The 72,089-nt window shown below is 31.8% G+C and overlaps 3 protein-coding genes across 7 annotated transcripts; 2 read left to right on the top strand and 1 right to left on the bottom strand.

Moving 5' to 3' along the window:
* Positions 1–22,964: 22,964 nt before the first annotated feature.
* LOC148281623 (uncharacterized) lies at positions 22,965–39,157 on the top strand. 2 transcript variants are annotated; one of them, XM_088226412.1, is made up of 11 exons: positions 22,965–23,179; positions 23,974–24,098; positions 25,862–25,997; positions 28,256–28,519; positions 31,437–31,610; positions 32,674–32,859; positions 33,486–34,346; positions 35,848–35,961; positions 36,042–36,146; positions 36,249–36,323; positions 36,853–39,157. In XM_088226412.1, the coding sequence occupies exons 1-11, from the start codon at positions 23,147–23,149 to the stop codon at positions 38,839–38,841; spliced, it is 4,062 nt and encodes a 1,353-aa protein (XP_088082538.1). In that variant the 5' UTR covers positions 22,965–23,146; the 3' UTR covers positions 38,842–39,157. The 2 variants fall into 2 exon arrangements, with proteins under 2 accessions (XP_088082538.1, XP_088082539.1); XM_088226413.1 differs by lacking the exons at positions 36,249–36,323; positions 36,853–39,157 and having other exon boundaries at positions 35,848–35,957; positions 36,042–36,122.
* LOC148281622 (ubiquitin-like protein 7) lies at positions 27,722–47,696 on the bottom strand. 3 transcript variants are annotated; one of them, XM_088226416.1, is made up of 5 exons: positions 47,431–47,696; positions 47,125–47,342; positions 45,834–46,044; positions 44,855–45,112; positions 27,722–27,888 (listed from the first exon to the last, which is right to left on the bottom strand). In XM_088226416.1, the coding sequence occupies exons 1-5, from the start codon at positions 47,573–47,575 to the stop codon at positions 27,737–27,739; spliced, it is 984 nt and encodes a 327-aa protein (XP_088082542.1). In that variant the 5' UTR covers positions 47,576–47,696; the 3' UTR covers positions 27,722–27,736. The 3 variants fall into 3 exon arrangements, with proteins under 3 accessions (XP_088082542.1, XP_088082540.1, XP_088082541.1); XM_088226414.1 differs by lacking the exon at positions 27,722–27,888 and adding an exon at positions 40,681–43,160; XM_088226415.1 differs by lacking the exon at positions 27,722–27,888 and adding an exon at positions 40,681–43,010.
* A 1,245-nt stretch (positions 47,697–48,941) lies between these two features.
* LOC148281621 (FAM172 family protein homolog CG10038) lies at positions 48,942–57,183 on the top strand. Of its 2 annotated transcripts, none has more exons than XM_088226410.1 (6): positions 48,942–49,110; positions 49,199–49,283; positions 51,263–51,566; positions 53,878–54,250; positions 54,431–54,515; positions 56,213–57,183. In XM_088226410.1, exons 1-6 carry the CDS (start codon positions 49,087–49,089, stop codon positions 56,296–56,298), a joined length of 957 nt encoding a protein of 318 aa, XP_088082536.1. In that variant the 5' UTR covers positions 48,942–49,086; the 3' UTR covers positions 56,299–57,183. The 2 variants fall into 2 exon arrangements, with proteins under 2 accessions (XP_088082536.1, XP_088082537.1); XM_088226411.1 differs by having other exon boundaries at positions 48,979–49,041.
* The last annotated feature ends 14,906 nt before the right edge of the window (positions 57,184–72,089 follow it).

The following is a 72,089-nucleotide window of genomic DNA, read 5'->3' as shown; positions in this document are numbered from 1 at the left end:
GAGACCAATATCTCATCAGAGACGAAGGAAATAACTGTGATAGGTATCTCAAATGAGGTGAAGGAGGTCTCTCATGAAATATACAGGGTGTTCTTTAAACCCTGTCACATCCGAAACCACGATGATCAGTATGGGCAAGAAGACATATTGGCATATTTTAAAAAATATTTAGAACTAAGAAAAATTGTAAAAATAAAATATTAAAACAAACAAATGGTTGCTTACTTCTGCAGGGGAGCAGCGAGGGGGGCGCGGCCGCGTGGTTAACGGTGTGTCAGACTCCCCCCTCCTGCCTCCTCGTTTCTCTCCTGCAGAAGTTAGCAACTATTTGTTTTTCTTAAATATTTTATTTTTTTAAATTTTATTCGTTCTAAAAATTTATTTTAATGTGCTAATATGTCTTCTTGCTCATACTGATCATCGTGGTTTTGGATGTGACAGGGTTTAAAGAACACCCTGAAGAACATATATAGATTTTCATTTAAGCCTAAGATGGTTCCAATTCCAGTTTAGGTGTATAAAATTTGGACATGCTCCAAAATATTGGAGGTTCTTAAATTAGGTATATACTCAGATTAGTTTTCGGGTTTTTAAGAGTTGGTATGACAAAACAGAATAAAGAGTAGTATCTACCGATCTACCTAAGTTGGTAATTTAAGTAATTGTGTAAATTACTGTTTCCGCGATTGGGTACTTCTATAACCCGGGCTTATGTATGATTACATAACAAGAAACAGGATATTAACTTAAGCCCCATAAACACTAAATACACATTTTAAGAAAAAACAATGTTCATGTTTTACTTCATTAAATATCACTAAAATATAAATATGATATAACGAGCGGTTTTAGAACACAGCTAAATAAATATTGTAATCAAATAATATCGAGAATTATTCAATGATTCAATGTGAACATTTATTTATTTAATTTATATTTCGACGGTCACTTAGGAAAGTACTGTAGGTAAGTATTTTGTTATAATTGTCCGTAAATTTTCTAACATTCGGTGACTCGTAATTAACAAAAATAATATGACGATAAATAATGAAGCAATATCGAATTGATGGAAGACACAAAATTACCTACCCTAAAAAACCCTAATTTACACCTGTGGGAGTCAAAGTTTATTGATCGATGACACACACACGTGCCAAATGATTTTACCTAAAATATAGAGTGACGACTCAAGAAGCAACTCAGCATTTTCTATTGAATACAATACATTCTATTCTGCAAGACCATCAATTTTGCACATAGGACGTTAACACATTAATGATATCGGATGGCATATCCAGTGCAACGTCCTGGGGCCTGATTCTGGACGCATTCGTTTTTCGAATCGTATGTGACTTCCGTAAATGATGAGTGTCTGTATTCATGAATTATTCATGCGAATAAAGTCGATTTAAAACGACTTTTTCTCGAGCGCCCTAAAGCACTCGATATTGACAATCGAATGCGACATTGTAACTTCAAGCCAACCGTATCGCTTCCGCTTGATGACAGTTGTCACCGGAGTTTGCTGCGTCCGATCCATTTTTACTTTGATACAATTCCACCTGCATTATATCGTCGTGATTGTAGAACAACGACGGATGTGCGAAAATGCGACATTGACTTTTTTGTATTTAATCTTGAAAAGGTTTTATGGAGGCTGCATATTCCAGGTTTGAAAACAATAATATATTTATAACTAACCCAAGTATCAAAAGATATACTTTTGTACTTATCAGGTTGTGGCGTAGGGCGTCAAACGAAAAATTAAACCGCTCTCGTGTAAAGATGTGTAGTTCGCGAATGACCCAGATATACTGACAAGGTCGGAAACATTGAACTAGAGATATGTTTCCATCTCGGTCAGTTGGTTCGTGAACGAAAAGAGCACCGAACTAAATGGATCTTCGTGTCAGTAGTATCCTCGTGTCTTTAGTATCTTCGTGTCTTTCATATCTTCGCGTCTTTTGGATCTCTTATTCATTGAACGAGATCGTGTCCTTATCTCTGTGGTTAGTAGGTTGATGAGGTACCTACATATGCGCTCTGTATCTATAGTAGGTATCTAAATGCCTTTATTGGCTGCTTTGTTCTTTGTTCCTTTTACTTTATCGCCCACGCGCCGTGTCGGTGCCGGCCAGTAAATCTTATCTTGAAGAATTGGTAGAGAGTTGTAAGGGAGGGGGGGTAGAGGTGGGGTTACCCGATTGGTCAATTTTAATTCGAGGGCTTTACTGAAAACTTTGATTATTTACTAATGGAATATCAGTTTTTAAGGGTTTTTTAATGAGAAAAATCTCCATAATATTTCATTTAAGTCCTTTATTTTTAAATGAATGTAAAATGTTTACTCCTTTATCGCTATTAAAATCGTGATTTGAAGTTATTAGATGATTAGCAAACTCTAAAAAATTATTGTCATTTAAACATATCATGTGTTCCTTAATGCCAATATTGAAGCTACGTACTTGCTAACAAAAGCTAGCTGAAGCTACGTATTGGAGGTACGTCTCGAAACCGGTATTCTAAAAAAGGTCGGTAAGTGGTTTTATACTAATAGTTACTAACATTAGTTAAAATGTTTGACCACAAAGTTAATGTTTTAAACATAAATAATATTATATTTAGTAAATTTAATGTTAATCGTACGCCATTCAAAAATCATGTCTATATGGGATTGCCCTGAACTATTATCTCTCATCAACTTCAGGGTGCCTGGAAGAATGACTAGACAGGTGACACCGTTTTGTAGCAACAGACTTCATGAATTCGGCAATAGTTATTCTCACGTATCTGATATATTTAGTGTGGGATATTGTTCCTATGGAACAAACCTTTTGAATTTTTTCAAAGATGGTGAATGGTAATTATATTTATTTATTCGTGCATTTCATATTATAAACAGTTTTTTGTTCACTTTGCCCAGCTGTATGAAACAGTACTTATGATTTTCTTGTTGTATTACTTTAGAATGTTTTATTATTCAATTATTCAATTTTGTTTTTTACATGTATCCTTGAATTGTTTAAACTTTCTACTGGATATGCTGTATAATTTTTAGGTTATTTTTAAAAATATAAATCTTGTATGATTCTTAGGTTTATTTTTTTTATAAATCTTGGGTATAAGGAAATTTATGTTTTTAAAAAATATATTAATATATATTAAGTCAAATATGTAAGTATTATATTTTTTTGTAAAAGGCAGATTTGCCGTTTATGTTGATAAAATAAAATAAAATAAAAAATAAAAATAATCGACAGTTTCAAACGTTTTTAATCAGCTGTCCTGAAAAGTAGACGTTTTCGATTTACTATGGTTGGCGTAGCTGCCATCAATAAGTAATCTGTAATTACGACGAATTATCATGTAAACAGACGCTACCGCGACATGTATTTGTACTTTGCACATGCTTCATTCGGGATTTACGAGTCTTGAGACATGTTTCTGTAAATAAATTACAATGTAATTACAGTACAATTTCCAGGGACCCGTTTCATACAATTTATTGACAGTTTATCTGTCGAATGTCAATATATTGGCATTCTTACGTGCGAGGTGTAAATTAGTAGCGCAATTGCAAGTCATAAGTATTCTGTCATAAGCACACGTTTTATTTACAATTCCAATAATACCAATCATTAAAAAAATGAGTTATTTTTTAACTCATATGTGGCTTGGTGTAACAAAAGTCAACATAGGACACAAGAATTGATGTATCTAACTTATTTATTTAAAGGATGAATTTGTATTTTTTGTAATTTTTAAATGTACATTTTTACATAGGAGTTGGAAAGTAAAATTTTTATAAATATAAATACAAAAAGTATTTTTCATATATGCGAACGAAAGTTATGCCATTACCACAAAAAATCTGTTTTACCGTATAAGAAAGACCGCGATTTTAGAACTTCTAATAAGGAAGACAGAGAGAGAGACAAAAAAATCAAATAAATTCGTTTATGACCGTGCACGCTAATTTTATGACCAAGGTATTTATGATTTTAAATTTATTTTACTTTAACAGGCGTGAATTAAATTATATTTTGAATAAATTAAAGTAAAGGAATTATTTGACCAGTATGCCTCTAGGTTTTTTTTCAAATATTCTGTCTTTTTCTTGAGGTAACACGATGTGACATCACCGAGTGTAAAGGAATTTTGTAGCACGGCATTTTAAGAATCACTGACGTATACGACACGACCTTACCAGCCGCATCTTATATTTATGTAGCAAATTTTGATTTGTCCTCGACAATTCGAAATGAAGAGACAGCTTGCTTGGTCCTAGATCAGATATGAAACAATTTATCAAAATTACAAATTATAGGGAGAAAATACGGGAATACAAAACGTGTCTTTTTTGGATGATCCCGCGTAAGTTTGATTCGTTCCGACGTTTTGGCTACCATTGCAGGATCCATTTTCAGGGTAAACTGTGTGTTTTGTAGAAAAAAATATGTGTTTACGTACTAGAAATTTGTACCGTGTCGCAGTCAGCAGTAGACATATTCCGTGTCATTTTTGGAGTGTGAAGTGCCAACCATATTGATTTTAATTTTAGCCCGTCGTCTTTGTTTATGTTATTTAGGTGTTTATGTATTTCAATTGCCTGTTTTATTATTCATGCACTGTAATTTCTAAGTCCATCCAAAATTTTTGGTTTGAAAAAATCACTGCTCTGGTGTGGAGAGAGAAAATACGGAAATACGTCTGTATGAAGAAAAGTCAGACCGCATTTCCTCTAAAGTGTCCTTGGTGGTGCCCATATACAAGGAACAATTGCTCATTGCCAAACGAGAAAAACTGTCCGAAGGAGCTCTCTGTAATCTGGTAGCTCTGGCTCCTTCGTGCTAAAAGAAGGTAATCCAGAATTATCTACATAATGTTAATTTATTGGATTGAGGAAAAGAGAGAAATGAATTATTCACCGACTAGGATGAAATTATATATTGAAACGTCAGATCAACAAAAAAATGATTTGGGAGTTCCACAAGGATCTGTTCTGGGACCACTATTGTTTATTTTGTACATAAATGATATGACTTTAACGTTGTCTGATTGCCAAGTTCGACTTTTTGCAGATGATACCTTAATTTATGTAGCTGATAACGAATATGATTCAGCAATAAGGAAAATAAATGCAGAATTAAAAACAGTCTCCAAATGGCTTAAAGCAAATAAGCTAAAACTAAATGTAGGAAAAACAAAATGTATGATAATGGGTAAGAAACGCTGTTTTAACAGTGATCACAGTGTTGAATTAGATGGAGAAGTTCTTGAGAATGTTGAAAGCATAAAATATCTAGGAGTTTGGATTGACTCTAAATTATCTTTTTCAAAAAATGCAGACTATACGAGTAAGAAAATCGCAAAGAAGGTATCTCTGTTAGGAAGAATTAGGAATAAATTAGAAATTAAAACCTTTGGACAAAAACATTTGGACAAACTCAAAATATTGTAAAAAAAACCAACCGGTCCAAGAAGTCTCAAAATTTAAAAATTGTTTTCAGGCGTTGCCTAGTATGTGAACAAATTCGATCAGATGAATCTCTTCACAACAATAAAGGTTTAAGCTCTTTGACTTCGGTAAAATCAACAGATGGAAGAATTTAAAAAATATGTATGTTCAAACATAGGCAAAACGGTAAATGCTATACAGTGTGTAAAGTGGCCACTTTAACCAGCCAATGACAGATCATAAGCCCTGTAAATAAATACCTGGGCCCACATATTCCTTTCTCTAAAATGTTTTCCATCCCTGTTGTAATTTGTTAATCTTAAATATTTTACATCCCCCTTAGCGATCCCATATCTTTAGGCATGTCAGACAGATGCACTAAGCAGGGTTTTTATTTATTAATTCCTCCCTGATACAGAATGATGAAATATATCTATCAATCATAAATAACTGGTAGAGTATAATTGGAATAAGGAATTAGAAAACTTACTTATTTGTTACTACGATTTAGAAACTTTCCCTCTTCAAAAAATATTTAAACTGTTTACTGCACAAGCGTACAGTCTATTCTGAATTGTGGAATTTTATGCTGGGGAGGAGCTTACAATTTGAATTTTGGTTTGCTTTTGATTTCACAAAAAAACATCGAAAAAATTATATTAAAAAAGCCTAGAACTTACCATTCAAAATAAGTTTTTAAAGAACTAGATATACCATCGGTTGATAATATATTTAAAAAAAACATCTATCATACAAACATTCAAAGAAAAGAAAAACTCACTAATTTTCAAAATTCTCTAAACATAGATTTCCAAATAATATTTTTTTGAAGCAGTACAGCTGCATTGCGTAATATGTGGAGAAAAAAACTCTAATACTCTTCCTAAAATCTTAAAATCGGTACCAAATATCAAAGCATTTAAACCTCAATTCACAAAAACCATATGAGACTCACTAGTAGAAAATTATTGAGAATATAATATCTTATTTTAAAGAAATTATTCAGAAAATAAAAATTAACGTAAAACGAACTCCCTCTCTAAACACTAGTTTTTACTCTATTAGATAGGTAAATTGTATTTTATATGTAGGTATGTAATTTTATTATTTTTTTGTAAAACAATTTTTATCAATAAACAAAAAAAAATTAAGATAAAAAGAACTTAGTAAAATCGATAAATTTTAAAAATGTATATCCTCCGGCCCCCGGTTTAAAATCATCTTCGCCTTTCATTTTGTTGCCATTACTAATTAAGAATAATAATGCAATATGCATAAGTGCACTTCGGTGCAATACGTTTTAACAATGACACAAATAATGCACTAAGGATTAACCAAGTATGCGCGCTTGTGTTCCATTTCACAGTTTTATCATTAGGATGCACTCATTTAAGACATTATAGATGCCAAATGCACAATAGATTACAATAAATTACAAGGTACTTAACGCACCTATTTAGCATAATGAAATGAATAATGGACGTGCTGAATAATTTAAGAAAGGGGAAGACTATCTGTCTTAGATAATTTTAGGTAAATATCTAATAATAAATACGTAAAAATAGATATATAATAAAATCAAGATATAAAAATTGTAACTACATAATGAATTCGTAATACGTATTTGTTTATTTACATATACTATTAAATTTGATTCAGTGGTCGCAAGAAAGAAGACTAAAGAAATCAAGACTGGGATATTTTTTTGGCAGGCCTAAGAATGAGGAAGTTCGGTGGTTTTTTTAATTTTTTTTTATTTGTTAACAGACTATTAAACTATACCAAAAATTATTTTTTTCAATTTTTATATATCGTATTATCAATGCTACGATTGTTTAAAGTTGTATATTTCTGAAATAACTCCGCGTGTGACGTCAGAGGTCCATTTTCGCTTATTCTCATTCAGTTCTTCCCATTGGTCCAGAAACGACAAGCAGACCGGAAATCTTCTATAGCTCTTAGATCATAGGTTGATTCATATGAACCAGTGACGTCATTCAAAGTAGTGCGTTTTTATTCAAATATTATTTATCATTTTTTCCGTACATTTTCAAGAAACTTTGCCATACAATTTAATGCTCTAATTTTTACCCCGCGCAAGAAAACATATTTTGAATCCAATTTCCCGTAGGGCTGAAGTTCCTCATTCTAGGCAAGACGGAGTGAAATCATAATTAGTTCTATGGTTTTCAGGAAATTTTGTCTTTGGTTTTTTGAATGGATATTTTATTTTATAGAGCTCAGTATTTCTGGCGCATGATGGTGAATTAAGAATTTGAAAAGAACGAGCAGATGGGATTTATTTCGAAAGTAAAATTAAAATTGTTCATTTATTTTTTCCGGAATCCTGCTGTTTTCTCAAAATAAAGTAAAAACAAAATAAATAAAAATAAAAAAAAATACTTGAAATAATTTCAGCTAAGGCGAATAGAACATCTGAACGGTAATCGGAAAGACACAGGTTCATATCCTGGAACGGTCAATTAATATTTTCTTTCAATATTAAATTAGCTAAAAGTGGGGTTTTTTATTGTATTTTTTAATAAATGAAGTGACAATTTATATATTTTTAGTAGTATGTCGGTAGAACCTAAGACTTTATTAAACTTTACCCTGTTCAAAACTATCTAGCGGATTGTACCCGACAAAAGGAAGAGTGGATATTTTTTTATATTTTCTCTTTAGGTTAGGTAACTCACGAAATTACAGATAATTATGTAAATGTAGTCGTGTGACTACGCTTAATAAACGCCCACTTAGGGTTATGCTGAACGTCAAATATAATTGTGTAAATATTAAAGCTGGTTTGGATAAAAAATATCCAAATAGCCGTTAATTTTTTTTTTGTAATTTTATTATTTAAACTTTAAACTTAAAAATGGATGCACTTTAGCGGACTTATTAATAAAAACAATCTCTTCCAGCCAACCTAAAACATTGTTAAAAAGTTTTACTTCCCAAATAAATATATAAAATTTAAAGGACGGGGATATTTCCTTCTTCCTACCTACCCAAACCGTTCAGTTTGAGAAAATTACAAATACATGGGCATATTGAATCTTACAATTTTATACAAAAATTAAAATCAAAGATTAACAAAATAAAAATTTATAAAAAAATAACACTTTACTATGAAGAGACTAGAGGGGGTGGGAAGGAAAGAAGAAGGATAAAGGAAAAATTTAAATATTTAGATAGTGACATTTCAATTTTGACTTAAATGTAAATAAAGAAGGGACGTCTCTAACATTAGTGGCTAGATTATTCCACAATCGAGCGGCTATTACTTTAAAAGCGGAGGCAAAAAAATAGAGCGATGACAGGGTATTAAAAGGGTTCTCTCGTTACTAGAACGAAGAGATATTCCGTGTTGTGAAAGAGGTTGGATGAGCTCTCTCAGATAAACAGGTGAAGTGGGATTATTTAAAATATTGTGAAGATGTGATAGAATGTTTTTTGTCTTATACTTAGTTTCAATAAAAAAGTCTTATTTTATCTTATTTTATTTTATTTTATCTCTAATTCTTAATATTTTATTTATATTTTCGACACTTGACACTTGTGCAATATTTACACACATGTCCACCCTCATTCCAATATAACACCCACTCTCTCACTCACTTACACTCACACAAACACACTAGTATGTATTGTACGTGTATTTAATGTATTTCTGTGGATATCTGTATATTTTATTTGTTATATTTTTGTTACATGTATTACTGTTGATATCCCCAATACATATAAAAAAAAGAATTAAAAAATTCACTAACAAACTTGACCCGTTTGCACGCTTAAAATCTAAAATCCAAAATACCATATTCTCAAGCACTCAATAAACATGCATAATCTAATATTTGCTTTTTTTATATATCTGTGGGTTTCTCTATTTGTTCAACTTGACTATCGGTGAAATGTCATTGTTGAAAATGATTACAATAAATACAATCTAATAAGGGGATACTACTTTTTATTGCACGCAGATAAGGTACAACGACAAACATTTTTCATCTTGAACAGCCACGGGAAATTGGCCACAAAAAATGTTTTCTTACGCGCTGTAAAAATTAAAGCATTGAGTTATGCTGCATAGTTTCTTGAAAATGTACGAAAAAAATATTTCAATAAGAACGAACTACTTTCAAGGACGTATCTAGTTCAAATGCATCAACCAATGATAAGAGAGTTGTGTTCCGGTTTACTTACCGTCAATGAACCGATCGGCAGAACTGACCGAGAAGAAGCGGAAGAGAACTTGAGACGTCGTACGCGGAATAATTTCAGAAATACAAAATTTCAAAATATCATAGCGCTGATAATACGATACACAAAAATTAAAATTTGCTTAGTTTAATAGTTTAACAAATAAAAAACTTGAACTTTCTAATTTAAATCACATGTGAGGGCAACCCTTTGATCTGGTTATCTATTGATGGAGATGATTCATTCTATTACCAAATTCATTCAAATGAAAGTCCATAAGCAGCAATTAATTCGAATGAATTAGCAATTAAATAAATTGACTGATTTTATTATTTTCAATATCTATTTAGCATTAATTTTTTTAGTAAAAGGTTTTTTTATTGCTTAAAAAGTAATACTTGTGTTTTTATTATTCACCCAAATATTTCAATTTCGGAATCATTCCTAATGAGTTGTAAATAACTTACTATTATAAAATAGGAATCAAGTTGGGGTAGAGTGGGGTTCAAACCTCGTACCTCTGATTCATGAGTCCTCAATACTAGCCACGGGACCACAATCTGATTTTAACCCACTGTAATTCAATTCTGGGAGGAAAGGGACAATTGCCAAATCTTGTGAAGTCCGTGGCCATGAAACCCTATGAATTTATAAATGTTTTGATTGACCATAGGCCACAATAACCGAAACTCCCACCTCTGTTATCTGTGGGGTTAAAAAAATATTCATTCGATTTGTGGGTTTTATAGTCCATAATCGATGACGCACACGTACCAAAACATTTCACCTAAAATAGTGACATGGCCGATGAAGCAATGTCGTCGTTTTCTATAGAATCCAATACAACAAATTATGCGACTCTAACAGTATTGCACGGACAGACGAGAGCATCGTTCTGCAGTATATTAACGCCGTCCCTACCATCGAGATACGAACAACAAAGGAACGCGGTCTATAAAAAGTCCACACGGCGCAGTCAACGCCCAGTTCGCTCTTAAATCCATCATCGCCGCTATGCTCGCGCTACACAACCAAGTGCTGTATCATATTCGCCATGTAATAAATATGCATTAAACAGCAACCTTGAGTCTTCTGTCAATCTCCAACTGGGGTAGGAGCTCCAACCATCAACAACCTAATTCTACAGATTATGTAATTCATGCAATTAATAATCATTCGAATTTTTCATTTCTACCTACTGACAAAACTTTACAAACTTGGTTAATGGACCAATTTAGAGTTAGGAGGGGTAATAATGAGATGAAATTTATATCTTTTATATTTTCTCACTAAAAAATCTAGCTTAATGTATATATTTTTAGACATAAATATATATTAACATATTACAACAGAGATGAAGAACATTTAATAGAAGGTAATTTATGGTAATTAAAGGCTTATGACCTGTCATTGGCTGGTTTAAGTGGCCACTTTACACACTGTGTAACATTCACCATTCTGCCCATATTCGAACATCTATATTCCTTCAATTCTTTCAGCTGTCTGCATAACTACGTTCAATTGTGCTGTCTTTTATTTACCCGACTTTTTTCACTGTCTCATTTATATCCTACCCGAAAGTATATTCAGGTTCATGATCACTCGGTGCAACATTATGAAATTTATTATTTCTACCATATTCGCATTTGTGCCTATGGAGATTGGATACACTTACAATATTTCGACTATACGTTCGTAATTTTAAAATATGCATTCACTTATCAAATAATTTAATTTGGCTCAATAGTCGCGAAGAGTCAGTTTGCACAATTAACACATTCGCGAAATAAAAATACAGATATAAACGAGAACAAGGAAGTACGTGTATGTCAGTTGTCAACGGGTCAAAAGGCGGTAGATTACTAAGTTTGTACTCGTGCTATAGATATAAAAAGACCGGCAGAGAAAATCTGACAAACTGTCACATTTATATTATATTTATATTATATTTATATCAAGAAACCGATAGGATTGATAACAGTCGACGAATCAGTTAGCATGAAGTACCCATGTACCTTATGCATCGTATGAAGACAATTGCTGTATTGTCGGAGAGAAGTATTTTTTTTCAATTTTTCAACTAAAGCTAGGGTTTCCTAGGACAGCGGTGCCCGTATTTTAACGGCCGTAGTGAACGGTGATGCGGTGGATAACCGTCGTAACGGTGACTAGAGTGTGGTTTTCTAGGAAAACGGTGTTATCAACACCATTTAACACCGTTTCCCTAGGAAACCACTCTCTAGTCGATGTTACGACGGCTGTCTACCGCATCACCGTTTACTACGTCCGTTAAAATACGGGCACCGCTGTCCTAGGAAACCCTAGCTTTACCAAAAGGAAAACTTATGTAGAGACTTGGGCCCCGATTACAATGAAAAGTTAACATTTATCTTCAATTTTATCTACCAAGTAAAATTGAGTTTTCTGTGTGAAAAGCAGAATATTTATTTATACATCAACGGTTCAAAGACCCTTTAACAAAAAAAAAATATTTACAGAAATAATCACAGCATTGCACAATAATCATGTAGTAAATAGTATGAAATAATAGAATAATTAAAACTAAACAATTGAGTAAACATATATTACAAAAAGTTAAAAAGAAACATAACATTTCTAAATAAAGATAGCAATAACTATGATAAAATTTCATGTACTAAATATAAATATAACACAGTAAAGTTGAGAATAATTAAATAATAATAAAAAAAATTAATACAACATTAGTTCTTTAAAAAATCAAAGTTTTTTGTGCAATAAAACAAAAGTAAATAAAAAGTTAAATTACTCAATAATACCTCTATTTAGTGAAATCATGATCAGTTGGTTGGAAGAAGTTGCCATTTGACAATAAATCCTCCAATGTACAATTTGAAATTATGTTTAACATGTTTAATAAGGAAATAAAAAATCACGTATTCCAGGAAGCAAAGTTAAATTTAATAATATATTTTTAAATAAAGCCATTATTTTCCTTAAAAATACCTCACGTTTTAATTCATGAACAGAATTTGTATTGAAGATATCGAATATTTGTTCTAATTCAAAATATGTACAGGATGTTCTTTGAACCCTGTCACATCCAAAACCACGATGATCAGTATGGGCAAGAAGACATATATGCATATTAAAAAGAATATTTAGAATGAAGAAAATTTTGAAAAATAAAATATTTAAAAAAAACAAATGGTTGCAGACTTCTGCAGGGGAGAAGCGAGGGGGCGTGGCCGCGCGGCTGACAGTGTATCAGACTTCCCTCTCCCTCCTCCTCGTTTCTCCCCTGCAGAAGTAAGCAACCAGTTGTTTTATTTGATATTTTATTTTTGTAAATTTTATTCGTTCTAAAAAAATATTTTAATGTGCCAATATGTCTTCTTGCTCATACTGATCATTGTGGTTTCGGATGAGACAGGGTTGAAAGAACACCCTGTATACATTTTTTCTTCTAAACATGTTCAATTGGTGAAGCTAAGGTTTCCTAGGACAGCGGTGCCCGTATTTTAACGGCCGTAGTGAACGGTGATGCGGTGGATAACCGTCGTAACGGTGACTAGAGTGTGGTTTTCTAGGAAAACGGTGTTATCCTTTATATATATATTTATTAATATTTTGTTTTACCTCTTATGTATATTATAAAAAAAAACATAAAAATAAAAAATAATATTATAAAAAAATAATTTAAAAAATGACAAGTAAAGAAAATGTAAATTTTTTTTTTTCTTATCGAGAATCGCCTTTCTAATTTTTTTCGGCCTCGTGGTGCAAGAGGTCTCGGGCTCGATTTCCGACATGGTTGATATGAAACATTTATTTTCAAAAAAAGTGTTTTCACATTAGAATATTTCATAATCCCAGAACTGGTACCTGAAGCGTAAAAATGGTCATCTTAGTTTCATGAAACAAAAATAATCAAGATACGCTACGAAAGCAAAGTTGTTTAGTTTATTTTAAATTAATTTTCTTTATTGACGGACTTGTGCAGTCCATTCCAACAATGGTAAACACATTTTCTTATACTCACAGGTACAAATAAATTAAAATACAACTTAATAAAATTAAAGCTAGGAAAAAACAAAAAAAAAATCAAAAATATATTCATAATAGTCTTAAAATGTATACATACAACTCGTTAGCAGGTTCTTATAAATTGCTTTGATTATTCACACTTAACCTACATTGATAATAATTTTACAGGAAAAACATTACATACCATATTTTATTGCATTATAAAAAATTAAAAACTAGCACTAATACAAAAATATAAAGAATAATTAATAAATAATTTATGAATAATAATTACAATGAATAACCACAATGTTAGTGCTTCAAATATAAATTTTATATGACGTATTTATTTTATGTAATAAATCCTTAATGTTTTAATCTGTTTTCTACGGGCACCTGGCACCATATATTCTAGATAAGCACTTTTAGATCACGCTGGTAAATTCCTACACCTACAGAATTCGCACATAAGTTCATATCGTTTATAAAACGTATTTACGTATCTACAATCGATAAAACATCGGTATTAACGGAATGCACAAAGAATGCAATACCGATTGCCGATCCTCAGACCTTGCTTCCTTGAATTTGTAATGTGAATATAATGAATAGATGCATAATATTGTTATCTAGCGATCTTATATTGTTCATTATTGTGAATATTATGTATACACCAGGGGCAAACCGTGTATAGAAGCGATTATGGAAAGCTTACCATTATATTTGACTAACTATAATAATGTTTCATTGTAACTTTATTTACAGAAAAACAAATGAATAATTAACATTTATTTTAAATCATTTCCACCGTTTGTATTTTTATTCTAATATAAATATAAATTTTAATAAAGCGCGCCAAGTGCCTGCGGTAAGCCAAGAAACTAGCCGATTATTCCAGCTTATTTTTTCATATACATAAATATACTATATATAAAGTTTATATTTGAAGCACTAACTTTGTGGTTATTCATTATATCAATCTACATTGGAAAAACTAAAAGAAACTCTAACTCTAAAGAACAATTAAGATGCTTAAATAATAATAATTTTTCTGAATTTGCAAATCATCTGATAGAAAATAATCATAACTTCAATAAAGACACTGGATTAAAAGTACTTCATGTCGGAAATAAAATATTAAAATTAGACAACGTAGAAATCTTAGAAATTAAAAAAGCGATTCATAATAAGAAAACAATAATTAATAACCAAATAAACAATATTTCTTTTAGTCCTCTCCTGTCTTACTTCGAAAATAATGATATCAGATTACCACCCGTGTAAGAGAAAAAAAACACTTGATTTATTGGGTCCACGTGTAGTATTTAGTGAACATGATAGAAATAAAATAAAAAGGAATCAATTCATTAGTTACGTAAACCTGGACAAAGAAGCTTGTTTGCTTTGAAACCGGTCGGTGAAAAATAAAAATTAGTGGTTAAAAACAAAGTTGTTTTATTTATTTTAAATATACTATATTTTGAATGTATCAACCCCAGTGCGGGTTTTTTCTCCTAGATTAAACTGGTAGATTACCTAAATTATTTTGAAGATTCTTGATTTGGAAAACAGTATTTCAAACATTTTTTCTTAAGGACTCTTTTTCTTTGAGATGGTACTTTTGACATAAGACCATAATTACTTTCATACGTCATATTGCAGGACATATAGCGCTCCACGCGCCCGTTTTTAGCACTATTAATTACTAGAACAATTCGGCCAGTTGACATTTCAATTGAATACCTAATATCGACTAAATTCATAGTGGTATTTTTTAATGAATTATATATTAAAGTAATAGATAAAATATCTATATAAGATAATAAATCACGAAGTTACATCGTTTGAGTTTATTTCATGGATGATAGTTGTTGTATCACACAGAACCACAGAAACATATCAATTTATAGTATATACGAGTATTACTTACATTTTATTATGTACCTTCTATGTAGGTACTAATATATGATATTTTTTTATAGATTACCTGTAAATAAAATCACCATTCGCCACTGGTATACACACTTCTTTCTCAACCTTTCCGCGCCTGAAAGGAAGGGAGTACCAGAAATACCCAGCTAAAATGAAATTAATACGACAGCTTAAATGGACCAATTATATTTTGGAAAACGTATTTTTTTTGGTATTTGATAAATGTTTTTAAACGTTTAACTAGTTATGTTCATCGAAACTCTAGTAAAAAGTTTAAGTTTGTAAGTGGAAATTCTTGATGGAAGTTATTTGTAATTTATTATAGAAAATAAAAGACAAGTGATACTTTAATACACAAATTTTGAATATCCAGTGACCGGTATCATCGCTTTTGTGACATCTTCGAGACTAATATATTTATTAAGAAATTCAATGTATTTTTACAAAAACAGAGGTAAGGATAGATAATTCAAAATTATATGAGAATAAATTAAATTAAATTATTTTTGTCTTTAGGATCATTTACAAAGTATCAACATGCTGCTATAAGGACACTATGTGGAACAACACTGATCGAAAACTTAGCTTACGTATTATCGTGGCGGTACGCAGCAAGCGCGTGCGGTGACTTTTATCAGTAAGGATGCTGACAAAAATCATCATGTTCTTAATTTTAGTAGGTTTATTCAGAATTATTTAATACGCAATATAAGTTTTCCATCAAAATAATAATAATTAATAGTTGACAATCAATAAATTGACGGAGCACAGGGGCATCTAGAGGAGAAGCTGTAATTTTTCTTATTTTCATCTTCTTTTTCCACTCCTAAGCGGAGCATGTGGACATCGCCAGACGACTCCGGGAGACCTTACCGTTAGCCAGCACTCTCGCCTCCTCCAACGTCAATTCCGCGTCCCTTAGTTTCGCCGAAAAAACTGAAAGATCGCCATCGATAGTCTTCCGGGATGGTCTTCCGGGATGGTCCCCGTAGGACCGTAGGTATGAAAAGGAGATTAACAATATAAACATCAAAACACATAAAACAAGACTCGAGATAGTCGTTCTTAAATTTGGCCCAAGTTTCAAAAATGCGCTACTTCAAACTTTTTGATAAACGTTATTAGAGTGGTTTTTTCTTTACATTTACAGTTGGATGCTTCTTATCTCTCCGAGTCTCGAAAGAAAAATCTTAAACCTTATGAACCTAAAGCGCGTGCGCGAAAATTTGGACAATTGCTACGGGAACTAGACGCAACTCGACAAGCAGCATCCCGCGTATACAACAAATACTATCAAGAACAAGATACCTAAATATTCAGTACGTACGTTGATATAGGAAATACGCATAATATGCAGCTGGGTATGTACACGGAAATTATATTGTTTGAATCGCGTGCACCCGAACGTTCTCAGTCAGAATTTTAGGAATACATATTTGAAGGTTTTATTTATTTTTTGTAAAATTCATATTCTTTTTTTAATTTTTAAGGGATGCGCCGCATCCACAGTATCTATGGACGGAACGCATCTGGTACGCGGGGAATTGGGAGCGAGAATGCATTTAAAATCTAAAGCACGAAATCCCGTTGTTTGTGGTTATGGCTGGAAATTTGCGTCCAAATAGCAAAAAGTACACGTACTAACTGACCAAATGTACCAAAGATTATTAAACTGTAAATCATTGAATTATAATTTTTGCTGTTTGCACAGAGAAAAGGCAAAGACAAATGTAAATTATCATTGATAGAATTCGGCAATTTTTTTTTTATTAATAATTTGGATACATTCTTAACGTTATTGGATATGACTACAAAAAAATAAATCAATTTGATAAAAAACAATAAAGTTGATGAAAAAATATGCTACCTGGGGGACCCTAGATACTAGATACCCCCCTTGGGCCAAGGAAGGGTTAAGTTTATTGTCAGTAGGATAGATTATATCAAATATCAATGCTGCTTCAACCGCAAAATTACTCCACTGCCGATAGTGATGGCATACCTATTTAGTATTTTTATACATAAAGTTTTTATGTCGTAGGCTCAATGTTATTTTATGCAACTTCTAAATCAACGTTTTTGCCTTACGGTTGAAGTCTGATAAAACGCACACAAAATGAGGATATCATACGATTTTGTCGTTTAAAAACGAATGTTTTTTTTTAATCGCGCAATAATAAAAAAATAAAAAAACCTAAATTAGATAAAAACAATAATTTTTAAAGGTATTTCTGTTAAAAAATATACCTGCCCTTATCGGTACTGGTAAGGGCAGGTATGAAGGTCATAAAAACGTACTTAAAATGTTGTTATAAATTAAACATTACAACCAGAATAATCTTCTTTTTAAAAAATAAAATACAAATCTATAAAAAAAGATTTCAACCTAAACATATTTTTTAAGTATTATTACCGAAGGCATAGTTTTAAGTAAAAATAAAGGAAAATGTTACAAAAATGTATGTGATTTAAAATGCTTGTATTTCTTTTCAAAAACAAAAAAATATATTTTTGCTTCGGACACTTTCATGTTCAATTTATTATCTTCAAATTATTTTTACAAATTTTAGTTCAATACTTAGCCTTTATTGAGATCCCAGATACCAAAGTTTAGTATAAATTTGAAATGGCGTAATCTGCCGGTCTAAAAGTAATTATATTTTAGTTACATAAAACTTTCAAGTATATTTTTAACAGAAATACCTCTGCAGTACATTCGCACCGTCTCTACCATGAAGAAATGAACTACAACGGAACGTCGTCTATAAAGAGACCACGGGACGCAGCCAACATCAGTCAGCTCGTTCAGTCAGCCCAATAAGATCGTAAGACGTAACACTCGTCTGACGTAATTAATTATTTATTCGCCATGTAATAATCAACCATCAAACAGCAACATCGTGTCTTCTCTGTCAATCTCTAACTGGGGTAGGAACTCCAACCAACACCCAACACCTTATTCCTACAGGTACACTACTGAGGTTACCTTATATTCATATTTAAATGTCTGACAAATTCTTTTAGAATAGATTTTGGAATGCTTTTAGGGAAGAAAGCATTGGGAATAAGTTTTTTTTGGGAATGCGGAGTCAAAAGTGGAATGGTTTCTAATCCCTATTCATTTTAGGCAGTGTGTTAAATTGGCGGTAAAACGTAATTTTAGACATTTACGTCTACTACCCGTGGCCCTGTTATAGGTCCTGTCAGCTATACAGAATGGTGAATGTTACACAGTATGTAAAGTGGCCACTTAAACCAGCCATTGACAGGTCATAAGCCCTGTAGATGCCTAGACTTCTATATTACCTTATCTTAAATGTTCTCCATCTCTGTTGCAATATGTTATAGTAATGTTTATGAATCCAGTTCTTGTCTACAGAAATTTGGACAAACTCAAAATATTGTCTACATTCTATATTACGTATCTAATGGGTTACCCGTAAAGTAATGCTGACTACAATAATTGTTTAATAAATAAATAATGTGATTTTGTGTCATTTAGTTAAAAGTCATTATTTATAACATAAAACATAATATAACACGCATACACTAACACACCCACCCATATTATACATTCACACATTCGCCTATTATAATATCTATGAATAAAATAAGGGGAATATGAAAGTCAACATTTCAGTGAAAAACCACATATTTAAAAATATCGGTAATGCTACAGTATATTAAAAAATATATTGGTAAGTATTATTACTTATGTCAAAAGTGATGGCATTTGAATATTTGAAAAGGGGTTACTGATTGCGTAATAAATGTAAACAACAAATGTCTTTTGAACAAGCAGAAGAATTTGTGTATCTGAAAAGCAGTTTTCAAGAGATGTAAGGAAGTATTTACATAAATATAAGTTACTAATTAAAAGTACTTGGAACACTTCCACTTATTTTTTCGACCAATTAGCGCTTTCACCCTCTGATAGGCATGAGTTTGAAAAGACTGGTAAACATTATATTATGTACAGTGTAAGGATATTGATATAAAACTAAATATTATGCTAAGTGTAGCTACATTTAAAAATAAGTTGAAAGATATCCAAAACTTAATATGTGAATGAAACAGGAGACAAATTATTGAAACATTTGTTGGCGGTGTACTGTAAGAGAGTATTTTATTCAATGAAAATATTTATTGTTTTATTACAATGTACAGGGTACAAAAATATAAATATAATTAAATAAAAAAAAAGTTAAATAAAATGTTGAAAGGAAAGTAAATGCGGGCAATAAAATAAACAGCGCACTAAACACACTAATTTCTATTAAAATATGTCAATCGAAGCTAGACTGGCAGTGCACAACGGAGCGTCAGTCCCAATACTTATGCATGGAATTGAAACATGAAACTGCCAGAGGAAGGATTGAAGCGCAATGAACATGGTCTATTGGATGAATGTGTGGGAAATCAATGTAGGTATGACAGAGTTATGAATGATGAAATCAGACGAGAGTGCAAATCTGAGGCAGGTATTCAGAGTAATGAAATTACTCCGCCCGTGATGGCACAAGTTCTCGTCGGTGAGTCCTGTTGACATTTGGAGCCTCGTAGCATAAAAATACGCTAGACGTTGAAAAAAATGGCTACCAGAAACCGGAAATCTATCACAACTCATAAAAATGCTGTAATTTTTTTCATACATTTTTGAGAAACTTCGCTTTACAATTAAATGGTCTAATCTTTACTCCAAGTTAGAAAACATCTTTCGTATCTTCTTTCCCGTAGCACTTAATGTTCGCATTATAACAAATCCTTGTCATGTCATGTCCAAAGATTTTTTTAAATTTTCAATTTAATATTCCATAATTTATTTTATTTTATTTATTAAAAGATTGTATATTGTATATATATAAATATTTACAAATAAATCGAAATTATTGGCCAATTATATAGTTTTCTATACATTACTAAATACAATGTCAAAAAAATAAGAAAAAAATCGTACCTTTAAAAAGCCACTCCGCATCATTCCACACGTAAAAAATAAATAAAATATTACAATAATAATGAAATAATAAAAAAATAAAAATAAAAGTTTTTTGTTTACTCGGACTTAAAAATCCTTTCGCCGGCGGATCCATAAGGAGTAACCCCAGATCAGACCTCCCTCCTTTCTTCTTTCAAACAAATTAATTAATTACAATAGTAAAGAGTACAAAAAAATAAAATATTAGGTAGGTACAGTTAGATTAAATTATAATTATTATTTTAAATTAGGGTTCTAGCATTTTTTTAAATTTGTTTAAAGTGAGAAAACATATTTCGATTTCAGTAAAAAACGTGTTATAATTATTAAGAATTCTGGGAAAAGATGCATTCTTATTATTATTCGTGCTTGAAATACCAACATGAAACAATTGTTGCAGCCTATAATAATCTATAACTTTTGTAAAGCCATCTTAAGATATTAAATTTTTTAAAAAAGCACTATTTAAGTTTTCCACAATAATAATAAATAAATATGTAACATACTATACTGCTCGTAGAGTATATACTGCTTGATTTTTCGTTAAAAAAATATGCCACACATATACAAGATGAATTATTTTACCTTATATTTGTATTTTTCAAATAAATAATATTTCAATATTTTTTTACACTGCATGCCCCAAAAAATTTGTAGGTGTCCAATAACATGTTTAAACATATATGTTGTTTTTATTTATTTTATTATAATTAATAACCCCAAAGTTACTGCTTCAAAAATAAAATTTACAAATATGTTGTATTCATATATGTGCCTTTTTTTGCACTACGGTGTGACAGACTATTGCAGCAAAAAAATAATTTAAGATTTATGTTCCCATCAGGAATCGAGCTTGGAACCTTCAGAGCGTGAGTCAAGTGTCTTAGCCATTGCGCCACGCCTGCCCTATTTGGAGGTTTTATTGCCTTGTAAAATAAAATATTTCGTATCGATATTCCCTGGAATCAAACTCAGGACCTCATGTGTGGTAGGCTAACGTGTAAACCACTTATTATACTACGAGTCGAACCATAAAGTTTAATGCTTGCCATCAAAACTTTTTGTTAATTTTTGTAAACCAATCGTGCGCAAAACGTTTAGAGACATCTATTGGGAGTACTAGAAACTAAAATTGAATAAACATTTCATAATTGCACAAATATACGTTAGCTAAGCGCGTACTTGAATATACAAACTGTAGAGGCCTATAGCATAGTTGCATTAAATAATGTGAAACGACGCTTAAAATATTGGATATATACAACTTCCAAATTTTTGACAGTGGGAGGGTCCGATGTCTTGCAGGGTACCCGCTGGCACAGCGCGGGTTTAAACTGTGTAACTCGGTTATAAGCTTAGACTATACCCTGTCTGCGTAAACTATAAGTGCGAAAGCACTGCAATTAATGATATGAATCATAACACGTTTAAACATGTGAGTCGAGGTCCTGTAAAAATACCAAGACAAAAATAAACACTGCGAGGCGACTTGACCTTTCCTTTTGTTAAGTTAATTTTTTTAAACCTTTCTTATTTTAATTGTAGCGGTAGGCAGAGGATGGACCACCACGTCCACCACACATACCTTCCTTTTGTTAAGTTTAAAAAATATAATTTTACCTTTTTTAATTTTAACTTTAGAGGTAGGCAGAGAGGATGGACCACCACGTTCCACCACACATTTCTATCCTGACCACAGATAATTACAAAACTTAAAGCGATAAAAAAATCATCATCGATTTTTAAAAAGATAGACTAGAGGTTGGGCTTATCCAGAGAATACGTATAATGAGTTAGAAACTACCTTAAATATATCTTCTCTTCAAGACCGTCAAAATAAATCCGACCTTCCAGTCCTATTTAAAATTCTCAACTCACTCTTTGATGCGCCTAAACTACTGAGCTCAATAAAATTAAATATCCCAACTAGAAACTTACTATTTCATACCGATAACCACAGAACTAACTATGTTTTTCATTCCCCTATGCCCAGAATTCTTAGGTCTGCCAACAAACATACCAGTCTTGATTTCTTTGTTAACAATTTGTCTTCTTTCAAACGATCACTGAATCAAATTTAATTATAAACACCTCTCTCCCGCTTCCACTCCCACAAAGTATACTATATACCATTGAGTCTTTCTACTTTTTTGTAATAATTTTATATGTATAAATATGTCCTTAAAAATGCTCATTGGGCGTATATATATATAAATAAATAAAATAAAATAAAATAGTGATGATAATACCATGCAAATATATTTTTTTGCTTAGTTCGATAGTCTATCAACAAATATGAACGCCCTCATTAGGTATGAGTTCCTACTTTTGCCTGTATTTGAATCAAGTAAAACATTCCATTTTTTTCAAAAGTAAATTATTGTAGTTTTCCACTATTTCATTTTGTCAGTATCAGAATAAAATTCTTGTTATTTTAACGCAAATATGCATACATAGTTATAAATTTAAAAAATGACTGATTAAATGATAACTTAAATCAAATTATTTGTTTATGTACATAATATTTTGTGAAATAATTAGTATCGTTGAATTTTCTTGACTATTTCTTTATGATGGGCAGTCATAGCGAAGATGAATTTCAGGTAAAACTTTTTTCTAATGTCACCTTATTACACATACATTACAAAACACAGCAAGGTAGGTACTTATCCTAGTATGTATTGTAATTTTGAATACTTTTTATTACATTATTTTACCGGGAGTCTTTAGACTTCAGCTTATAAAAGCTGGGAACGGTGCACTTAAATCAACCTTTGCAAATAAATTTGTTTGTCACAAGAGGCAAAATTGGCACTTCACAGTGGAGTCCTGGTGCCGTAGGAACTTGGGAAAACAGAGGTGAATGTAGGCTAAATGCTTTTGAAATGCGCTCACTCAGGTGAATCCCTGGTAAAACTATGTACGATAGATGCACAAATGTCGAGATCCGTACATTATGTAAGGCTGAGATAAGCATTATCGACAAAATCAAGAAAGGAGCTCTGCTTTGGTTTGGAAATGTAAAGTAAACGGACAGCGAAAGAATGGTTAAAAAGATTTACAGTGCTAATGTTGATGGATGAAGAAATAGAAGACCGAGAAACACATGGCACGACCGAATTCAACTAACACTTGAAGATGGGTATGTCAAAAGTTGGAATAATCGGCGTGCGTGCATGATAGGATGTATGAATGTAGAGGAAGCGACATGTGTATCCAAAGACAGAATAATATGGCGTAGCTTCTGTGAGAAACATAACCTTAGATTGCAGCTTACTTTAACTTTTTTATTGCAGATTTTTATCTGGGTCTAATGAATAATTTGATTGATTAAATTTTAGTAGGTATTCACAGCATATATGTAAGCATTATGAACTATGTTTTTTTTTACTTTCAGGACGCCTGCGATTGTAGAGTATATTCGGATTCCCAAACGGACAAAAATTGTTCTTTAATTAAGTACCAGGAGAGTATAGTTAGTGGCAATGATGTTGTAAGCAGAATAGAAAAACAATTAAATAGGTGAGAAGGAAATCAACATTTTAAATATATGTATAAAAATTAATAACAATAAGGTGTATTCCTTGCGAAGGCATAAAAATTCATTACAACTCGTTAGTGTGAAGTAGAATTAAGAGTGGCTAGATGATTTGGGGACCATGTGAGTTGAAGTACTCTCTTATGGAGGAGAAGGTTCGCAAGACTTTTTAGATTTCTCTGCATGAAAGAATGTGGATATTATCCATGCTCTATCTCACTAAGTTTCTCTGGAGTATGCAACAGTTCGAGGAGGAGAAGGAATTCGTATCTAACTAAGTACGCATTCTCTTCAATGGTTGTGTGGTATCGTCGGCAACCCTGAAATTATGCAGGCATTAGTTTGTATATTCCAGACCTTGGACAGGGTCAACATAGACTGTTCCACATTTCAATATACAATGTTATGCCTGCTGGAAGAGCTACCTCCGTGTTTTCAATATTTCTTATATTTATCAAGTGATACAGGCAAAATAACGAAATTGTTTTTCAAAAATGTAAAAGATGCCGAGATATTGGATACTTTTGGGCGGACTTACGAGCTGACTCAAATGCTTTCAGGTCATGGTGCTTTTCGAAAGTATCTTCATAGATTTAAAAAAGAGATAATGATTGCGGCCCTTGCGATAGACTCAGCTCTCAGGACGTCCTCCATATATTACTAGATTGTCTTATGTTTGACGCCGAGAAGTTAAACTGCAAACAAATGTGCGCACAATACAGCCAAATTTTTGAAAACCCAGAGGAAGTTATAAAAAATGAAGCTGAAACTCCGAAAAATACATTGACTTTCTAAAGGCCATAGTTACAAAAATGAAAAAAATTAATGAGGGAATTGACTCAGACCCGTGAAAAATAACTATTGTGCAAAATATACACACCAGGAAAAAAGCTTTGTATGCATAAGCAAAGCAATGAATAACGGGAACAAGAGGGAAAAAAAAACAATATTTCTTTAATCAATAATGTTTTGAGTAGGTCCAAATTTCTGCAGACAGGTTGGACTTCCTCTGTAGGGATTTATTTAGATCTAAATTTGCTGAAACAGAGAGGAATAAAATATTTTTGACAACGGAATGTGGAAGTCTAGACGTATACAGGGCTTGCGACCTGTCATTGGCTGGTTTAAGTGGCCACTTTACACACTGTAACATTCACCATTCTGCCTATGTTTAATCATACACATTTCCTGAACTCTTCCATCTGTTGACTTTTTTTAATTAAAAAAGGAAGTCCCAGCCTGTCTTCAGAAATTTGGACATAATCAAAACATTGTTGATTTAACTAACTGGTATAAGAAGTATAAAAATTTAAAAATTGTTTTCAGGCATTGCCTAGTAGGTGAATTGATTCAGCCGGATGAATCTTACCCACTTAATAAAGGTTTCAGCACATTTACTTAAAAATAGTCAACAGACAAGAGTTCAGGAAATATGGATATTTAAACATAGGCAGAATGGTGAATGTTACACAGTGTGTAAGGTGGCTACTTAAACCAGCCAATGACAGGTCATAAGCCCTGTAAATGTCTAGACTTCCATATTCCATTCTCAAAAATGTTTTCCCTCTCTGTCGTAACAAATTTAGATCTAAGTAACTCCCATTTTTTGATACGTTATACAGGAAGGAAGTCCACCCTGTATAATGTCTCCAAAAAATGTAGAAAGGTTGCGAAATGCATCCCCTATTTGATGGCACATCCCGCTAAAATGATTTTACGTCAGAAATAAAATTCTTGAAATTTGCAGTTTAGTGGGTGATAATGAACGGATTCAAATAGTTTGCATGAAAGAAGAAATATGTAAAACAAACCAAACAACACCTCTAAATGAATCAAAGGCATTAGAGGAAATAATGGATTTATCTAATGATAAAGTATTTCGGGTAAATATGTTATTTTACCTAATGAATAAACTTTATTTAAATTATTTATTTATTTATTTGACGGACTTATGCAGTCCGTTTTAACGATGGTAAATACGATTTCTTTTAATAAATAAGGGTACTTATAAAATAAAATATAACTTAATAAAATTAAAGCTAGGACAAAAAAAATAAAAATTACTACCCCAAGACAAGATCCGGTCTATCTTAGTGATTTTTTAAATCTATAGACTTCCACCAAAAAAGTCTAGATCTTGTCTCGAGTTTACAATTCGACACAATCGGGACATTGGTGCATGCAAGCCATAGTTTGTGCTGTGTTGATCGAGGAACAGTTCCAGTAACGATGGTACATGAATTAAGCCATTCAGTAAATTGAACATAAATATGGAGTATTTCAAATAATGAGGAAGATCAAGGTTTTTTTTATATTTTTTTATTTGTTAATAGACGATTAAACTAAGCCAATAATTTTTTCTATTTTTATATCTTTGATTGGCGGACATAAGAGTAAAACTACATTTTTGTTCATTTTGTGATTTATATGCGATAGTGTTCCTTGTACATGCCTGCATCTATGGTATTAACAGTACACTTCTATGACTACTCAAAACATAAATAAACAACTTTGTGCTTATTAAACTTTGGTTTTAATAAAATAAGTGTGCACATTTGTGTCATATTTTCAGTGGCACAAATAGTACAAGATGGTCTCAGTAATATAAGTAGACTCATTTCTATCATTCATTGAGTGGTACAAATAGTAGTTAGTAAATTAGTTCTAGTAGTATAAGTGGACTCATTTCCGTCCCATATTTAATGGTTCAAGTAGTATATCTGGAATATTTCTGTTACTTGCACAAATTACTTGAATCTTGTTACACAAATGAAATTGTCTGTAAATAATAACCTATTTTGCAAAATATGAGTTCTGTAGCTAAATAATTGGGTTCATAATAAAGTTTTTTGGCTCTCCTGAAAAGTTGCACTTTTGCAATTATACTCTTATGTCTGCCCATCAAAGATATATATACACCGTATTATCAGCACTACGATTTTTTTAAGTTTTGTCTTTCTGAAATAACTCCGCGTGTGACATTAGATATTCTTTTCCAGTTATTCTCGATCAGTCCTTCCCATTGGTCCATCTACGGCAAGCAAACCGGAAATCTTCCATAACTCTCATATGATAGGTTGATTCATATGAACCAATGTCATTCAAAGTAGTTAGCTTTTATTAAAATGTTTTTTATTGTTTTTTTTGTACATTTTCAGGCTGTAAAATTTACCGCATGCAAGAAAACATTTACTCTATTCAATTTCCCGTAGGGCTGAATTTCCTCATTTGCTCATAAAATGTTTGTACTGTAGAATTTCATGATAAAATAAAATCATAAGTAAGCCTAAAGACATCAAAGTACAGGTAAACATCGTTTTACCTCGGGGTTCCGTTCCGAGAGACACCGGCATGAAAAAAATAGGCATAAAATGAACACAAATTTAATGGAAGATATATGTAAGGTTAGGTTCCAAGTCAAAATTCTAAGAACAATCTAACATGTTTATTTAATACATATCCTATACATATAAAAAATAAATTATAAATGTATTTTATTAATGCAGTTTAAATTCTTGCAGAATCATAGTATAAACAACAAATATTTGAATATTCTTTTAATTTTAATAATACAATAAAAAATATATTCATGTTTTTATTTTTCTTAAAAACAAAACGAAAACTACCTCCGAAACAATTTCATACACTCAATAGGCTGCTCGCGTACACGATAATAGAATAAAATAAAATCGCAGCGCCTACTGTCAGCTGAACAGGGGAATCCCACGCTGACACCAACCGGCATAACTCGAACCTGAGCAAAATGACGTTTACCTGTATTGACAAAAGTAGGTTTTTAGAAATAAAATGTTTTATTTATTTATAAACGCTCATGAGGCTTTTATGTGTCCGAGTGGATGAAGAATACTGTTCTGTGTGAAATAGAACCAGAACCCTGGACATGTGTTTTCGACTCGATGGCTCTCCGTCCTGTTGTTCTCACTACGAACTCTCAGTGGACATTGAGAACCTTGAAGTTAAGTGCTGTAAAGGCTCTCCCGAGGCATCCGGTGTTGCTTGGCGACAGTTTTCACTGAATTTTTTTTTTTCTTGATTTTCTTCAAAGTTAAACCAACGCAAACTCAAAATTCTTCCTTGACATCTATTCGCAAAACTCAGCATTTTGCTTGCATTATTTCAGGAACCATTAAAATGTGAATATCACGATTGTTCCAAGCACCGCGTAGAAGAATTAATGGCTAAGGAGTCAAAAATGAAACGAAAATTGGAAGAGTATGAGATAAGACAAACTGCGATACTGGAAACAATAAGTAAAGGAGATGAAATGTGGGCAGATTTGGAAAACTCATACAAGCAGAAAATAGACGAGCATTATGAAAAAAGTTTAACATCAGCCCTAGAACGAGATTTTTGGCGAGCAAAATGTGAAGAACATGCAGAAAAAGTATTTTATAATAATTTAATCTAAATTATACCGCCTTAAATATCATTTTGGTATATGCATAGTTTTATTCCTATATATATTATATTTACATATATTTGAATAATTTATAAAGTGCCATTTTTGTGAAAACCATCTCAAGAGCGCTGTACAATAAGTAAGTATCTCAGCACGTCTTGCAGCTACAGAGCGCATGGATGGTTGGAATTCTAGTTCCTCGTCTCAAATTATGATATATAGGAGCTAGATTACTTGCAGCTACAGAGCGCATGGACAGTGAGAAATCTAGCCCCTATTTACATTTACTTTTATTTTATTTGACAATGAAGTTGAAAAAACAAATTAAAAAAAATAGAAGTTAGATTTCAACAAGTCTTGCAGCTACTGAGAGCACGGACGATTGGATTCATGCATCTGTATGAATTATTTTTTATATTTCAATTTTATGTTCAATTAGTTTATATTTTTTTTATTGAATATTTTTTTTTTACAAAATACATTTTTGAAATACAAAATAGGTAAATATACAGAACATCTTATATATAACGTTTCTACCTCTCTAATAAAGTAGATACTTGTGTTTAGAGAGGGAGTTCGTTTCACATTTTTTTTTTTTATATAAACAAAGTAAATTAAAACAAAGTAAATTAAAATTAAAATTAAAAATAAACAAGGTAAATTAAAAATAAACATTTTTTGGTATGGAGTCTAGGAAGGGGTGAGTCTTAAATGTTTTTTAATTTTAGTTTTAAAAGTTTGATAATTTTTTATAGATTTTAAGTTTTCCGGAAGTTTATTAAAGTTTTTTTTTACCTATGTACGTATAATGGTTTAACGCTGCTGTTGTTTTACATCTGTGCAAAATTAAATTATTAGAAAATCTAGAGTTACTTGAATTTTGCACTTCAATTGTTTTTTCTTTAAAAGTTTGTAAGATAGAGGCTTTATTAAAAATTTCTTCAATTGTTGGTATATTAAGTTCTTCGAATACTAGTTTTGATGGGTAAGTTCTGGGCTTTTTAAGAATTATTTTTGCAATCTTTTTTTGAATAATAGAGAGTGATTTTAAGTTTGTCCTATAAGCTCCTCCCCAGCCTATAATTCCATACTGCAGAATTGACTGTATTAAAGCATAATAGACTGTTTTTATAAGTTTTAGATTTAGGTGGAAAGTATACAATTTACCAGCACTACCCACTTTTTCGGCACTCTTTAATTTGAATGTAAAAAATAAGATTGTTTGACGCCTGATAGTTTTGTAAGGTTACTTTTTGTAATAAATATAATGAATGTAGACTACCACCAGAGTGCAGGATAATCATACTATGGAGAGTTTTATTGCTTACTGCAGTGGCAATTTTATCAGCATCCGGTGCTAATAATTTTTTTCTTATTTTCTATAGAAATTGTTATCCGAGCATTCAAAATATATTCATGCAAGTTGTTTGAACTGTTTTAGATTAAAATTTTATTTTTATTCAAATACCATTAACACATCTAATTTAGTACTCACCTAAGCAACCATCTCTTAAAGTGCCGACAACTGTATATTTTTCATTCATTCCATTTCCGTAGCTAATGGTGCATAGGGTTCTGCAATGGTACACTAATCGCAGCGTATCTTGATCATTTTTGTTACATGAAGGAAAGATGATCAATCTTACGCTTCAGGTGCTAGTCCAGCGACTGAAATATTCTAGTGTTAAAACACCACTTAAAATAAATATTTCACATTAAACACATCAGAAATCGAACCCGACACATCTCGCATGGCAGTACAATGCGCTGACCACTACACCACGGGGCCGACAGTTTACCGTAAATTAAAGATTTTTTTATTTTCAAGAAATTACATTTTTTTTTTTTTTTTTGCACCACAACAGGCCAGGAGGCCTAATTACAGTGGTGAATTACATCACAGAGCACCCAGGCTTGAGAAAAATCACATTTTTAATTTTTGTGTTCTCACCGGGAATCGAACCCGGAACCTCCCGTGCGTGAGTCAAGCGTCTTGACCACTACACCACGGGGGCCGCCAAAATTATACTTATTATGATTATATCAAGACTAATTCTTGCATTCTGTGGGTTTGGAAAATCATTTTTACTGTCAAATAGTTGTTCAAATGATTTTGGACCCAAAGTTACGTATTATTTCATAAACAGAGCTTTGAGTATATTAAAAATGAGCATATAAATTTGCAAATAGTTGAAGCCTTCCCACCATAAGTGATCTATGTTACAATTTAGTGTTTTGAGATAATCAAATAAAACATTATCTTAGGATTAATATACTTTATTAAATTGAAAGTTAAAATACAATAAAAAGAAGATGCAGATTATTATTATTCAGGACTGCTAAATATTTATTTTTTTAACTGGAAATATGTATGATATGATGTAGATACATTCACAACTCAATACAGCCCAAATGTAACACAGATCATTAATGGTGGGAAGGCTTCAATCACTAATCAAAAAAACATATAAACCTATATTAGATATAAGCCATTCTCTTCAAATATTGCACAATGCCCATTAGAAAGTGAAAGTGCTCATTGGTCGAATAAATAAAACGAAGCGTACCAAGTATTTTTGATTGGTAACTTATATGTAAATATAAGTTATTACATCATTTTACAATACCATTGGTGATATTTCAATAATGCGTAAACCATTTTTTTGAACAAAATGTTTTACTACTATAAATTTGTTATGGGGACAAAGAGCTAGTTCAAATAATTGCTTTTTTCAGTGAATAAAATCGTAAGTAATATATTAACAGAACATTGGTTTTCAGGTTCCCTGCTAAAAAAATAAATGGATAGTTACGTGGTATTGCAGTTGCAGTATCACTGATGATATGTACTTTTCAGCTAAAAACATACAGATCCTATTTTACAAATATATTTTTCTGCTAGGTGAAAGACATGGTAAAACACAAATTAAAGCAAGAAGAAGAAAGAGAGATCATTGAAAAAGAAATTAAAGAACTTATTACGCAGAAAGATTTATTGTCAGAGCAAGTTGTGAGTTCTCAATTGGAACTTCTGAAGACCAAAAATCAGATGGAAAATAAGGAAATGGCTCTACAGGTAATTTATTGTGGGAAAATTCTAATACTGTTATTTATTAAGATAAATATATTATATTAAGGAGTTTGAGAGCACTAAAAATGGAATCACCTAGGTGTAGAGGATTGTGGAGAAACTGTTACAGGAATTATATTGGTCTACTTAATATTATCATATTTTAAACAAATCGCTAAATAACGATGATAATAAAAACAGAAAATTAAGGGTGATATACATAAGAAAGAATATGGCCCGTCATTTATTCAGATGTAGTGACAATGCTAATACTTTTATTTAGAGCTTACTGCACATCAGTGAGCTTTGGATATTATACACAATATGGCAAATGCCAAAAATGAAAGTGAAATAATATATAAAACAATAAGTTTTGCTGTGTTGTTCGTACTATTTACCAACGTTTCGGATCGTACCGTGTCACAGTCGTTGCTGTCTACAGCTTGTCAATTTGAAATCTGTAGCGCTTCGCAGTCTGCATTTTTATGTGATTTGTTTATATGCCACAGATTTCAAATTGACAAGCTGTAGACAGAAACGACTGTGACACGATACACGATACAAATCCTTAGTACTTAAGGTTACACATATATTTCATAAATAAAATTAACCCCGATGATGGACGCTACGTCTGTAAATACGAACGACACTTGGCAAAACCCAGAAAAACTTTTTGTGAATCTGAACCGCATTAAAATAGAAGAAAAAAGCATTGACAAACATAAGGGACACCGAGACAAGATCTGGACTATTTATTTAGTGCTCGTTTGAACCGTTGTAAACTTAAACCAAAAAAGTCCAGATCTTGTCTTGAGTTAACAATACGACAGAGACGGGTCATTGGAGAATTAAGGCTATATTTTGTTCTATGCTAATCGATGAACAGTACTTCATTGTTTCTCAACCTACGAGTTGGAATATGGAATTTTACCTGTCCCAGCAATGATTGCACATCGATTATACCATTTAGTATGCCGAACATATACATGGAGTCAATATTAGTTCTATGTTTTTGTAGACTAGAAATATTTAGCATTGATCATATATATTTTTTTGAAAAATCTTTTAGAAAGAACTAACTACACTACGTTCCATGATAGACAGTCTTCAGGGGGAACTAATGGAATATAAGAAGATGCAAATAGAAATAGAAAATTCATTTTTTGATGAAGTGACATTGCTAAAGCAAAACTTGAATAAAGCGCACGAGAATTTAGGGAAACAAGAAGTGTACAAGGAAAAACTTACGGCAGAGGTCTGTATATTTCATGACGGTCAAATAATGGGTTCTTAAGGTGATTTGAAACGAAAATATGAAACTAATTATTCATAGATGGCGCTTTTATCATTTTTTATTGGAGAATGACATTTTTATATTTACTTTCAATGGAAATTTTACAAAACTTGGTTGGCGGAAACTTTACACTTTATTGACTGTAACAAATACCATAACAATATAATTTAGGTTCTTTTCACAAAATGGTGTACAAAACAAAAAAGAAGATAAATATTTTTTTGTTTTGTACACCTCCTTGTGAAAAGGTCATAAATTATATTATTATGGTATTTGTTACAATCAATATAGTGAAAAGTTTCCGCAAACCAAGTTTTGTAAAATTTACGTTGAAAATAAACGTAACAATGGCATTTTTCAATACAAAATGATAAAAGCGCCATCTATGAATAAATAGTTACGTATTTCTTGTTGTGTAAAAATAGTTTTTTTGTTAAGTATCTCTTAATTATATTACATAAAAAATGTTTATTTAAATAATTTTAAAATGTCGTACCGTCTCATGAAATTTATTCAGTTACAAGTGATGCCATTATATCTTAAAGTTGATGATATATAAATAATTTATTTTTGTACAATTTTTGAAGGTGTACGAATTAGAGAAGGAATTGATAGATGTATCGGATGAGTTACTTAAGCAAAAAGCGGAAGTAGATGAAAAAAATAAATCGCTACTGGAAGAAATCTGGTATAAGGGCATGGCATTAGAGAATTTGGAGGCTCAGTTAACTATCACAAAGCAAGCTGCGTCCACAAAGAAAATAAATAAACAATTTCACAGTTATAAATTCCCCAAACAAAAACCATATAAGGAAAATGTACAAGGAATAGTTACAAAGAAGGAAATTTGTGAAACTGATGTGGTGAAATTCCTAGACATAGAAGAAATATACGACATTGGAAATTATGTTCAATTCATACCTTCTAATAATAGACACACTCCCCTAATAGGTCCAAAAAATGAAACAAGTGTAAAAGAAATTGACACAGATAATGAGCAAAAACAAGATACTTCTCCAATTATGTCGACTGAGCCCCAAAGCAGCTTAAACCAAGTAACTAAATCAAAATTTCAAATGAATGAAGTACATAAAGCTGATAAAACAATCGCTCTTGTAAATATGAAACTATCCTGTGATGATTCCAAACACCATATTACCGAAATACCACAAAATGTAATTAAAATTGAGAAAACAGATCCTATAAGAAGAAAACCTAAAATAACTCCGATAATATCCCCCAGAACAAAAGTGGAAGAAATTACGAAAAAAGTTGTGAAAATGGGGGTTGATTTAAAGCATAAAACTCAGCGCAAGTGTCCACCTCTTCACCAGGTGGATAGAGGAGACAGTGTCAAGAATGAATTAGAGAATAACATTTTTAATAAGTTAAATAACTCGCTGGATAACTACTGTTTGGATGAATATTCGATGACTCTTTACCATCAGGTAAGGTTTGTTCTTGTCTCGTGAAGCGGTCATAGTGGTAATGCTACCTTGATTTCCAGTTTGGATCAGTGATTTTTTTTTCAGGGAGTTTTTAATTTTATAGGTATTTACGTAGTTGACTGTTTTAAAGATAGACAACGGTAGAAGTCAGATACAGTAAACCCCCCTATAACGTTGAGATAGGTACCACGTTATCAGAGGGAACGTTATAGAGGGGACTTGATTTGCGTGGGGTGATGTAATCTGTAATCTTCCGGAACTTGCGGGCAAGGTAGTTCAACGTGACAGTTTTACTTTTTTTTGTAAATAAGTATTATCTACGTCGAGAGATAATGTGCATGACATCTACCGCGTGAACGTTGGACCGGGTCCGGATGCCCCAGAGTAATGTTATAGTATGAAAAATAAAAAGTACGTATTTACCTTACGTACTTTAAAGTTGGTAAGGTTGACTACACCCCAAAACTATCATAGTGCAGCACTAGGATCATAATCAGGCAGTTAATCTTTTCTTTGCAAAAAATGTGTTTTTATTATTTTTTATCACAGTTTACGACCACTTCAAGAAGTTGATACCTAGTTGGTGCTAGTTAGTTAAAATAATAATAGCTCGCTCGTCAAATAAAGTGATGGGGACGAAATGTTTGTCGAACAATGGCGTACGCACTGTAAATAAATTATAGAACATGTTAAAAACATGCGAGGTTTTAATAAAAGAAAGTGTGCATCTATTTACTTGATCATAATTTATTTTAAGTAGAACATATTTACTTACTGTATCATGTGAATATCCCCGGGACAGAGCAGCAATGTGCCGATGAGTCATCAATATCCGCTGAACGTGTCTATCGAGATCAAGGGACAAGGATCTACTACATTATAAGGGAGGACAAACGTTTTAGGAAAAAAACCTTATACAAGTGTACGTTATAGGGGGGTTTACTGTATAGCAGCATAAGCATCTTTTTACAATATGCTGAAGCAGTCGAGGCAACTTTTGGCCACAGATCTTTTTCCAGTCTAGCAATTGTTCTGTACCAAAATTTAAATTACACTTTCAATTCATCGAGAGTACCTGTCAAGTCGATTCTATTAAACAAATTACCAGATCTTTAAATTATTTTATAGTGGCATTAGAAAGGTAGATCTGTTGGCAATAAACTTTAAAGCCAACAAGCAGTGATTTATGTTTTTAAAACCATTATTTCAAATTATCTATAGAATGTGATTGAACGGCATTCCTCGTGATTGCCCCTTGAGAGCACTGGCTTAGATAGATATTATTCTGTCGACCAATTGAGAATCATTAAATATTTCACCGACATTATGTTATGTAAAACAAATACATTTTTACTATTTATTAATTTATAAAATGAATTTATAGGAAATGAAAAAGTAAAGTTAGAGTTTATGTTTGAAGTAACATGTTCATGTTGACTAGTACTGTGAATTTTACAATTTTTTTAAGCATATTTACATGCATACTTTTAATATTTTTCAGTTGATGGGTGATGTGAAGAACTTATTTAAAATGTTACGAGAGTTATTAAAAAGATCTTATCTTGATTCTACTCTTGAAACCAAAATTGAAAAATTATACCGAGAAAACAAGTTGGTGTGGATATTTGTTTTTTTATATGCAATTATTTTCATAAATTCAAAATTATATTTTATCAATACACCGCATTGTTTCAGCTGCAAGATAAAAATTTGAAACTGGCTTTCCAGGCCAACTATATAAAAGCTTTTAAAGATGGGGTAAAAAGTTCTCAAAGGGGAGGTGGAAAAGAAGTTACAGAGGTTAGTAGAGATGGAATATAGAATAAATAACTTTTGTTGAGAGTCCATTTTGTGATGAGTTCAATTTGAAATTATACTTTCTTAATAAGATTAATATTTTAGAATGGATCTGAAACTGGAAACAAAAACAACAACCAAAACATTTTACCAAATGTTGAAGTACCTAAATCAGATCAGGTAATGATTTTTATTGTGATGTGATGAAAATAAAGTAAAAAGGGCTGTGATTGTGTTTCTCAAAAGTGGATTGCATAAAAAAAATATTATCAGTCTTAAGGTCCAGAGTACACCAAAATAATAACAGTGAAAAGCTGACCTAAAATATAAATACATTTTTAGCTTAAGACCTCACGCATTATTTGTTATTTTGAGAAGGCAACTAAACTAAAGAACCAATTTTGCTGGTAGACTAATACACTAATCATTTCATTGCAAGGTGGACGTTGTTAACGATAAAATAACATTTAAATAAATATATGTGCAGTTAGTATTCCCAAATCCACTGGAGACTCCTGTATTACTTGATAAATCTGATGTGAGTAAATATAAATATGTGCATAATAATATATGTACATGTAGGTACTGATGAAATATAACGGTCTTCTTTTCCTATAAATATTATAATATTTAACAATGTTTTGAGTATGTCCAAATTTTTGTAGACAGGCTTCTTCCCCCATAATAATATTTGATTCCATTTGTTTAGCAATATGGTCCAGTAGATTCCATTAAACCAAAGAGCGTAGTGAATTGTTCTTTATACGGCCAACCTCTTTGGAGAAAAGAGAAAATGGCTATTCCATTGAGGGCGAACAGAGTTATAATGGATAAGACTATATCGCTGAGAACATCTATAAAACCATACATGCCTTCAGCTGTAAGAAAACCCAACGATACTTTACTCAAAAGAAATAATGAAGCTTTGGGAGACATTATAAATTCTACTATTCCTAAACAAAAATATAAAAAGACAGAAAATGCTCTGGTTCAGTATGATTCCTACATCAAGATGACCGAGGAACATTCATTAACTTATAGAATGCCTCGTAAAAACAGGAAGATCCTTATTAATCGAAACAGCTGGAAACCAAACACTCCGACTAATACTACATATAATTTAGTTCCAATAGCAGCTAAAATCAAGAAACCTAAAAATCTATTTGGTTTACTATCAGACGTTAAGAAATCAGAACTGGGTTCCAGTAAAACTATTCTCGAAAAAAATTTAAAATGTATCCAGAAGAATGATAAAATTAATATTGTGAAAAATCTATCTTCAAAAACAACTGCAAGTTCCATGACTCTAGATTCAGATTTGATGGATATTCAAGAATATGTAGAATCATTTTCTAATAACACTTTGGTCTCCAATTCTTCTTCTCGGAAGATATCTGCCAGCCATACTGAAAGCGTTCACAATACGACTCCGACCAATTCCAACATTGCTATTTTAAATATTGATTGTGAAAAATTGACAAAAAGTAGCCAAAATCAACTTGACGAAAGCATCATATCCGATATAGAGTCTTTGAGAAAATATTCAACTTACGACTTATCTGTACTAACTGTGGATGCCAAAGAATCAGTGAATTCCTTGAAGTCCTTTGATTACGCATTGTCAGTAACGAAAAAACTTTCAATTTGTAATACAACTACTACTAACAATGAATTGAATAAAAATATTATTTCTACCTCAGATACCGAAGTTATAAATATTTCAGAACATATTGATAACAGTCTTGATTCCGTGGTAAAAGAAAAAAAAGGTGCAATTAAAAATAAACTGGAAATAAACTTACAAGTGGTTCAACCTGATTTAAATGAAATGTCTGAAACTGTTTTATCGTTGGACGAAATCAGTGAATCTGTAGAAACTTTGTGTGGAGAAATAGAAACATTAGAACAATTATTAATAGAGGAGCCAATCAATAAAATAGTACATGTGAAAAAATTTAGAGCTGAAAAGAGTAAATCTTTCCCAATTATGAATGAAGAAACGGTAGAATGTATGGATAAAGTGATGACAGAACCAACAGAAGTTAAACAGAATAATGCGACAAATGGTAAAAACAATAAAATACCTAAATGTAAATCAGCTAACACATATTTCAACGACACTGAAACGAATCAGGAAGCTCTAGGATTGATCACTGAATTCACAAATAAACTGATCTACAGTGAATCTATGCATTATTCTCCCAGTAAAACAAAATCTATAAGCACGACAGGTAACAAAAAAAATTTCTTCCTTTGCAAAAGGTTGGCAGATTTTAATAACATAGAAGATATAACTGAATATGAAAGCGTGCAAAATTTAAATAAAATATGTGATACTTACACAGATGAATCAAATCAATCAATTATTTCTGGTAAAGCCAAGAACAAAAGAAAACAAAAAAGATCTTGCAAAGTCACAACTGAAAGAACAAGACTCACAATAGAGATGAGAAACAGTCAATCATTTTTGGCAGATAAAAAGAGTTCTTCCGGATCAATAGAAAATGTGAAATCGTTGCTCTCTAAAGTAAACGCTGAAGTGATATGGGCTTTCGAAAAAGCAGAAAAACAATCGGTAGATATTTTATCAACTATCAATAATCAAGTCTACGATAGTTTGTCTAAAATGAGAGCTCTTTCTGAAAGCGCTAAGAATAAAACTCTACAGCTAAGGTCTTCACAAAATGTTAAGACCTAAAAATATTAAGTAAAAATGGCTCGATTTTGCTGTTAAGCTTTAGAAAGTAATCAGTATAAATTTTAATACATGCATCATCGGTATTTCCAATAGAAAATCGTTTCAGCAAAATTATTATCGGTGTTGTCTAAAACCAAGTACCTATTTCGTATTGAGTTGACACTTGGAAACAGATGTACCACATAGATGTATTTGTTATAAATTACTCATTGTAAAATATTGTCCCGCAATTTGAGATGTATCAATTAATCATTATGTACTACCTTTGTTTGATAAATTGTAGCAAATAAAGATTTTTTTAATCATAAGAATGTTTTAAAAAAAATATATAACACAGGTTTATGTGTAATGATAGTTTTTTTATCCATGTATAAATATAAGAAAAATAAAAAATAGTAAAAAGGGTTCATTTAAATAATCTAAGAATAGGACAGTGGAAAGTTAAGGAGTCGTAACCATCACAAAATAGTTGAATAACTTAACTGGGAGTAAGTAACCAATGAACATTACATGAAGTGAAATTAAATTTAAAAAATCTGAGTTTTACAACAGGTTAAATTTCCTATCTTATAATTTAAAATTACAAGCATAGTATTTGTTTTAAACGAAGTCTTCACATCAGATATAATTTTTGATGATAACATTTTCACAATGCAAACTCCTATACAGAAATCATAAAAATGTTGAGAATTCAAAATAAAAACAACATTTCTTTTAAAATGTATTTAAGAAATTTTAATTTATAAATTATTACAATAACTTAAATAATATCGAAGTCAATATTAAGTATGATTAAATATGGATTTTTAGGTAAAAAAATATAATGACTGCAAAATCTGATTATAAGATTTCTCTGCTTTTTGTGATTAAATTTATTACTTAGTAAAAATTAGAAAAAAAAAACTAAATTACAAAATATTATTTTTTATCAGAATACCTACGTGTATTTAAAAATAAGGAAGTTGATACCATGCAATCAAGTAATTAAATTAAATATATTACAATATAAATTATCCAGGACATTTTCATATTTTATTTATTTATCTTTTTAAAATATTTTTGTGCAGATAGCAAATGCACGTAAATATGCGTACACTTGTTTTTCAGTACGTAAATTTTCACAGTTCTAACTAATCTAATAGATCACATTTTTAATTACTAATTATCAATAGTCTTACAAACAATCACATACGCAGAAGTAAAACACAAATAAATTGTGTAAATTAATCAGTATGTCTTTTTGTATAATGGTTTAGGTACCCAAGATATCAAATCTATAGGTGTCTTGATTTTTAAGAAATTCTCATTCAAAATAAAGTTATGTACACACAAAAAATAAAAGTGAGGAAATTTATAAAAGTACTTAGAAAATATTAAGTCTAAAACTACTTATTTGTACCATATATTACATAAAACGGCTATTGATGGTATTTTCATATATCGTGAAAAGAAAAAATGGTATAAGTAATGTTGAGGTTTACCATAGTATATTATTTGTATATGGTTTGATCTGTGTGCACAACAAAAAGTACCCAGAGAAAATTAAAAGCAATGGATATTTGAAAACAAGCATCTACAACACGCAAGAATAATTTGAGCTACATAGTGATTCTGGCCATCATTGAAGGAAAAATGTGGTATTTTTTATTGAATTAAATAATAACCGTGCACTTGACAACGCATTTCATAAAACAATAAATTGTTGAGCCAATCATGACAGGAGGTGAACTCAGTTGTTGTTTATGCATATTCAGTCAAGTGAGAGAAATTCGGGAGAGTATTTACTTAGTAAAAAAAAAATTCAAATGGTGAAAAAGGTGAAAAAGATTAACAAAATTATTTTATTACATGTATTTTAGCACTATATACTATTTTTGCTTGTCGCGTAAGCTGAGTATTTTTACAATACATAATTTTGATTCTTAACTCCTCGTATAAATATTTTTGATTACATGCATTTTCCATCCACAATATTTCAGGTGACATAAGATATATTTTTCTTTCTTATTTTTTAATGCACTGATCATTATAATACAAATACTTTTTTACGGGATTTTAAAAAATACACTTTTAGCTATTCCATGTCAACAATATTTTATTTCATTTTAATACTGTTACATGATAATACAAAACATCGGTAGTCAGATGGCAGAAGGGACCATCTGTAATTTTTGTTTAGGAGAGCTGAAATACTACTCAATTTCAAGACTTTAATCCACAAACTAAAATATTTTAGTGTTACTTTTCAATAATAAATTACCATTCTAAATGATGATGTTTTTTTTTCTATGTTTATTTACTGAAATATTTATCAAAACTTTTGAAAACTACAAAACAGAAAAAAGTACAGATGGTCCTTTCTGCCATCTGACTACTGACATACTGGCCTATATTGTTTCGGATATACTTTTGACTTCATTTTAGTTTCGCTATACAATATTATTTATATCAAGGAAGCAAAAAACAAAGCTGGATGAGATGTTATAAAAATGTTTTCAGAATGAGAAAATTCAGTGTTTTTTTAATAAACTAATTTAGTTTTTATGAATCATATTATCAGCGTTATGATTTTTTTAAGTTTTGTAATTACTCCATATGTGATATCACAAGTTCTCTTCGGTGAGTTATGCTGAATGGTAAATTGGCTTCCCGTAAACCGTAAATCTATCACAATGCTGTATCATTTGTTTTTTTTTTTATTGAAATTTATTAATTTATAAACTCTTACAGACATTTAACAAAATAATTATTGTTTTAAAATTCATATTCTATTGTTAATGATAATATTTTTAACATCATTAGTAAAGGTCATCTGAGTCCTTTGTTTAGTTTTGTCTGGTAGTTTATTATATAATTTCAGTCCCTGGTTTATTAGTCTCAACTGTCCTTGTCTCGTTTTAGAATGCTGTGTATGATATTCTCGTACTGTGTCTATGTTTACTACATTTTTTTTGAAGTTTTAGTTTTTTGTCTACAATTACATCAGTGGCTAATTAATGAATAAATTTTAAGGATTCTAGTTTAAAGAGTTCAGTTATGTTTCATAATTTAGTTTCTTTAAAGAGTTCTTTAGTTGCTGTTAAATAAGAGAAGTCATATACTAACTTTAATATTTTATTTTGCTGTCTTTGTAGTCTATTTATGTCATTTTGGTTGATTCGGAAGAACTAGTGATGTTGTTCATAGTAGTTCATTTTTATTAAAATAATTTTTTTTTTTTTTTTCATACATTTTCAAGAAACATCACCACTATCACAATTTTTTATTTTAATTTTCCAGGCGTAAGATATCATTTTTTACATTGAATTTCCCATAGCACTGAACTTTCTCATTAACACATAATCTGGTAATGGAAACAAATCTGATATTTTTAATTGAATCGGCATTCACTTCGTAACACTTCATTATAAATTATTATGAAAATAAAACTTTGTTATCAGTGTTACACAATTTTATTCTTTTACAAGAACACAACTATAGTTTCGGGAGAGCACTCGGGTGATATAAAACTTCTAAGTTTTATATCACCCGTCGATGGGAGGAGTGCTCTCCCGAAACTATAGTTGTGTTCTTGTAAAAGAATAAAATTGTGTAACACTGATAACAAAGTTTTATTTTCATAATAATTTGAAACAAATCTGAATTATTTTCATATATAATTTACAGTTGAAATATTGACACTTATTCACTCTACACTCACTCACTACACTCTTTAAAAATACTGCATCAAAAATATCCAGTTTTATTTTTACAACTTGTAGTTTAAATTACATGTATGGAAAATGTAGGTACCTACTTACAACATTTTGTATACTTTTACTAAATAATATTTTTAAATTATGACTATAGCAAGTCCCTTAGCATTTATCTGAGTCAACTGAGAAACAATGTAATATTAAAATGTGTATTATGACCAGTATTATCATATGACAGTATTTCCTTTTGGCAACCTGATTGGTTAAATTTGAAAACAGTGCAAATAAATATGTATATTTACATTGACTTGTGATAAATTCAATCTTCAATAGCTCCGCTGAGAATGAGATTAATGGCGGCTGTGACGTCCCCAGAACAGATAATCAGAGCCCTTAGATTGGCTCGGTGATCAACCAGTCCCATCTCGCTCATGTTGGTGAGCTGTGTCGTGTAGTCTCTTCCGGCCGAGTTATCTGATGAAGAGACAGCTGCTTCAGGAATGGAGTTGGAAGCAGAGGGCGAGGCAACGCTCGGTGAATCAGAATTATTTGTGGCGGCCGATATAATGGCTTGCGACAGAGCATTGCTGAACATGTCGGTTGTTATAAGAGGCCTTGATGTAGCTGGTGATTAAGCGTGATTATATCATTAGGATTACAGCGGACAATATCACATGAAATGATTTATAAGATGTTTACACATAAAAAAAAAAACGTCACAATGATAAATATGTTAAGATCACAAGAGAGCTAAAAAAACATAATTAAAGCTGATAAAACTCGGTAAATAAAGCCCATTTTAACAAAGTAAAAACAGTTGTCTCGTAATGATTGTGTTTATGTCACTAATAAGTATGACTACTATTACTACCATCACGCCATTCATACATCTTGTCATACATGCCCTTTGGTTCTGCCTGCTATGATGCATGGCATGACTAGACTTAAGATTTCGATTTATCTAATCATGTCACGTCTTCCTTGGTCGTCCTCGTCTCACGTCACCGTTCATTTTCGACATATATACTTATTTTACCATTCTCTCGTCATCCAGTTGTTCCACATGACCAAACCATCTCAGAGATCCTTTCTTAATCTTACCAATTATACCTGACTCAGATTTCCACTCTCACCTGATTTTATAATTTGTAACCCTGTCATACATTAATTTCCCACACATTTGTCTAAGAGATCTTTCCTATGCCAATTCCATGTTTCACTTCCATACATAAATGTTGGGACAAAAACTCCATTGCGCACTGCCAGTTTGGCTTCGATGACCAAATAATAATAATAATTACCGAACGGAGTATAGCTAAAAAAAATACAACCCCCCTGTGATCCTAAATCCCTATGTACATGCATGGAATATTGCAGTAATGAGAATTTTTTAATAATGAGTAAATCATTTTTTTTATTCTATTGATCCAAGCTTTCAAACCAAGATAGAATAAGATTTGTATTACTATTCGTTAACACAACTTAAAAAAAGAACAGCATTAAAATCTGTACCTTATTTAATATTTTTGAAAATTTTAATTAAATATAAACATTACCTACTTTAATACTAATAATAAGGTAAGGTCATAATTTATCAATTTAATAGAACTACCACCAAGAAATTTCACTAATGATATAAATGTTAATTTTATCATGTTCCAACATGATGCAGGAAACCAGAGATTCCGTGGAGATTCAAAAAGATCTGTTTTTTAAAGAGATGATAGTTGTAAATGAGAAATAAAATAAATAAATACTTTTAAATGTTCCCTTCGAAGTACCTTCGAACGTTTAGTATTCACATTATTTCCAGCTAAAAATACATATTTAAAGGATGCATAGAATTTCACAGTCATTGTTGTCAATAAACGGGATGTTTTTTGGGTGAATTAGATTGATGTGTAGGATTAAATTGTTCCAACATTTAAACTCCTTTTAAAGGTGAAGTATAAAGATGGGGTTGAAGCAATTTAATCACTATCACTTATACTAAAAGATATTTATAAATAAAAACTTGGGATTCGAATGACTGGAAGCGACATGGTGGGATATACCCTGGTGCTGGAAAAATGCCGTGAAATGACGCCTTGCATGACAATACCAAGACTTCCAGCAAGTACAGCAGAGTGGTCCCTGCGATCCCGCAAGTCCCGGGCAATGTGACCACTGACCTTACCATCGGGTTTGTAGCAGACAGGGAAAGGGCGTATGGCGAATCCTCAGTGCCACAACACCGAGACACACCAGCTAAGGGAAGGTAACCCCTACAGAAAATCCCCGTAGAAGGCAACGAGGAACCACAAAAATTATAATAATACCTGCGGTGGTTTGTGGTCCTAAAAGCGACCCCAGGAAGTCTCTGAACCCTGTGTCTTGGGTTGATGATGTTCCGGCTCCGTTTCCTCCTGTAGAAGAGGATCCTGCTGCAGCTCCCGCCATGGCCAGCGCAGCGGACAGCTGCTCCGGTGTTATCAGTCCGCCGCCGGCTTCTTCCTCTTCCTCCCCTTCCCCGTCCTCCCCTTCTCCATCATAGTCTTCATCAGAATCCACTTGCATACCGGTTATTGTGTTGTGACCTTAAATAAAATAGGAATTTATTAACCTTCTACGTTCTAGCTTGATTCCAATTTTTGGGAAAGATAATAATCAAATTCGTAGTGAACCTCACGAATTTTATGTATTATGGCAATATGGGTGATTTCAATTGGCAAACTCTTTTTATTTTAATTGTTACATCTAAAACACTTTAAAACATATTTAAACCACGTCCCTTTTTAACAAGTTACTTAAAAACTATAGTAAGCTAAATGCACATATTTAAGTAAATAAATAAACATAATCTAGCTAGCCAATAAATAAATATTTTTAAAAAACTTGAAACAATGGGAAATGGAAAAATAATTCACAAAAACAATGCAAAAGATTGAATTATTTTAGCGATAATTCATAAATTTTACCATATTCAATGTTATCATGTCCACAAAAATATTTTTAAAACTTGATTATGGATAGCAATAACTATATTTTTAAATGCTACCTTCTTCAGAATAGGTACTGATTTCTTGTAAATTGGTGCGTTTATTGTAATGAGGCAATTATGAAAACAACTAATATACACATACCGAGTGAGAGTGGATAGTTGCAAAAAAGTTTGCAAGAGCCCAACGTTGGATATTGTATATTTTGTTTGTGTTAATGCAAACTACGAGTAAAATAAAATACAATGCTTTTGATAAAATATCTAAAGGGTAAAATTGATCCATCTTTATTGAGGTATGTAAGTGGTTGATTTGTTACCTCTCCCAGTAGACTGCATCTGATTCTTGATAACCTTTACAAAGGTTGGAACAAGAAGAGGGTGATTTTTGACAATATTGTCGTACGTGTCAAAATCCTGGAGATGGTATATTAGTTCAGGAACTGTGAGGTAGGATAGTCCTACTGGGTCATTAGCCATTTCTGGTTCTAATTCCAAAATCTTTTCTATTGAAGATGCTTCACAAATAATCTGAAAAATTTAAGTGGTGAATTAAAAACTAAATTATTATGAAAATAAAACAGTGTTATTAGAAATAACAAAAAAAATATGTCAATAGTTTTATTTCACTTTTATTTATAAATTTTTATCTGTGACCAGGTTTCATCGTGACCGACATCCTCAGACTGGTGGGAGACTAAACAAATTTCTATGTTATATACAAGTGCAAGCAGGGGTTGTAAATCATGATTATATATAATTATGGAAATAAAAGAATTAAAATTTAATTTATAAATAAAAGTGGAATAAAACTATAAACATATTTTTATTATTATAATTCAAATGCAGTTCCACCAAGGAATGTCAGTGGAAAAACTCAATATATGTGTTATTAGTGTTACACAATTTTATTATTTTACAAGAACACTACTACAGTTTCAAGAGGGCACTCCCCCTGGTTGCGCCACATGTACTATGTTTATCGTACATGTTACACATTTACTAGGTTGCTGTGTTAAATTCATTGCTACGTCCTGAGCCTTGGTGAAAATGTTGTAATTATCCTACTGTGAGTACAATATTTTTCTCTTAGGCTCAATAAGAACTGAACTGTCAACAAATGCACATGTGATTTGATACTCCCAGCACGGTCGCTAATAATTTATTCTAGCGATCAATAAGTCATTCCAACCTATTGTGTCGTGTTAATAAAATTAAAAACTAATTTATTTAATTAAAGGATTGTTTGTTCTGTATTTAAAGAATAAAAAGGCTGATCAGGGTCAAAACAGGATTTGTTTTACATAATCTGGGTCTTTTTGGTATTAATATTAAAATACAGACGAGGAGAGTTTGCCGATCATCTGCGTACTCCAAGTAGCACGACTTTAGGAGGGAGTCCATTTCTATTCCCCGGTCAGGTGGTATGATAGATAAGAACGGTGCGAGGATGCAACCTTTCCTCACTCCAGTTGAGACCCTGAACCAATCAGTCAAACTTACTACTGAACATAAATGTTATGCATAGGTAGAAGGGATAAAATCTTTACTGTAAATTTAACTTTCAATTTATTAAGATCATTGTAAGTAATAATTGGAAGAAGCCCTTACCTCCATTGCATTAGAAAATGAAGTAACAGATCTAGTTGGTAGTCCATAAGTTCTGAATAACAAATTTATGCTTTCAGCTGTCAATTGATTTTTAGATTCTACAACTGGTTTTTCTACACTAAGTACTTTCTTGAAAACGTGCACCATTTCGCCAGATTTTATGCCATAATCTTTCAAGTTTTTCGTTTCATCCAAAACTTGGCCGTGATAAATCAATTCTGAAATGAAACAATGAAATTTAACAACAAAATATACAAAAATTATAAAACGACCACTAAAAATAACTCAAGGAAAGTAAATATCCACCTAATGAGTCTGCAGAATTATTGCTTTGTTTGGATGCCTCTTCTTTCAGATTTTTTACTTCACTGTCTAGGTTAATGTTTTCTATTTTTATATTTTTGATAGAACCTATGTCAACTTTTATACCCAACAAAATGTGATAACTCATTTTTAAAATACCTATTTTCGATGGCAAAAGAAACGGATAAACTATGTTTTTGAAAAAAACAAACTACTCAGTGACTGGCAAAGTTTACGAAATTGACATTTGACATTTCTAACTAACGCGCTAGTTCCCGTTTTCTATGTTTTTTTAGATTATTTTTTTTTAATATTTACTGTGGTCTAAAATAGTACCTACTTAATAAAATTGACGTCAATGTTTTTTTTATATCTGATAAAAATTGTAAATATTTATCTATTAATTTAAAAATATTTTGGTAGGTACACTTTTCAATTTAACCGTTTTTTAAGAGTTCAGCCCCTTTTCAAACAAATACAGATCTGCATTCATCAACAGACTTTTCAATAAGAACCGCATCATCTGCATATTCCAAGTCACATAACTTTAGAAGTAAATTCACTTCTATGCTTAGATCAGGTGGTAGTTAATTGTTGAAAACCTGCAAGCAAACTCTATTTGTCTGGGCTTTAATATTAACACAAAAAATACTCGAATTATGTGCAACAAATCCTTTTCTGACCCTGATCAGTTTATTTATTATAATAGACAGATTAAGAAAGTTGACAGCTTTAAACACTTAGAAGTTCACACAGCTGAGAATGAAAGCATGCACAAAGAGCTCGCAGTCCGTCAAGGAATTGCGGTAGCAACTTTTAACGTGATGCGTGTTGTCTGGAACTTTAGTCTATACTTGGTCAAAACGAAATGCCGATTATTCAACCATGTATAATGCCAATACTCCTATATGGGTGCGAACCTTAGCACCTCACCAAACTTCCGAGTTTTGAGAGTAAGTGCCTAAGGAAAATATTAGGGATAAGGTGATTCAATTTTACAACGAACATTCAAGTCCTAGACCAGACCCAGCAGCCTCCTATAACCAGGGTCTTGAAGATGTGGCGGTAGACCTGGCTTAAACACGTGCTACGCATGCCTCACTAGAACCCAAACCCAAGTTGTTTGTTTTTTAAACATGCGGGCTCAAGCCGTTTTGGAAGGCCGTCGATGACGATCATTCAACTTTATTTGGCGGAACTAAGGAACGCTGGATTGATGTAGGAGGAGGCAAAAGTGCTAGCTGGCGATAGGGTTTTTTGGAGGCAACAGATATAGTTTATCGAAAATTCGAATTTTTCGAGATTTTACGTTTGTTGGATCAGCTAATAGCAGACAAGCCAACGTTCGGGCAGGACAACGTCTGTCGGGTCCGTTAGTTTTTATACATAGATTCAATGAATCCTTTATAAAGAATATACTAAACTTTAAAAAAACTAAAACGGAGTTCTATTTGTGGAGACGTAGGTGCATTGGAAATCAAATTCTCTAGCCTTAAAACTTTTGCAGAGATTTCATGATTTTAAATTTCAAATCAAATGTCAGATTTTCGGATACCGGCTGTCAATAAAATTTTGTGAATTTTAAAAAAAATTTATCCAAATCGGCATAGCTGTGTTAGTTTGAATAACAAAATCTTTATTATTAACAGGATAAAATAAATGCTAAGATTAACTTCATTTACGGTTAGATTAGATGAAAACACAGTAAACACTTTTGGTTGTGGTGCACAAGTCGAGAATATTATTTCGTTTAATTGTGTATTTTTTTTAGTTTCTTATTGCGGCGCCCATTTTATTAAGAAAAATGAGTTTTTCACATAAATCAGTAAAAGATTTGGGCTATGGTTTCAACGCAGGTAAGGCTGTGCGTGGATAGTCACTAGGTTAAGATAAGATAACAAATATAAATTGAATAGCGAATGTTTTCAGAGGTTCAGGTTATTCAGAATAGAGCTATTGAAAATGTGTTCTTTTTTACCTTATGATACTCATGCAGGGGACTTATATATTGAAACAATCATACCTTTTGATCATCATTCTTATTCCTTAGAGGCGGGGGTCAGTGCTATGCAAACTCCTGACGTCATTGCGACCTGTGAAGATCTATTGTGACTGGTCCCCGTGAATAGTTCTCGCCCTCTAAGCCCAGGTCTATAAAGAGCCTGCCTGCTGTGTGGAAGGCTAGAGTTTACATTTTGCTAAATCTCTCCCTCCATGCCCAGATCCGTAAAGTATTAGGTAGGGGGCGAGCTCTTTAACATCCTCAAGTTCAACTAGTCCTCCGAGAATAAGGCTTCTTTTATGATGTAAATCATCACATTCACATAGAATGTGTATAGGTGTTTCCTCATCTGCACTGCAGAACCTACATCTAGAAGTTTCGGAAAGGTTCATTCTAGCAAGGTGTTTGTTCAATCTGCAGTGCCCTGTAAGGGCTCTAGTGATAACCCTAACTTGATTTCGGCTGATCTTTATTAGTTCAAAAGCAAACCTTTGCGAGTACCCTTTTATCGGTTCCTTCGCATGGTGCTGACCGGGTACTTTTTGCCAGAGCATTACACTCTGCTTCCTGGCCCATGACCTAAGCTCATTACGAAGAGCACATTTAGACAACCCACAGTAGGGTTCAGGGCCTATCGGGGCTGTCTCAGCTCCCAGCCTTGCCAATTCATCAGCTGCCTCCTTACCTTTGATGTTTGAGTGTCCAGGTACCCAAATTAATGTCACACCGTTACACTCACCGACACAATTAAGCGCCTGTAGGCACTTCAAGGTTAATTTAGAATTGATCTCGACAGAGCTCAGTGCTTTTAGAGCAGCCTGACTGTCAGAGAGAATAAAAATTCTTTTGTTTTTGTATTGTCTGCACAAAGTTTCATGTCCGCAGGCATATATGGCATAGAGTTCCGATTGGAAGGCAGTGGGATAGACAGAGAACCTTTGCGCATGTGTATTTTGATCATCATACCATTAAAATAATCATCATACCTTTCAGCATATTTCTCATCCTTATTTTTTTTTTGTCAACAATGGAGGTACTTTTTCAGATTTCAATTTCATATTCTGCGATTTTAATTGAATTTAAATGTATTAATTTCATTTATTATTTCACTGTGAGGTAATAAACTTTGTTCATTCACTTTTAAATCCGTTAAGAAAAATCCATTTCTACTGTGGTATTTAATATAAGTTGAACACTGTCAATTTGGATTATTATAACTATTATTAAAGTTACTCTACCAATGTCCTTTAAATAGACAAAATATTAATTCCATAATTATAAAAATTTTAACTCTTTTTACAAAAATCAGATAAAATGCCCGGTGGATTGAATCTAGTATTTGTCTGCATGAAGTCCGAGAATGGATGCAGTAGCCTCCTATAACGAGCATCTTGAGGTTGCGGCTGTGGACCTGGCTTGGACATGTGTTGCAGATGTCTCAGTAGAGCCTTAAACCAAGTTGCTTCCTCTTCACACTTCCAAGCTTTCGCCATCCCTGAAGGCCGTTGATGATGAGTTTTCGATCTTATCTGGCACCATTTAGGGACGCAGGATTGACCTGGGATGAGGCGAGAGTGCTGGGTGGCGATTGGGTCTCCCGGAGGCGACTGGTGACACTTAGGAGCAGAAATAGTAAAGAAGAGAAAGAATTTGTCTACCAACACTTGGATATAATAAAAAAATGTTTACCAACCAATGACAGTTTGTTGTAAATTGTTCAAACTTGTAGAAAACCAATTGTAAATGTTGAGACTTCCATAATCTTTCTCAGTCTCGTAAATGTTAAACTCCTTGAGGCTTGAGAAATTAATCCAGTACTTTAAAACTTTTTAGCTGGACAATTGAGGCAATTTGATAAGGGAACCAATACATTGACTGATCTCCCTTTCAATTTCAACTTGAGTACAAATCATTTAGAGAATCAGAAGCACTATGAAGATTTAGGAGAAGCGATCACAGATCATGTTTATGATCTTCTTGATGCTGAAGGTTTAAAGAGATTACCAGTACCGTCCTCCGGCCCTGAAGATCAGAGAAGCTTTGTTTTTGCTACTGAAGATTTCTTTACCAATGAGGATAAGCTACTAGTTCTTATTCATGGATCCGGAGTAGTAAGAGCTGGACAATGGGCAAGATCGTAAGTAATGTTGTTTTACAAATATAACGCAGCCAAGTGCATTATTTATCTTTCTACTATTCATGGTCATTTGAAATGATTCAGCATTTTTATATCCTGGAATCAAAATAAACCGTCTGGTTATCATTACGTCAAGCCATTCTGTATTTATGACAATTAAGACTCATATTGAAAACTTACTAACCCGTTAACATAATGTATATTGTCGTTGCACATCAAATATGGGCCATTTGGTGATTTTTACGAAAATGAGTGAAATATACAGTTTTCTTCCAATTTTTTTTCTCCCCCTTTTAAGATATGAGCCATGTGGCAAAATTGCATTAAAATGACACTTTTTGGCATAAAGTTATTAATTTTTTAAATGAATGTACTACTTTATTGAAAAACTAATTTTTTCCTACTTTGTTCGTACACAGAAGTGTTATTTTCGGTTTCGTTTTTTTAAAAATGGTTTTCATAGATTTTCTCAGAATGTGCTCAGAGTCACATGGCCCATATTTGATGTGCTACAACGATATATTAAATATCAAATTAATGTCAAAGAATATTTAAGTAGAAAAGATTAATTTTAATTAAATTTTCATTTACTTTGATACAATTTATTTGCATTTCCATTTTTTATTACAAAAATATGTAAATTTTGAGGCCATTTTCAATTAGCCTATCAAATAATTAAATAGTCAGTGACACTACTATATGACCATAAATGATAATAATTTGATTGGGATTTATTTATTTATGGGCCATTTAGTTATAATAAAATATTTTTTTTTATGTATATAGTAGGTACAATTAAAATAAAATACAACTAAAAAAAGTTGAAGCTAGGTCAAAAGGGAAAAAAAAACAATGACCTCGAGACAAGATCTGGTCCACTTTAGTGTTTTTTTTTCTGTTTATTTTTTTCGAGTGAAGGACAAAATGAATTCAAAATACGGTTTTTATTAGACCATTGTCAAAGTAAAATGGATTTAAGATTTTTGTATATATCCTGGGCGTGCAGGCAGAAATCACTAACTCCATTCTTTTTCTCAACTTACGTTTTGCTTATCATGAGCAAATACTTTTTTAAAAACAAACTTTGTAACCAATAACATTAGTTTTAATGAAAAATGTAAAAATAATGGTTGGAGCAGCATTTTAAGCACACTATACACAAAACATTGATTATTCTATCGGAAAAAGAATTGTGAGATTTCTAATTATGCTTCACCAATTCAATGGAGAATGCTTAGTTTTAGGTGTCAAGTAGTATAATTAACACCTATTTTTGCAAGATTTAGAGACAGCTTTGAATAACGCTATTATTTAAGTAGGTATGAATTTTCCATTTTTGGTGGAGATTTCTAAGTTAGCTTCTAATACCTTCATATTATGATAACACCGTTTTATTGAAAAATGAACAAAATTTATTTTTACTATACTGTATGAGAAAAAAGTATAAAACATCGATTTAAGAGTTCTTCTTACTGGATAGCCTGTTCTTAGGAATATTGTACACGTACTGTGTTAAAAATTTAATTTACAATGTTCGCATACAACTCAATTTTTTTTATTTATTTCTTCAATGCTAATCGATTTAAATTTTAAAAAATATTTTTTTTAGTTGTTTCCTTTCTTTTTTCTTGGCCATTTGCTTAGTTTTCCAAAAATTTTTCTAAAATAAAGTTCATTCCATTCACCAAAATAAATCTCCCAAATGTAATATCCCTGAAGGAGGCATAATCAATGATTTTAATTTGGCAAGTAGTAGTTTGTCTCTATTTTTTCCCACAAGTTTGATCAGTAACTTTGGGGGTGCTTTTTATTACTACGCCAGACAAATGACCATATTCTTACTATTTTTTTCCATTGGTCTTCAGTTTCCTTGATTTTTAAAAACAATTTTATCCTATTTTTAATGATTTTGTCATACTGTGAACTAATAAATTCACATCTCTTCATTATCTCCAATAATTGTCCTTAAATTTTCAATTTATTTTATTTTATTAATGTTTCTAATCAATGTATCGAAATATTTTATCCATTTGTATTTATTTTTAAGCTTGCAATTTGCCTCTTGTATTAGACATATTGGCTGTCAGAACTGCGTAAAATTAAGTCTGATTTTTATTGAAGAGAAACTCAAAATAGAATTGCATAATATATTTTCTTATTTCATGTAAAACGAAATACTTACTGCTATTATAGTATTAATAATTAAATTGTATTGATTTATTAATGTTCGTTAACAGTGGTTAGTGATAGTATTAACAGCCGTTAACATGCTTTCCATCTCGGTTTGAAACAACAATTTATTTTGTTTCAGAATTATAATCAATGATAATTTGAAATCAGGAAGTCAAATTCCATACATTGAAAAAGCCAAGAGTCTTGGCTACGCTGTCTTAGTTTTAAACACTAATGACAATCAGCGAACTATCGGAGATAGACAATTCCTGATTGCTCAAAGCTCCACACCCGAAGAACATTCCAATTGTGTTTGGAATGAATATATTAAGTGTTCTCAAGCCAAGTTTGTGGCACTCGTTGCACACAGTTATGGAGGAGTGGTTACCGTCGGTCTAGCCCAAAAATTTCCAGACTTCCTGCAAAGAGTTAAAGCGATCGCTATGACAGACTCCGTTCACAGTTTTCGACGGGAAGGAACATCGTCAAATGTGGAGACCGTTTTAAGAGAAGTAATTTTTAACACTTTCACCATATTTCTTGCCAAGCTAGCTGTATTTGTCCGTGGAAATTTAGTATTTCTACATACATGACCACATCATATTATTTATCTTGTACATCATAGTATCTATATATTATGTGGAGAAGGGGTAACAACGCTCTTCACTGTGAAACTTTCTTTTTTTTTGTAGATTGGCAAGAATTGGGTTGCAAGTCATGATGTAATTGATACACCGCAAAAGTCCCCTGATTATGAAATTCCACGATTTTCTGCAGGTATGCTTTGTGTTAATTTAATTGTAAGCCAAAATAATGTGTTTGAAGCATAAATAGTGGTATGTTTTTTTCCTCTTATATAATTATAATTAAAGTTATAAACGTGACTCGTATTCTCAAAAAAACATGAAAAATTCGTACAATGTTAAAAGCAGTGAAAATTGAATAATTTTACATATATTTTGTCAATATCAATATGATCTGTGCAAAATACAAGGTGATCATTCCAGAAATGTACATTTAGAGATGGGTAAATAAAATAAGGCTCATATATAAACTTATGATGTTGATGTATCAATATAAGTAGGTTGGTTATTTATTTTATTTTATTTATTTCGAATACAAAAGGTTAAATTAATATAAATAAAAACTAAATGAAATTCATACATAGTAGGGCCTGCCATCCAATTATATATATTCACTAAATTATGCTGTAATAAAGCGACAACGGCTTAAAGTTTAAATTATATAAATAATAAATACTTATACTATATATTAAAATAAGAGAAATATGGACAAATCAAGGAGATAGTGGGAAGGAAATGAAGGAAATTAATAAGGAGTGGTGAAGGATGATTGAAGGAAAGTAGTAGTGGAAAATTGCATTTGATTTAATAAGCAAGAAAAAAAACAAAACATCTATTCACTGTTATTCTAAATATATGCAGAATATTCGTCTACACGTTGAACATTGGCAAATTACCCTCTTTTGTTTGTTTGGTGGTAAACCAATTTTCTGTTTTTAAGCAAAGATCTCAACCTTCAAATATTATATCCGCATTGTTGGTTTATGTTTTATCCAATAGATGGCAATAACAATACCATTTCTTAACGAATAATATATTAATAAAATTTAGTTATTCATGTTTATTTCTTATCACTCTCAAAGTTGTATGTAGTTTCATATGAAGTAAAAGAGTACCAAATATATGACTGTCTCACATAGTCTTTATGTCTCACTCTCGATACTACAGGTATATTCGGGATAAAATTCAAGCATCACAGGCGCAAATAGCAAAGTTGCCAGCACTTCAGAACAGTATGCCAGCTAGTAGCTGTCCGAGCTTTGTTAGGGGCAGTCCCTTCACTCGCGCTGCTAATGATTTTTTAATGTTTTTACTAATCAGATTCAAAATATTATCATTTGACTTCAACTATAAATAACTGAAGTTATTAATTATTAATGCTATTATTAATTGTGTATGTACCAAATCATTTTGTTATTTTATACTTATTTGGTCAAGAATTTTTTCCATAAAAAAAAATCGAAAAAATAAAATTCACAAATAAATATATACTCCATTTTTCCGATTCAAAATTTCTCATTTTTGCATGTGTATCATCTACACAGCACCCGCAACGCGAGGATGTTTTTGGGGCTGTAAAGGAAGGGTTAAGAGATATCTACCCCCAGTTTAGCTGATTTGATAATTTCAATATTGTTATTTTTTTGCAAATTTTATTTATTTATTGGAAAATTTTTGTAATGTTCATATATTTTTTGTTTCATGTCCTCAGGACCTTTTTTGTTACATAGTGCATGTGTTATTTTATTAACCGAGAAATATTAAGTTTAAATAGATGTATATAAGGAAATAACAAAATTGGAATCTTCTGTCGCTTGTCTAAGTATTGCGTAAGTAATCTCAACCAAAAAATGTAATTAAAACAACTTTATAAATTTATTTCATTTTCAGGTCACCCGAAACACGAAATGACATCTCACGCTGCATTCTCGTCTGTATTCAAGCATTTTGAAGATAAATATAAGCAGTTACATTAGATCTTTTTACTGAGATTCATAAATACACTGATAGTAAAATAGTTTTCTTGAAAGTTGCCACGGCGTTATCGTGTAAATATTTCCAGTTAGTGGATTGAGATATACTGAGCATAATTTTATAATTATCTCTCAACAGGGTCGCCATTACGATAACCTTTTTTTATCTGGCTGTTTGAAAAACAAGAAACTTGCTTCATGAGCAGATCATTCTAGAATATTATTGAAATAGTTATCACTAATAAGGCGATGAAATTTCTTGAATATTTGCAGCGAACTGTAAATGATTCTAATTTTATCACTACTCCCAAAGTACTATTTACTGCCTTAGTTAGAAGTAATTTAGAATTCAATTCAACAATTTGGTCACCTTATTACAATGTCCATATTTTAAAATTAGAAAGAGTACAACGTAAATTCCTTAGATTCATCAATTACGAACTTAATATACACACTGAAAATATTGATTATGATAATTTATTATGTACACTAAATATGTCAACTATTTGTAAAAGAAGAATTATAAATGATTTATTAAATTGATATAAAATAGTAAATGGCATATTGGACGTCCCGAAATTAACTATAGCCCTTAAAATGTAACATGATTAGAATAACAGTTGTCAGAAAAAGTGACGACATAACTTTGTAGTAACGTGAAAGGAGTTATTTATATTGACATGAAAAATCATTTGTATCTGGCGTGTTAATTTATTTTTTTATTACAATGCTTGAAACATAAATCAACATTGATGTATAAAATCAGCTTTAAAACTAAAAAAAACTAAAATAAACCTAATTATAACGACGTTCTTACAAGGTTACATCATTTTGCAAACACTTTAGATGGGACAAATTGATCAATGTAAATTTATCGAATAAAACAAATATTCGTTTGATGTTCTTCATGAAAAAAGTATAAATGTCTCATTTTTTGGTGAATAATTATGTTAAACACACTATAATAGGCTTGTTTTTTCGTTTTTTATATCAATTTTCAGAAACAGAGTTTCATGATTGCATGAAATAACTGATAAATCGATTTGATCAGTGATCAGTAATTTCCCATCACTAATGGAATTAGTTTGACAGCTGTCATTTTAATCAAGCTATATTTTAAGGACTATAGTGTTATCAGCATAAAAGTACCGTTTCGAAATACTCTGCAGTTAACGTTATTTTTTTAATTTTCTGGCAGTCACAATTATTATTACAATTCACCAATACCTAGACTACACCGGCCTGGTAACGAGTATGGTGAAGTTGATATATTTCGTCTGTCTTTATATAATTATAGATCAAGTATTCAAAAGGTTATAAATGAATCTGTATAAAATTTCTTAATATTGTTCTTTATTTACTTTTTTTTTTCCTCATGTATCTCTATAATAATGTATATACTCATGTGTATGCATATGTATATGTGTGTGTGTATGTATGCATATGCATGTGTATGTATGTTTTTAGATGTAAATTTATTAAATATCTTTCTATATACCCATATACCTATGTTGGTACATTTCCTTATTTTTACTTATTATTGTATCATTTAGTTTTTCTTATGTTATCTTTAATTTTAACTAAATCTGCATACTTCTTTTTCACTGCTGCACTTGAATGTATTTCTAATAAATGTAAAAGCCCGTAGGGCATGTAAATTAATAAATATAATAAAAAATAAAATAAAGTGTGCAAAGGTAAAATTACACACAGATTTATAATGTCAATTAATATTTCTAATGCTGTAATGATTGATTCAAGTAAAACATCTTAACTCTCCCTTCCCTGTGATGTGTAGCTAGTACGCATTACATCATACAAATATAATAAATGATGGGTTGAGATTTTCGGTATTCCTTTGTTATACATTTACGTAAGGGTAAAAATGTTTTTTTTATTAAATAATTCATTCTTATTGGGAACATAAAAAGCGTTTTGTCAAAAATCGGAGATATCACCAATACAATAGAAAGTTTACCAATGTATCACATGTTGCGTTCGTAGTAAAAGAGTAATCCTAATATATAATTGTCTCGCATACTCTTTACGTCTCACTCTCAAATTATTGTATTAACAGGTATATTTGGGAGCGAGAGAGACAATTTTTATGCGTCACACACAAGAACAGCAAAGTTTCTTGTACTTCTCCCTGACGCCCGTTAGCTGCGTTAGTAGCTGCCCGGCTTTCGTCGGGGGCGGTTCTTTTGCATGAGAGTATGAATTCATGTTTTTATCAATAAGATTAAAAATATCATCACATTTGACTCCAACTATAAATAATTGAAGCAATTGCTGATGAATATTACACTTTTACGATTTAAAATCCCTAATTTTTTGCATGTGTAGTGACTACACAGCACCGTAACGCGCGGAAGTTTTTATGACAGTAAGGAAAAGGTTAATATAAATGTGTGTTGCATTTTTGGGCCATTGCTTACTTCTCATTTAAAATAGGAGAGACTAGCACTCCCTCTCACTTCTGTTCACTGTACTTCATAGTCCTAACGCTCCTATATACCCCCGTGAAAATTTTGAACGCTTATCAGTTCATGGTTTATCTCTTCGTTCTAATTCTACAAGCACCCTATAATTCCCACCCGCAATTCCTCTTCCTTCTCACAACTTATATAGCGCCCACGCCGCTTGACTTTGGAATCATCTCCCATCCAATATAAAAGATGTCTCTACAGTATCTTTATTTAAATCACATCTAATATCTCCTTTCTCCTCGTTAATCAGTATTATTTTTAGGTGCATCTTTACTTGTATATAAACCCCGCATTTGTCGCTCTGACTGCAAATGAAAAATAGTTATTAATTTTACATAAATGCTTGTGATCTATTTTAAAGAACATGTCTTGTATTTTGTTACCGAATACCAATATTTTATATTTTAAGATTTTATATAAAAGATAAATGAAAGTAGGTAGTGTAGAATATATTAGAATATTGTAATATTGCTTGAATTTGCTGAAATAAATTTTATGAAAAATTTAAGAATTATTCCAGTGTTTCAATTGTAAGTTTTATTGGAAAACTTAGTTATGTTTTATAAATAATACAGGTAGATTTGGCTTTAAAAAATGCATATGCAACAAATAAACAAATAAACCATTGCGCAGTTTCCCGTAGGGGTAGGCAGAGAGGCTAGAATGCCACATCACTCTGTCTTTGCATACAGACCTCGCTTCTTCTACATTCATACATCTTCTCATGCACGCATGCTGATTATTCCTAATCTTGACATGACCATCTTCAAGTATTTGATAGACTTGATCGTGCCATGTCTTTCTCAGTCTTCCTCGTTTTCTGCATCCATCAGCATTCGCATCGTAGATCCTTTTAGCCGTTCTTTCGCTGTCCATTCGCTCTACACGTTAAAAACCAACGCAGCACCCCTTTCTTGATTCTATCTATAATGCATGTCTCAGCCTTACACAGTTCACGGATCTCAACATTTGTGCACCTATCATACATCGTTCACCACACACCACCACACATTCGCCCGAAGGATCGCATCTCGACAACATTTATACAATTCCATACTTTAGAGTTGGTACTAATCGAATCAATTTAATTTGATTGAGAATTATTTTATATTTCCTGTTTTTATTAAACTAAATAATACTTATATTACTGAAATGGAAAAAGCAAACAATCCTTACTTTAATTAAAGATACGGTTAAACTCCGACTATCTGGATTAATGCAGATAGCCAGATGTTATCCCAATATGCAGAAATATGGATAATTGGATTCACCATTAAATTAAGGCAACGTTTTGAAAGAAAATGCAAAATTTAATCCAAGATCACTTTTTTTATTGGTTTTGAAATAATACAGCGAATTGAAATTACATTAAAAACTTAAAACAGCGCCAGAGCCCCTTTTTATTTGTAATTACAACATCTTCTTAATTTTTTATTTTCTAATAAGGATCTGGATATTTGGCAATCTGGATGACTGGAGTTCAGATAAATGAGTTCTACTGTATAACATACACATGTATTTATTGTTTATCAAATGGCTTAAGCGAATTCATACACAATATAGAAATACCCAATTGAATGTTTTCTCCAAACATATTTTTCACAAAAATATTTACCTACAACAATGTAAATATATGCGTATTTTGGAGCTGGATAGTATTGAAAACAAGTCATTAGTTTCAAATGATTTCTAGTGTTATAATAAATATCTCGAATGAAAGTCGTTCAACCATGGCAAGCAACAGCCGTTAAGTATATTATAATAAGATTATAGTTCAAAGGTTATCAGAAGACAAACACAATTATATTTCTACATTTACGTCTGCTCTCAATTTGCTGATATCGCCTGTTAGTATTAAGCTCTTCTCTATTTTAACGGAGACATAATAAAGAACATAATTATAAGTAAACATAATTAATTAAAAAGTAAATAATATGATTATAAATATTTGCGTATTTTGCGAAATCCTTATTACAAACTAAAATTAACTCTATGAATGTCTAACTACATCATAATCTTTCCCTTAACTACTCTAATGTGCATACGGCTAAGAATTTGTATCTCATACAAGTATATCAGCGATCGTTTGTAATATTCACGAAGATACGTTCATTCTTATTCTTCATGTGCCATTTCAGGATCTACAAAGTATTGCAGTGAAAAACCACCGTTAGATAAAAATTTCATATTGATCTTGCTGGGAATCAAACCAGGGCAGGGGGGATTACAATCGGAAGCCATACTTTCACTATGACAGTATAGAAAATAAATTCTTTCGAGCGATTACGAAGATGCACTATCGACCTTGTATTTTTAATTTTTGAGGTAAGTACATTGAGTCCTATCGAGAGTACGCATACCCTAAAGTTCACATGTCTACGCACTTGAAGTGACAAAAATTATGTTCAAGTTAGCACTTTTAACTTTATTTTCTTACTTAACCGATATGTTGATAAGTGTTTTCAGGAAGATAAGGCTATCAATGCAAAATAATTAATCGTAATATTTATTTTTCACAGTGGCAACATTTCTTCCTTTCTGCACTTTATGAGGCATGCGCATTATTTCATCTCAAACGTCTAATTTATGATTTAACGCACGCGCTGTAAGTAACTAGTAACTACCTTAAGTTTTCAAATATTAACTGCTAGATGTTGTCTTAACTGTCAAACTTATCTCCGCGCTCAATTGCATATGAAAATAATTGACTTACTTTTTTTTTCGTATTTGAAATAGGCTTTTGCGATAAAAAATGATTAGGTAAATAAAAAAATAATATTTTTATTCATACATATTACAAAAAAATACAATAATAACAAACCCCAAACTCTATGAGGCCAAGGACCCTGTGTTGAGTTGGGATACAACGTAATGGAAAGTGGAAGCACATACATAATTAAATAATAGCAAAAAAATACACATTAAATATTATTACATAAACATACATATGTAAACAAAAGGAGGATCTATCCCATTTAATAAAACTCGCAGTTCTTAAATCACAGTTTATTTTAACAAGAGAAAAGATGGACGGAGAAACACAACAACGATGCGTACACGGTGAGATCTGCAGAAGGAGATAAAGGGTAGAGCTTCAGGCTTCAGTGCCGACCCTAGCGGCGGCGGAAGTTTCTAAGTGTTGCCATCCTGACGGGGTTGCCATCGTTATACATATATTTCAAAGGGCATCTAGAAAACATGCTTAATAGTATATAAATCTATGCAATATCTCGCAGCAGTCTCCTGCAATGGTCTCTTCCCTTAGACAAAATCCAGACTTGTACATTCCTCCTGAAAATGGCTTTTGTTTTGGAGAACTTAATATATGTTCATCCAGGACATTGAAATAAATCGCATTAAAGCAAAAATGCTCTAATATTGCTATATATATACGTGCTACTCTACTGACTTAAATATCTAACCTGCATACTAGGCAATGTCTAATGAATCTCATCCACATAAATAAATGGTTTAGTCCTTTAACTTCACAAAAATCAACAGATGGAAGAATTGAAGAAACATGGATATTCAAACACAGGTAGAATGTTGAATGTTACACAGTGTGTAAAATGGCCCTTAAAACATCCAATGATAATGCCTAGACATACATATCCCTTATCTAAAATGTTCTTCATCTGTTGTGGTATATTAATCTTGATAACTAATTCTCTAGGTCCTTGGGTAGTAAAATCCTGCCCTTATCGACAAATTCAATATCGTCATTGCGCCGGCCATATCTGTTAAGTAATATTTGAACAATTATTCAGGATGTACTTTTTAATGATGGATTTTATTTTTGTGTATTTTTTTATTGATAACAAAAACGAAAATTTTATTTTATTTTGATAAAATATTGAGTATATTTGGTTGAAAGAAAATTGTGTAATCTCAATGAATTAAAAAATAAAAATCTCATAGCAGATATTGCCAGCGCAACGACGAAATATTCTGGACTACGACTCGTATTAAATACAATTTTTGCTTGATATTTTTGTACATCTTATGTAATTCCGTATGTAATATTATATAATTTATATGCACATACAATTATAGCAATTACTTATATTGATAAGAGTCTTTCAAAACTATAAATTATTGATAATATTATTATTTTGTGGCCTTATTATTACAAAAGCACATTAAATTAGATCATAATGTTGTTATTCCATATAAGTAGATAATCTTTTAGGCATTTTAAAACCATATTTTAATTTAACATAAATTTAGAAACAACATTTGGTACTTACCTACCTAATCTCTTTTGTTTTTTTTAGTATGTTCTGAATTACCTACATATTAATGACATAGAGGGTAAGTTGTGTGATTGCTACGAACTGATGTGCCACTATCAAAATTGAGTTATATATATATATATTACTTTTCCTAGAATTTTATGCTGCTTTGAATGAGCCGACTCCCATGAATATTGGATGTATTTTTTGGCGCTTAAATCAAAAACCCTCTTGTGCGACTCTACGTTTATAAGTTAATCGGATTTATATCTCACAAAATTGGGTTTGTGGTATTTAATATTTTTTATTCATTTTATTTTTCATAGCTCTAATCAATGACGTATAATTAAGAGGAAACGTAGTCTGACTTTTCTTCATACAATCGTAGTTCCGTATTTTCTCTCTGGATTATGGCACTAGAGCAGTTATTTTTTTACACAATATAGATATTTGTCGGCCTCGCGGTTTAGTGGTCAGCGTGTTTGCCTACCATGCAAGAGGGTTTGATTCCCGACATAGTTGACATGAAATTTTTATTTCAATAAGTGTTTTTGCACTAGAATATTTCATAGTCCCTGGACGGGCGCTTAAAGCATAGGACTGATCATCCTACCTTTATGTGACATAATGATCAAGATACACTGCGATTAGTGTACCAGGGAATGATGATGATGGTTTTTACCATTAGTGTGTCCTATTTTTTTGCTTTCTTGATAAATTGTTTCTCATGGGAGCTAGGAGCATCTATCCATCTTATGTATAAAGGTACTAGTGTGGATGTTGGAGGACCGGCAGCTGGCCGATGTAGAGGAACGAAATAGCCCGCGACCGACCGTGGCATGCTTCTTGCCTCAATATCTGCACAGTACCTATGTGTATTATATTACTTAAATTACTACTATTATGATGTTTTAGTTATTGTTACTATTAACAAATAACAACACAGATGAAGACCGTTTTAGAGAAGGGAATATGGAAGTCTATAATATGGGGTCCAAACACGTAGTAAAATAATAAAAAAAATAAAAAATAATAAGAATAATAAAATAAAAAATCACAACAGAGATGGAGAACATTTTAGAGAAGGGAATATGGAAGTCTAGGCATTTACAGGGCTTATGACCTCTCGTTGGCTAGTTTAAGTCGCCACTTTGTTGTTACTATTGTTTTTAATTTTTATTTATACATGTATGTGTACGTCTATGCATACATTTATGTGTGTGTATGTATGCGCAAAGGTTTTTATAGGTATCAACTACTGTAACTAGAACACAATATTATTATTTTATCTCTAATTCTTAATTTTTTTTTAAATTTTTGACACTTGTGCAATAATATTTACACACATGTCCACCCTCATTCCATTATAACACCGTCTCACACACTTACACTCACACAAACACACTAGCATGTATTGTATGAGTATTTCATGTATTTCTGTGGATATCTGTCATTGGTTTTGTTCTCTGTATATTTTATTTGTTATATTTTTTTTGCATGTATTACTGTTGATATCCCCAATAAATGAAATAAAAATATTAAAATTATGAAAATTAATGCCTAGACACAGGTTATGCCCAATGAGGTGTTCATATATAAAATATACTTATAAAAAGATTTATGTGAAATAAATAATTTAAAAACTTACAAAAGCACTAAGTTTTATCTGCCGTCTTCGGACCTACGGTATACAAACGGCATCGTAGTTAGGGGTTGGCCAGGCGGGCGGCTGCCAGGGGCGCAACCACCCGGGGGGCGCACTTTGCAGACCCGCAGCCTTCGTTTCTCTTTCTCTTCCTGGAAAATAAGTCTTGGGGCGCGCGAAATTCTAATCTTGCCAGGGGCGGGGCGCTCATGACCATGGCTACGACGCTATAATCATTTTGAAAAAAAACGGAAAACGTACCGACACAGAAAAGTTGATTCTGACACTCGGTTAAAAAATCAGTTCAGTTTTGGGGTGCGGAAAACGAGACAATGAAACCTCGATTTTGTTGAAATTAGTTAGGCGTATTTAACCCGGGAGGCATCTGCGAGAGATTAACAGAAAAAAATATGTTTTAATACTTTTTATAATTAGAAAGTCTTTATTTAGCATGAAAACTATACATAAAAAATACTACATTTCAGATTGAACTTGCCAAAAAACCTATTCATCAAATTTTCCGGTCACCGCATACCCTCTTAAATAGACACTTTACTATTGTGAATAAAATAGTATTTAAATTCGTGGGTAATTGCCTTCCGTGCCTCCATTCTGTAACAGACCTTCACCAGAATCGGACGTTATGATACGCATAAATATGCAGTCGTTTGTGATGAAAAAATGCTTTAATTGTGAAAATCAGAACAGATAACGGGTAACGGGGTGGCTCCGGACACTTTTTCGTACATTTTTTAAGTTTATGAAGATTCGGGTAGACAAATAGTTTAAACATGTCAATCTTTTAAGTACACGTGAAGCACATTACCACTATCATATATATGTTATTTTTTTATTTGCTGGTTTTCGAAAAGTGTCCGGAGTCGCCATTACAAGTGTGGTGACTTCGGACGGCTATGATATTCTCTCTGTAAAGAGAATTCAATTGAAGTTGTGAGGACAACATACACTTAATGACCAAAATATTAGTTTTTTGTTTAAATCATGTTGTGCGTAACACATGTGGGGTTGAAAAAAATGAGAAATAAAATATTTTGATAGAAAAAATAGGTACTTGTTTATTGAATTAAAACAATATTTAAAACCATTTAAATTATTTAAATCTAGGTACTTTTGGCACTGAAAACTTGGCAGCTGCATCTCGAGCAGATAACTTTTTGTCCAGTACATCCAAAATAGCTTTCTCCATATTTTCTAAATCATATTGCTAATACGGTCGTCCTTCAACCTTCCGTTTGCATATTCGCGGCATGTCCACTTCACCTCGCAAAATACGTCATTTTTATATTTATTTTATTTTCATTGGACAAATAAAAGTCTATAAATCCAGCCAATCAATCAAAAAAAAAAATTCTATTGTACTGATCTAGACACGAGTTTGTTGAACACTTTACAAAACAACGAACTTTTTTCGATTTCCATTTTTCCAGCACAAGTTATTTACGACTTTTAGGAAATGGTCTGAAAATTTAAATATTTAAGTTAATAAAAAGAGCGTATTTCTCTTTTCAAAAAAAAAAGAAAAATTAGTTATATTTTTAAGTACATTTATCAATATTCTGACTGTTGCCAGTTATTGGCGTATCTATGGTAATGACTTACATAGAAATAAATCAGAACTATGGATAAAACTACTATAAATCTAACTAACTAAATATGTATCTCTCTTTCTAATTTGAATGACTGAATGTGTATTGTGGTTTCCTTCTTATTTTTTGTTGACGGCATGTAACGGCAACATAATATTTGCTATATCTTAGATTTGGTATAAAGTAGTGGGTATATATATTATGCGTCAGTGACCCTAATAGTTTTACATATAACCTGTATTACAATCATTATTTTCAAATTGATTTAAAATAAAAGAAGTTGTGCCCATTTTTCCTTGAAAAAAAATTGAGTAGGCATTCATAAAAAAAATATTTATGGTAGTCAACTATGCCTTTTTACCTACCGCATATCGTTAATATAATCCACAATTTATACCTATATATGATCTTCGTACGCCTGTTTATCCTACCCGCATTCCCAGCTTTTTTTTAAACTTTCCACTTTCCGTCGGGCACGCACATTCCCAATTAAAGTATCTCCAAATAAATTATAAATACCCTTGAAATAAATAACTCAAAAACAAAATAAATTATTTATTAATTGATGAGCCGTTTTACCATATCAACTGGCAAATTTTTGCGTGCTTACCTGTTTTTTTTAATTAGTCTCAGCGGGCAAATGCATGAACTTATCATCGTTTAAAATTGAGTACTGAGAGAAAGGTTATAAAAAAAACAAATTTAGCGTCCGCCTACCATATATTAAGTCTTCGGTTATTTTCCCGACAAGATCGATGCAAAACATTTATTCTGAAGGATTTTTTAGGTGTTAATAAAGAAAATACATTGATTTCTGAAAAAAAAATTGTCATTTAGACGAAGGTATCTAAAGTGTTGATTTGGTCATGGCCTCAGCCTATTTTCAATATGATTACCTTTAACAAAAATACGTGTTTGTATCATTTTAATAGCAGTGATAATATCCACACACCTACTTACATGTATTAAAAAAAATGATTTCATACAAATATAATACATATGATACATTAGGTATGTTTCTAATGTGTAAAGGAGATAGGAGCGGCCTTAGTAGGTGCCTTGGGGAACTCCCGTAGACATTTTCTGGCCATCGCGCGTCGGCGTCGTACGTTTTCTTCGTAATGTATCAAACCATTGCATTTTAGCTTTCCCCGTGAAGTTTTGTCGAAAACCTTATTTTAATCTTGTATTCTGCACTAATTTCGATGTTTACCTACACATAAAACGACATAATATGTACATACGAGACGGGTTGTGGTCCCATAAGTAGATTCGCGGACTTCGCATCAAGAGGTCGGAGGTAAGAGGATGAACCCCGCTCTACCACAATTTATATCTCATTTTCCAACAAGGTTTTACCAATTGAAAGAAAATGGTACCAAAATTGAAATATTTGAATAAAGTAAAATAATAAGAACGTAAATATTTATTTTAAAATACTGTTTTTTTGCCGTACAGTTTGACGACAGATTTTATTGTCTAAAATACGAGGATCGAAGAATTTTGTTTTCACTCGAACTTTTCTGCTTTGAAAGCTTTAAATATTAAAAAATATAAACTTATCTTCTCCCAAGTACGTATTTGAGAAGGCTTAATATTATAACATTTCTATTACATTTCATTAAGATGTAGGCATCAAGGTAATTAATATATTAAACATTATATTTTGTGGCATATGTAAATAAATTAATTATAAATGCATTATCAAAATAAACTTTTAAAGATATATCTGTGAATTATATAACAGTGATATGTTCTTTGTGACGTTTTTTTTGGTTTACTCTTGGCTTACGTTTATATAAAAATATATTTATTTTTTTAAAGTAAAATCGCTTTTTAAAATGGTAAAAGCTTTTAAATGGATATGAATGATGGACTATTTTTTTTTTTTAATTAGCCATTCACTGCTCTCCTTATTTCAATTTGTTCGTGCAATTTTCACACCCAAAATTATTATGTCCACTCAAATATTTACATTCAATTATCTCAAAACAGTAACTGCTGGATATCAATTTCATGTTAGAAAAGTCAGTTTAGATTCATAAAGGGAGGCGATTCGCGGTAGTTTGATTACTGGTCGCTAATTGCTATCTTTCTCTACAGCGAGCATGTCCAGCTATAAAGAGTGAATCGAATCTTTTCCTTGACTGAAGAAGACCCGCAATTTAATGGGTTAACAGTTCTGATACACTATAAAGATCAACCCATTGCACCCATGAATCAAATAAATCATTTTATTACACACTATTTCGATTCTACGCTGACTCCCATCTCACCCCTGTGGGTCAAAGATGCTGCGACTTGACTTGAGGTGTTTGTGTCGCCGAGAGCGTGTGAAGTAAGATAACTTCTTATACCAGTGATAACTTGCGAACTGGCGTACTTATATGATGGCTTGGTGGAACGTCACGTCTCTTAAAACTCGCAGTTTAAACGTCACTACTAACTCTGATTTTTTATTCGATTCTAGGCAAGGTAGAAGCAAACTATTAAATTAGTTAAGAAATGTGTTTTTCCACTTGAATATTTCATAGTTTCCGGGATCAGTCCAGGGCCCTGATTACAATGAAAAGTTAACGGAGTTATCTTCAATCTCCTATAAAGTAAAATCAAAATTTCTATACGAAAATGTGTATATTTGCATAAAAAATTGAAATAGCTTCGTCGGTAACCTTCGATTGAAAGTGTTTAAGAAAATAATTATTTGGACACTTCATTTTTTATACAGAAAATTAGCTTAATGATAACATTTTTAACTCTCCATTGTAATCGAGGCTCAGGCAAAATAAACATTGAATATATGTTACAAATGGCGCTTTTCCACAGTTTCCCTGGATTATTCCAGGGTAAAATTCAAAATCAGCTGCCTTAGGGTAGCAAATACACACACGAATATTAAGATACTCTGCAGTTGATGTACGAATGCAGTACCATATACATCACAAGGTGTGAATATCGGACTGGTAATAACGACGATGCTTAAAGAAATAATTAATTCACAATGTATTCATTTATCATTTATTGAGACAAATGTCCCAACTCCATTGAACCAAAGTCATGTGTTGAGTTGGGAAAAATAAATGAACAAAACTTTTGAAGTCAATATCGCCATATTTACTAGATAAAACAAAAACATCATTAAAAAATACGTGGCCAATAAAATTGATTGAAAGAAAAAATAAAATTGAAATAAAAGAAACTTAAATATTTTAAAAACTATCAAGGAGTTTCTTACTCAAATCCCTCGTCCTGAGGAAGATCCAGTTCTGAAACTTTTTTTGAAAATAGATAATGGATAAATAGATTTTTTAACATACGAGTAAGTTGATTCGTTCACACAATTTCTATTTTTATGCATATTTTCATTGTGACAAAGTTTGCCTATGTGTTTAAGAAAAAATAATTTTGCTTCTAGTTATTATTTGCTTGATATTTGACGTTTAATTTACTAAGCATAGATCTGCAAATATATTTATTAACATCACGACCAACTGTTTAAACTAATGCGTTGAATTGATATTTTTTCGATTGGCAACAAATCAGTGCACATTTGACGCCATACACAGTTCCGATTTTCTATTTCAGAAAGGGAGGGAAGTTTTCTTTAACAATTTTAATTGTAATTAATTTAGTGCACTTATTACAACGATCTTAAACATTTAAAGCAAATATTATGATCGTAATAACATGCTGCAATTGATAAAGGAACTATGAAATTAAGTGCACAGACGTATTTTTGCAACGTAAATATTTCATGTTGACCAAAAATATTTAAGGGACACGTTTTTAAAATAAATTATTGAAAAGTTTATCAAGAAAGTAAGTAATATAAAAAACATTAACATAATCGGATAATTTTTTTTAATTATCAATCTAACACGTGAATAATAAATGCTCTCGAGTCATTAAAATTATGTTATAAATAAATAATATTTTTATCATTTAATGGTCTCTTCTTGTTATTTAATTAAAATATATAAAACTGATAGCGGCAGAGTTTCGAAATTCTTCGGTAACTGTAAATATTTTTATTATTAAATAGAATTTTCATAATTAAAACACGACGTTAGTATTATCAAATTACAACAGAGATGGAGAACATTTCAGAATATGAAATATAAAAGTTCGGTGATTTACTGGGCTTATGACCTGTCATTGGCTGGTTTAAGAGGCCACTTTGAATATTGTAAAACATTAAATAGGGAGTGAAATTCTGTCTTTTGCCTAAAAAGTTTTGGACAAGCTCAAATAAACCATCACGCCGTTTGTCTGTAAGGGCAGGCAGATAGGATAGAACGCCACATCAGTCTATTTAGTACTATAGGATAGATCTCGCTTCCTCTACATTCATACATCTTCTCATGCACGCGCCCCGATTATTCCGACTTTTGACATGTCCATCTTTAAGTATTTGTTGAATTTGTTCATGCCATGTCTTTCTCGGTCTTCCCCTACTTCTGCATACATCAAAATTTGCATTATAAATATTTTTAGCCGTTCTTTCGCTGTCCATTCGCTCTGCATGTCCAAACCAACGTAAGCTCCTTTCTTGATTTTGTCGATAGTGCTTATCTCAGTTTGACATTATGTACGGATCTCAACATTTGTGCATCTATCGTACATAGTGTTACCACACATTCGAATAAGAGATCGCATATCGACAGCATTCACCCTACTTTCATCCCTGTTTTTCCAAGTCCATACTTCGCTCCTATACATCAGGGTTGGGACCAGGACTCCATTGTGAACTGCTAATTTTGCCTCTTGCGACCAACATTTATTTGCCAAGGTCGATTTAAGTGCACCGTTCACTCTGTTCCCGGCACTCACCCGCCTTTTAATATTTTTCTCAGTCATTCCATCCCTAGTTGGACAAACTCGAAATATTGTAATTAAACCAACTGGTCCACGAAGTAAAAAAAATGAAAAACTGTTTTCAGGATTTGCGTAGTATGTGAAATAATTCAATCGGATGAGTCTCTTCACAACAATAAAGATTTTTTTTAAAGGAATAACCCGCTTAGTCTCTATTTCGAAGCTTATCAGCAGGTTTTAAATTCTGTAATGACTGCCGGTAAAACATATTTGTGACTACAAATTGATTGTAGATCACTTTGTTGATCCGGAATATAAAAAAAGAGTTTCCCACACTCACAACACTAGATTAAAAACCAAGGGCTCCCTGTTTGTTCCCCGAATTACAAAATACTTCGGAGAGCGAACATTAAATTGCGTTGTTCCAAGATTGTTCAATGATCTCCCACAAACCATCAGTAACATGAAAGATCTTCAAATGAAAAAAAAGAACTGAAGAAATATCTTCTAGATACTTTATAGTGCCTGTTTATAAATAAATTTGTAAAATATAAATAAAATAAATGTAATATAAACCTGTCATAAAAAAAAATGTGTCCCACCGAAAAGTCTTTAGACTTAGTGGGTAACAAATTCTTGTATGTATTTTTTTAAATTATAAAATAAACGCTGCTCTGCAGTACTGAAACTGAGGTAGGAAAGGTAAGATATGGAAGGAAGGAATGAATAATAGATCACAGCACCCGGACCAATTGATAAAAAATCTTTGTTGGAATTTTTCTTGCAACTGGCGGGAATCGAACCCGCGACGCCAGTTTCACAGTTCTGACCAACTACGCCACGGCGCCTGTTTCAGCTCTTCAATTTCACTAAAGTCAACAATTCGGTGCCCTATGCATCACTGGGTACGGATAAAAAATATTTTACTTTTAAAATTTATCTCAAGGTAGCTACCAGGTACCACATAAATATTTTTTTCAATCTGACAGTTTTACACCCTAGATGC

This window comes from Micrasema longulum, unplaced genomic scaffold (assembly GCF_059751315.1).
Source record: "Micrasema longulum isolate JH-2025_06_02 unplaced genomic scaffold, ASM5975131v1 h1tg000430l, whole genome shotgun sequence".
NCBI lineage: Eukaryota > Metazoa > Arthropoda > Insecta > Trichoptera > Brachycentridae > Micrasema > Micrasema longulum.
The sequence above is the reverse complement of the archived record's forward strand: the minus strand, read 5'-3'. Positions and strand labels throughout refer to the sequence as shown.

Bases quoted from the DNA above. Each gene is read 5' to 3' on its own strand.
- LOC148281623 (XM_088226412.1), top strand. From the start codon at position 23,147: ATGATGGGCAGTCATAGCGAAGATGAATTTCAG. The intron at 23,180-23,973 runs GTAAAACTTTTT...TTTTACTTTCAG, and splicing joins ATAGCGAAGATGAATTTCAG to GACGCCTGCGATTGTAGAGT. The intron at 34,347-35,847 runs GTAAGGTTTGTT...AATATTTTTCAG, and splicing joins CGATGACTCTTTACCATCAG to TTGATGGGTGATGTGAAGAA.
- LOC148281622 (XM_088226414.1), bottom strand. From the start codon at position 47,575: ATGAGTTATCACATTTTGTTGGGTATAAAAGTTGACATAGGTTCTATC. The intron at 47,343-47,430 runs GTGGATATTTAC...GTTTCATTTCAG, and splicing joins TAATTCTGCAGACTCATTAG to AATTGATTTATCACGGCCAA. The intron at 43,161-44,854 runs GTATTATTATAA...CTTAATCACCAG, and splicing joins AGGACCACAAACCACCGCAG to CTACATCAAGGCCTCTTATA.
- LOC148281621 (XM_088226410.1), top strand. From the start codon at position 49,087: ATGCTAAGATTAACTTCATTTACG. The intron at 49,284-51,262 runs GTAAGGCTGTGC...AAAACTTTTTAG, and splicing joins GGGCTATGGTTTCAACGCAG to CTGGACAATTGAGGCAATTT. The intron at 54,516-56,212 runs GTATGCTTTGTG...TTTCATTTTCAG, and splicing joins AATTCCACGATTTTCTGCAG to GTCACCCGAAACACGAAATG.